The 72,089-nt window shown below is 41.5% G+C and overlaps 2 protein-coding genes across 3 annotated transcripts; both read left to right on the top strand.

The window, feature by feature from the left end:
* Positions 1 to 18,143: 18,143 nt before the first annotated feature.
* On the top strand, positions 18,144 to 34,016 carry synpo (synaptopodin). 2 transcript variants are annotated; one of them, XM_004541073.5, is made up of 4 exons: positions 18,144 to 18,249; positions 21,799 to 23,007; positions 27,039 to 29,107; positions 30,984 to 34,016. In XM_004541073.5, exons 2-4 carry the CDS (start codon positions 22,839 to 22,841, stop codon positions 32,253 to 32,255), a joined length of 3,510 nt encoding a protein of 1,169 aa, XP_004541130.3. In that variant the 5' UTR covers positions 18,144 to 18,249; positions 21,799 to 22,838; the 3' UTR covers positions 32,256 to 34,016. The 2 variants fall into 2 exon arrangements, with proteins under 2 accessions (XP_004541130.3, XP_023010271.1); XM_023154503.3 differs by lacking the exon at positions 30,984 to 34,016 and having other exon boundaries at positions 27,039 to 30,013.
* Positions 34,017 to 35,981: 1,965 nt separating this feature from the next.
* tspan17 (tetraspanin 17) lies at positions 35,982 to 54,960 on the top strand. Its single transcript, XM_004541074.6, has 8 exons — positions 35,982 to 36,639; positions 45,184 to 45,234; positions 49,547 to 49,693; positions 50,400 to 50,570; positions 51,059 to 51,184; positions 51,398 to 51,445; positions 53,010 to 53,126; positions 53,361 to 54,960. Exons 1-8 carry the CDS (start codon positions 36,553 to 36,555, stop codon positions 53,424 to 53,426), a joined length of 813 nt encoding a protein of 270 aa, XP_004541131.1. The 5' UTR covers positions 35,982 to 36,552; the 3' UTR covers positions 53,427 to 54,960.
* Positions 54,961 to 72,089: the final 17,129 nt, after the last annotated feature.

Genomic DNA, 72,089 nt, shown 5'->3' with positions numbered 1-72,089 from the left:
TTAGTTGGACCTTGCAAACACTTAGCTAATCCTAGAAAATAGGCAGACTTGCAGGAAATAGGAACTTATGAAAACAAGTCCAGCGGTACTATCATGCCGAACTTGTTCGTTCATTACAAATACTACTGATTATTGGCAGAGATATTATCAGACATCTTGTGTTCACTTTGTTAAGAAATTAAATCAAATGTTAGTGGAAGAAATGACATCAGCTGTTTGGAGGTTTTGAACTTCACCTTTACCTCCCCGGCATCTTTTGTCCGGGCATCCTGAACGGCTGATTTCATGGTGGGTTGCGGCCCACCCCGGTGCTATAATTGTCAGGAATTCACAAGGCCGGCCGCCTCTCGTTGCGCTAAAGGCGACTGACACTGAAAGGATGTGGACAGCTGATTTATGTTTTCTGGCAAAAAGAAAAACAAAAAACGCAGACAATTAATTCCTGGCGACAAGCACAAATTACAACATGCTTGGGTTGCTGTGGCAGGGTGCACGACCTGAAATAGCTGCTCTGTCAGTGCCATGAATCTGCTATAATATAAGAGACGCCGGGAGCCAGTATGATGCAGAACATGAATGGTAATACCTCCCATACAGTCTGGAGAGAAGTCTGACACTTCCAGGGCTTCTGTTTGAGTTTGTCTTAAGAAGAAACACAGATTCATCCCAGGAATCTGTGATGAATGCTTAATACACGTGCTGAAGCTCGAAATAAGTTTTAGTGTCACGCTCCCAGGATTTTAACATTGTCTTTTCATCATTATTCGAGCAGCATTAAGCTCTAGTCTTATATTACTTGTGAATTCTGGTTCTTGATTTGATTTAATTGTCTTTCTACCAAGTTCTGGGTTCAGAATCAAATTCAAACTCCTTCTCCTCACATATAAGGTCTTGAGTAATCAGACCCCATCTCATCTTAAAGATCTCATAACACCACATCAAACCAATTAGAGCACTTTGCTTTTGGACTGCAGGCTTACTTGTGGTTCCTAGAGTTTCTAAAAGGAGAATGGGAAGCGAAGCCTTCTGTGGGTCCCAGTTTAGATTTGAGAGACAGATACTCTCTCTACTTTTAAGATTGATAAAGCATATATTTTTAAAAGGCCTAGGCTGCTAGGAGCTTCCTATCTTCACTCTCAGTGTACTTACACACCAATCTGCATTTAATCATTAGTTATTATTAATCTCTGACTCTCTTCCACAGTTTGCTTTTTGTCCCGTCTGTCTGCCTTACTCCCATACTGGTCGTAATAGATGACCGTCTTTTGGTTATTCCCTGCTTCACTACAATAGCTGATTTTCTTGTGTGCCTTGCTTCAGCTTTTACTTCCTGTTTATCTAATTAGCTTCACCTGTGTCTACATGCACACAGGTCTATATGTTGCTAATCCCCAATTCCTCCCCAGAGAATATACATGATATATATACAAGGATATGTATTAGACCTGGCATTTTCTGACCACACAACCACTGTCTGAAAAGTACTGTTCATTTACCTGAAAAAAAAAAAACTATATCAAGAGCTATTAAAAACATGCAAAAGCAACAGGTGGCAATATAGCCCTGACCATATAGAAAGTCGGGCCAATCAAAAGCCAAGAAAAAGCTCTTTTTCCCAAAAAAATATCCTTGTAAGAGTGGACAGACCACAGCTATGTCTCCTCCTTTTTCTTTGTCAGATCCTACTGGTAATTTCCCTGTTCGTGTGGACTCTGGGACTCCTGGTTTGTGGCTTTTTATTTGCTTTGGATTTTGTGCTTCGCCGAAATAAAGTTGTCTGGGTCCTCTGCACATCATTTCATCTAGTGATATTAAAGTAAAAAGTCTAGCAGGTCTGGTTTGCAGAAGAGCATTTCTGAACACACACCCTTAACCTTGAAGCAGATGGACTGCAGCAGCAGAAGACCATACAGGGTGCCACTGGGTTTTTAATTACATTTTTTACACTGTTTCAAAACCTTGTATAAATCAAGTTTATGTGGTGGAAATACTGAACCCTTTCCTTTTTGTTGCTCTCATGTTTACCTCTTTTGAGCCTAACAACTGCTGGTTCACAAATACGGGCTTCAAGCGAGGCGGAGGGATCTCCTGTAATTAACCGTGAACGGGAGCTGGCAACGCAGCTTAGCGGTGCTTTCTGAGATAAAGAGTCAAAAGGGCACGCAGTGATATTCCAGGAGAAAATTGAGAAAAGTTCCACTGTCCTCTGCAAAGTAAGCAGCAACCAGGTGAAAGCCAAATGGAGCGCGGAGTTGTTTACTATTATGCCCTGCGAATGAGGTTGAATTCCTGCACAGATACCGAACCGCAATCCTAGCTGGTCTTGCCAGCTCAGGCCGCAACAGAGTTATTATCCAACAGTTTAAAAATTTGAAACTGCTTTTCTGAAAGACTTCAAAAGCTATTCTGTACCAGGAGGGAAAAAAGTCTGAGTGGTGGACTGACTGATAGTCATCCCTCAGAGTAAGAGACACAAACAGACTTACACACATATTTGTGCTGTAGCAGCTTAAGGAGCTGTGTCAACTGAGTGAACATGATGTGTTGTCCTCATCTCTTCCAGTCCGTCAGCATTCGTCTCGTCTCAAATGCGCAATGAACTCCCGTCAGAGTGACAATCTGTCCCAAAGGACAGTCACACGGGCATTAGAATATGTGCCCAGCTTGTAAAACGACTGTCTCTCCTTCAGGGGTGGACTCCACATCGCTGATCTTCTGTGGGATTCGTTTCCTCCCTGGAATCCGTGGATTAGTCATATCACATCCTATTGTCCTTGCCAGGCAGTGAACTACTTGGCAGCAGCTCATCTTTGTCCTGCTTTTATGGGCCAGCATTGCCACAGTCCAAACATGCCCACAAGTGTCAGGGACACTTTTTGCTTTTCTGTTTCTTTTCCCATTTAACTGCTGGAAAATTAAATTGTGAAATGTGAGCGTACTGGAACTGTCAATAATTTCAAAATTCCCAGGCTCTGAATGGCATTTGGCCGAGGGCTTTGTTGTGTTGCCAAAGGCCGACTTTTCTTATCCAACAATCTTTCAAACCCCGGTATGGCCAAGTCATTAAAGCATTTTCATCTCACTGCCCTGTGTAGCTAAAACCGGAATGTGTTAATGAGAAAACAGTTTCCTCGACACTTTCTTATAGCCCACTGAACCTTTACTGCAAGGGAGTCTCTTTACCTCAGGCTCAAGTTGGCCTCTGGTTTAATGAAAAAAAGAAAAAAAAGGGGGAAGAAGAAAAAAAAAGTTTTCCATCCAGCTCCAAAGGCAGTCCCTGGATCTGAATGTGGAAGTTTTAATGGGAGTCAGATGTGCTTTTAATCAAAGGAACATGGCGGGAAATGTTACTGAGCTCAAGCAAGAAGAAATGCGACTACAGGAACTGTGATAAGACTCATATGACAATAACATACACCGATTTCTTGATGTAAGAGCCAGCTAACAAATCCACTGCAGTGTTAAAGCTGATTTTACCTCTGCTGTGATCATGGTCGTAGGGTGGTGTTAGGAACCCTTTATGAGGTATTGTACATGTAAAGACAAAACCGCTCATAAAGCAGGGACAGACTGGGGATCTTTTTGTAGTGGTTGCAGTGTTTGTGGTCACGCGTATTAGCATTGCACATTAATTTTGTTTTCATGCATTTAAGTGTTTAAAGCAGCTTTTATGAATAGTTAAAAAAAATAGAATAAATTGCTATGTTATATATAAAATGTTGTATTCAAAATGCAACACTGCCATCGGTCATTGAGCTTTGAATAAAAAAACGTATTTTTTAAAAGTTAATAATTGCATCACGGGTTGAATAAAAGCCACACATTAAAGATAAGTATACCTATTCCAGCATACAGACACATAGTCAACTGTACTGGTTGTGTGCACCCTCACCCCTCTTACTTTAGTATTCCCGGTCACAATAGACCAGTCAGTTTGAACAACTCTTAAATTAACATAAACATTTTTCACCACCAAATTCAGTTCAGCGGGTCAGAAAAGTGGGTCTTTCATTTGGTCATTTTGTGGGCCATTCAGGGGGTCAAAGGCCAAAGGGGGGATGGGGGGTTGGCTTCCCATTCATTTCCTATGGCAGTCACTTTTGATCGGGAGCACCACAGATGTAACCTAAGTTGATTAAAACACTTAAAATTCAACGAAAGAGGTGGTCATCACCTTTATATGTTCAAGTACATAGTGTGGAGGATGCCATAAGGCCTTGAGGGAATCGGATGTAAAACACAATATTTATGAGTTTTTAAATTTGTAAATTGGTCAGATTTGACCCAAACACGACAGGAAGGAGGCACAGGATGCACGATCTTCGCACTAAGAGGACTGAGTGACCTTTTTACATGGACTGTATTTAAAAGGTGGAGGCAGATTTGGGGTCTGAAAAGTGAAGCCTAAAACTGAATTCTTTCAAATGGCCAGCGGCCAAAGGGCGGTCCCTTTAGCTGCCAAACAACATAGCTCACTTGATCTATGACTGAAAATAAACAGCTGGTGAGTTTGTGGTCCCAGTTGATTGTTTCATGGCTTACTGAATATGACTTAATGTTTATTTATTTTTAAATATGATCCCCGTTAGAGTTAAAAAAATAGATTTTATGGCAGATTTCTGTAATCGTTCTTTAAAGGCAGGCCAACTTTGTGGCTGACAAATCATTATGCAGCATTGCTCAGTTTCACAGCACTCGCCTCTCATGTCTGGTTTCAAAACAACAACATGACGAGGTCCAAAATGCTTAGTACGAGGCTTCATCGTAGGACTTCACTAACCAATGGGTGATGGTGCTACACCCATTTATTATACACAGTCTCAGTAGCAGTACAGTTTTTAATTAGAAAAACTCGTACTCTTTTCTTGGCCTAGTGTAATAAGATTATTACTCAGCTCGGCTCCATGGATAAGGACCTGGATCCTGTTGAGATAGGACAAGCTCAATCTAAGCTTAGAAAAACAAAAACAGGATACAGGATATCAGTGATTCTTCACTAATAAGACACAAAGGGCCAGATTAACTAAACAGGGCAAAGTAACGTGTGAGCATAATCCCCAAATAGCACTCACAGATGTGGCGCTTGATTTGAATATTCTCTCACTTTGAGAAAGGATTTTCCATAAACACAACAAGGTCAAAAGTCTCTGCGTTCACACCAAACTTGTCAATGTGCTCTCGGTAAATATCAACGCAACTTTTGTTAGGCCAGGATCCAATTTATGCCGGGGCACTGCGTCACTAAATCTGGCCCAATACCATCTAAATGATTAGACTGCTAATATAGCCCCCTAAATCCTTCACACTAGCCATTTCCACTTTGCCACAGTAGTTGAATCAAAGACTGTTTTTAAAACACAGATGAAGCTCCCACGGCATTATACACCGGTTTGTGTTCATAATCTTAATTCACAAGCTGGGCCCATGTCCTCATTTTAGGTTTGACAGTGTTTAAGTGGTAAAGGTGAATGGCTTGGATATGAATTTTTTTTGGGGGCAAGGCCTCAAAGGGGACTGGCGGCAGCTCCTGGGCCTGGCAGATCCCCATGTACTACACAGAAGTGAAGAAGTTAAAGAATTGAAAAGGTGAGGGAGGGTGGGGCATGTAAACAAGAATGAACAGCTTACAGAACTGGGGGAACCTATATAGATGAGAAGCGGAATGAGCGTGTTTGGAGTCATGGTCTCGCTCCTGAAATTCCCATACTTAATCTCCAAATGAGGATTTTGACCATCGGTATTTTGTCTCTTTGAAATTTTGAGGCTAGAAGTTTTCATATTTGGATGAGAGGGTGGAGTACTAAGTTCTCAGGTAATCTTTTAGAAAGCTTGGATAGCAAGCTACACCCATAGACTGTGTGGTTGGATTATGCCAACACAGATACCAACTAATCAGTGTTAAGTACTGTTAAAGTAATATGCTTGAATTTAGTTACCAACCCCTCCTAAAAAAACATTAGCACAGACTTTTTCTTCTTTTGAAAGTTCTCAAAAATGCTCCAACAAAGCAATCATGGTTGAAAGGTCAACTTTAGTGACTCCGGCTAATTTTAAAGCCTGTGCGACAGCTGGATGGTACAAGCGATGACGTACTCGCCTGCCACCAACTCTAAAATGGGAGATTTTAACATTGAATCATCCCACTTTTGAAGCCTTAGATTAGATTAGAGATTAGATGAAACTTTATTAATCCCTCGGGTGGGTTCCTCCGGGAAATTCAGTTTCCAGTAGCACAGCACTGAAAGAAGTTGCATGTTACAGATACAATAAGGGGAATGAGAGTAAGGACATAAGCATAAATACACCATATATACACATATACACATATATAAATACAGAATATACACTATGGATAAATAGGATTGCACATTTGAGTGCATATATTGCACAGTGATTATTGCACAGTCGGATATAAGACCCCCCGCCCAAAAAAAACCACCAAAACAAAAAAGCACTACAGCTCAGTTGTTCGCGCCCTTCCTTGTCCCCCTGTTTCTCCTCCCCCTCCCTTCCAGTGAGGAGTTAAACAGTCTAATGGCGTGTGGGACAAAGGAGTTTTTAAGTCTGTTGGTTTTTGACTTTTTCAAGAAGCAACCTGTCGCTGAACAGACTCCTCTGATTGTTTACAACCATGTGCAGAGGTTGCCCAGCATTGTTCATAATGTCCATCAGGTTCTTTAATGTCCTTTTCTCTGCCACTGTCACCAGAGTGTCCAGCTTCATCAGCCTTTTGAGGAACTCTAGTTTAAGCGGTGACTGTGGCACAGGTCAAGACACTGATCCCTGAGTTGCTCCCAGTGCATTCACTGTATGTATGTTTGATAGAAAGCACTAGAAAGTGGAGTAGAAAAGCACAAGAACCAGTCCATTTAGTTGTTTCCATGTTTCTGACTAAATGACTTTGAAATGCTATTCAGGTTACATAAAGTTAGTTTGGAAATATAATAATAACTGAAGAGGTAGCTTTTTTGTGACTGTGCACATGTGGCTATTTTCTGCACAGCAAACGCTATTATATTTATTAAACTTTCAAAAATACCATCAATAATGATTAGGAGGTTCATTTTTGGCCAGAAATACCCACAACTTTATTGCTTTGGCTCTCTGTGACGTTGTTTTCAGCCACTGCAGATTTTGAACTTTCGAATTGAGTCGCTGCATCTAAGAAGCAATAAGCGGGAGTAAGAACTAGTACTGGCATGGACTGCATTTTACATTCACAGCATGTGTTTGCCATTAACTTGTGTGTATTTTCAATGTAATGATTTTCTCTCCACAAAAGAAACCGTCACTGCTGCTCAGCATAATTTCGCGCTGATGTTGCACATGTCGCTGACACTTTGGTAATACCCCAGAGTAGCTCGCTGTATGCTGTGACAATGGCATACCGTCTATCTAATCGGGCACTGCGCCGGGCCTCGCTCTGTCCTCTCCTCTCTCCTTTTCCAGTTGTGCATCCTGCTCTTTGCGGGCGGTATAGCAGGGCTGTGCGCATGCACGGAGCACGCTAACTGCCAGCCAGTGAAAACTGAAGAGGTGATGTCATGTGCTGATACAGGTTCAGTTCACAGCGGAGGAACAAACCCAGCTATTCGTCTTTGTCAAACCACGAGCCCCTTTTCCTCTGCCTGTAGACTAAACATGCTCACTCATAGAGAGGCACGCATTGTGCAGCATTCATGCACGCTTGTGAGTGTGCACAATCAAAGTCAGCCACACACACAGAGATAAAAAAAACAAGCCCCTTTTGAGACTAATGCATATGTAAATCAGGCAGGCAGTGACAGAAACACACAAACTATGCGGCATGTGAAACATCCTCTCGACCGTAAAGTATATCTATTTTGTCATTCATCTGCCAGTATGTGGGGTCCCTCTCTTCTGTGGCGACTTTTACTGTTTCTGCAGCTCGAACTCTCACAGATAACTCTCACAGGCAGACAGAGTTCTGGCAGCTGTGACTTAAACTTACATTAGCATAAAATAACCCTAGGTCATGCGCAAACAGCTCATGGGAAAGTAGCGCTAAGTTCTTGGGTTCCTCCAACCGCTCGAGCCTCCATTATAAATGGACATTTCCACTGCACTCCGTTTTCCTAACCAAGCTGGCTCAGCCCACAGAGAATATCTGTGGTTTTGTGATTACTAGTACAGCAAGAATCGAGAAAAAAAAACACAAGAAAGAAGTCAAAATAAAGACAAAAAAGTGAAAGAAACCATTGCAAAAATGGAGACAATGTAGGAAGCCTGTCAAAGCTTGTTTTGTCTATTTACAACACAGTCATTGCTGCCGTCTGGAATGCCTGGTTGTGACTAGAGTAATAATCAAGAAGGCTGCAGGCTGTGGGTTTCACACAAGAGCATGCATAAACTGTATTTCTCCTTGTGAATGGTGCAAAAGCTTAAACCAATGTTGTGCAGGATGGTTCAAAAAAAAAAAAAAAAGAGCCTCTGGAGTCTGTTTTTATTTAGCCCACGCTGAATGTCTAAGCACGGAAGGGCCACGGTGGTATCATCCAGGTGGGTGGCTGCTAACAGCAGTGGATGAGAGGTTTACCCGAGGCATATATGTGTTTTCCATTACAAACAGTATCAGGTGGAAAAACACGTTTTGTAAATTGGTTTTTTTTTTGTTCTCAAAGCCATGTGCTGCACAGATGGGATAAAACTGGTGTCCACAAGCAGTTCTAAACAACTTGGATGTCTTAGGGTGCAACCTCTTATTAGCAATAACAAACGAGTTTACTTAAAAATAGGAAAGAATACTTCCTCTGCATGCTGTGTGAAAAATGTGGGTATTGATTCCACATTGCCCTGCCTCGCTAAGTGCCCGTCGTGGGGTCGAGTGGAAAGGCATGCGTAGGATCTGGTATTTATGGGAAGTGAGGATGATGTCAGAGCTCCAGAGCTCCAGAGTCCTCTGCAGACATTTAGGGCCACGGCTGCTTTCAGCACGGGGCAGCACCCATACACCTGAGAATCATTTAAAAGCTTTGGTAATGGCGTGCGTGTGCTAGCAAGTTCATATGTTCGCGCACACCTACAGGGTGCAGAGTGAAGCTCCAGTCATCTAAATCACGGCGGCCAGCATCAGAGACACATCTGCATCATGCTTTCTCAGACTGAATCACCCACCTGTGGTATTAAAGAATGTTATTTGGTCCTGTCTGGTATTTAGTTTTCCAAGAAAGCGATTTTAAGAGCTATGCATCATTTACAGAGTCACAGTCGATGGTGAAGAACCAAAAAAAAAAAGAAAGAAAGAAAAAGCGGCCTTTGAGAAGAAGAAGAAGAAGAAAAACAAACAAGACTAAAAATCTGTCATCGTGAATGAGAATGGGATTCTCATTACAAACCAGAACAGTTTGAAAGATGCTGTGTTTACACTGTTTCCACCAGTGGCACATAAAAAAAATATTAATTTGTCACGGTGCTGATGTTGGGCCACACTTCTAATCCCATTGCCACACCATTAGAAGTTGCATTATACACTTGATTACCGTCTGGGTGAATGGGACCACAACACTGAGAGACTAGATGGAAAAACAAATGATAGGTTCCAGCCCCACGTGACCGTCAGTTGAATAAGTTGAAGATAACACACCTTTAGTTTAGCTATGAAACAACAGGTAAACACAGGTGTTAGTAATTATATTAATTAAGGCTCGCTCCCAAATAGAAGAGAAGCTTCGCTGTTGTCATCAGCGGTGTTTGTGCTGTGGCCCCGGGGTTTTTTGGACTTTTTAGATTCTGCTTTAGCGTTCTCTATTTAGTGGTAAGTTTGTTTACGTTTACATGTGGATTTTGATGCTTTTCTTTATTACCTCGAGCTATTAGCTCTTAGTTCCTGTTCCTGTTTTTATTAAAGTTTATGATAATACTTTCTGACTTTCTGAGTTTATTTACTTCTTCAGTATTCCCTCTATCTCTTCCTTGTGTCTTCCCCTCTGTCAAATTATTCATGTCCCTTCATTTCTCCTGTGTTTTCATAAAATTTCTTCTTTCCTCTTTTACTTTGTTAACTTCTGTCTCTTCTGTGAGTTTTATCCGACATCATGTCTGTGCCTAATTCTGTTCACCTCCGTCTTGTTCCCTTGCTATTTCCTCTAATTACCCTTAGAGTATATATAGTCCTCTCCCTTGTTCTTTGTTAAAATGTCTTCGTTATTCCTCTCTGTGCTTCTCCCCGGTGAGCTCTGTGTTAATCCGTGGGATTTTTGGTTTGTTTTCTCTCAGTGGGTTTTTGTATTATGGGGCTTAAGCAGCTGACCTAATAAAGTTTAGGTTTTTGGCTTTTGTTGTTGTTGTTACATCTGCCTTTGAGTCCTTAACCCGAATGCTTGTGAAAGATTACCCACTCTATAACAAATATCGGCTGTAAAAAAAAGACCATTCAGCTGGATACTCTTTTCTTCTAAGACCTGTTCGAGGCTCCACGATGTCATTGTCAGGTAATCTGATAAACGGCTGGGTTTATCAAATCAGTGAAACTGTGGATACATCAAGATTAAATTTGTGTCCAACAGTAAAATAGACACACGTGAAACAAAATGTCGTGGGTATATGTGCGAAGGAAAGAAATGACGGATGATCGACAATAATTTCGCTCTTTTCAGTCTAAATTTTCTAAGTGACATTTATGCTTCCTTTTTTTTTTTTTTTTAAAAAGAGCAAACATGGCAACGTTATCGCTATTGATTTATAGAGTTAGCACTGAAATACCAACTCTAGTTTACTCTCTTTCTGTGCTATAATCTCCCTGCGTATAGATGCTTATGTAACGTCGGTCTGCTAATATATACAATTTATTATCTCCAAAAAAAACTCAGTCTAATAAAAGAACTGTATCTTTAAGAGCCAATGATACTTTGCAATGCTTACACAACCAGTGAGCTGTGACTGGCATTGACAGAAGTCCAGAGGATACTGAGCACCACAGAAGCTGATCCCCCTCGACATGAGTCGACAGTAATATCCCCTCCCAAAATACTAAGGCACATAAAGCTGATTAGCCATCTAATAAATCAGATTTACCAAACAGATGATCTGAAATGAAATAATAGACCATGAGCCAACAGTTTCAAACCGCTATAATCACTGTAATTACAATACATGCCCCTGCCCCACAGGCAGGAAAGTCTGCCTTTAGGTTAAACCAAGCTCAGTGGAACCAGTTTACTTACATTCATGATGCAAATCCATACAAATTTTCTCTTGATACATAATTAATAAATCACTTTGTTATAACTGGCTCCCACTTGCTTAGTGATTGCTACAGTCTGTACAATTAGACCTGTTCCATGTTTCTGTGGAAAGCACTGTGAGAAACATTAGCCTCATGCTGACCCATAAAAATCAACATTATAAAGGAGTCCATCCACGCACACACAATCCAAACCCTAAAAGTGACGGCCAATGCTTTGGTCTGTCATCTGGCTCAGCAGCACCTTCAGGATTCAGTACGTTTCTAGCAGTCCCATAAAAACTGGGAATCTCATCCCTGGTTTCAGATTGATGTTCACCCTGCTTTACTTTGTGTGTGAGTGTGGTGAGTGTGTCAGAGCTTTCCTTTACATACAAGTGTGATCAAGTTGCCTGCAGCACAGAGGAAATTCTTTCCTAAGACTTTCTGGATTTTGACCTGGGGGATTTTTCAGAATCTCTTTTACTGGTGCAAACCATGATTGAATAAGTCATTGTGGTGAAATGGACCAGTCACTGAGGGGGTTCCCACAGCTTGTGGGTAAGTTCCATGACACAAGAGTCTTCATCGTAAATACCTGTCAAAATGCCCCACTTTTCATGGATGACGTGCACCATGTTTAATTATGCTGGCTATCACATACTAGAGCCCTGCACCTTTCCTTCTCTTGTTAATACTTGAGTAAGAAGAAAACTTTTATTCATCATTGTTCAGAAAGGAAGGGAGAAGCTGGCGAAATGGGAAATGCTGCCCATTATCAGTCCCTGGGTTATTTTTTCAGGCTGTTGGGCCAGCTGTCGGTGCTTCTGTTTGTCCCGACTGTCAGAGCTCCGAGGGGTTCTTGTCAGCCACGGCTATCTCCTGTGGTCACCCGAGCCTGGCTGAAGAAGATAAATAACCACCTCCACCCTCCTGTGAAGCAGTTTCACCATGACCCGTCTATCAGCCGCCTCCTCGGACCCTTTTAGCACTTTCTCTTTAATGGAAAAAAAATGTCCTTGCCAGTGTCTTCGCTCGATTCAGAGAAATGGGATCTACCACAGGCCGGTGAGAGACCATTAAACCTGCGGAGTGACAGTGATGAAGAAAGCACACTGTGGAGACTCTGCATAAATGTGAACAGCAGGAACACCTATTACAGCCCGACTTACCGGTCTGGCAAACCTTCAGGCAAAGCCTGGCAGCTTAAATGACACAGAGCTTCAGCTTTTGCCCTTTGATCACACTTCTCCGTGAATGAGTCCTGTAAACTGACTTTGCATTATGAATGAAGTCATTCTAGGTTATGCCTCTCATTTGGATCATATTATTACAGCCATTTCACATGAGTGTTTTTGCAGCTGCCTATACTTGTATGTTAACTCTGAAAATCTTGTTACAGTAAGCTATTCCCAGGTGAGAGAACTGAACCTTCTCTAGTGGGTTATTTTCCACTGAGAAAGTTAAAAAAGGGCAAAGAAAAGTCTGAACCAACAAAGCCTATAGTGTGCTGGGAATAAATATGAACCCACAGAATGGAAAATGATTCGACATAGTCTCTCAATTCACAGAGTAAAAAAAGTGAGAAAGACATGTAGAGCACAGATGGCAGGAGGAATGAAGGTATGAGTTTAATTACTTCCAGACACGATGCAAGCAGAGGGAGGTACAAGGTGCTGTAGCTGCACAAATGCACCCCGGGAGAGACGTCTGATGGAGATGAATATTATTACTAGTCACCTCAGTATGTTTGGTCTGAAATAAATGTGGCAAAGGCATGAGCAGTGCCATCGATCTGAGCACTTACTCATAATCTCAAAGTGTTAATTGTTCAAAATGAGGTCAAATCGAGGCAGAAATTAGACTGGAAGTTGCTCTGTGACGGTTTTTTAGTTTAAATCGACATCAGTGTGAAACACTTAGGCAGTGCGATGACAGCTTGCTGCTGGTGTCACCATAAATGACAAATCCAGGAATGGCTCTCTTCTACTCTTCATAAATCCTTCACTACGTTTATATGAAAAGTCCTTCCCAAGTTTGCAGTAAGTAGTTCCATCTTGTGTTTTACTCGTCTGACGTGCACCGTTTAAGCTAAAGAACTGTTTTAGTTTTCTCACGCTGCCGTAATGTGCAAAGCAGCAGCTAGGAAACATCTGAAATGCTGTTCAGTCAGAAGTAATCAGTAATGAACGGAGGAAGCCTCTGTAGCATCACAAACTGAGCTGCTTTCATTTAAAGATGAGTGAATCATAATTTAGTAAACAGTGTAATTATAACTAAATGGATTTAAAGCCAACCTGCATGTATTTACCCATTTACCCTGAATTAAAGAGCTTTTCTTTCACTACAGGAAGATGCGTGCTTTAGTCAGAGCATTTCCTTTGCTATTACTGCTCAGTGAAGAAAATACTGCTGGGTGAACTAAATTCATCTTTGCAGGAGTCTGTTTTTTATCCTGTTGCTAAGTACACCCTATAACAGCTATTAGTCACACAGTAACTGGCCACTTCATTAGTTACACCTCACTACTACTGGGTTGGACCCCCTCTTGTCTTCAAAACTGCCTTAAACCTGGCATGATATTATCACAGTTGCTAAGGGTTCCACATAATGCGAATGTCCTCTTCCACCACATCCCAAAGATGCTCTGCAGCATTATCCCTAACAATAAAACACCACCAGATTGAACTGTTGCTACAAGGTAAGATGGTCCAAATCCAAATGCAGCTACAGAAAATTGAGACTCATCAGACCAGCCAATGGTGTTCCTCAGTTTCCTGTCTTTAGCTGGGAAGAGTGGCACCCAATGTGGTCTTCTGCTGCTGTGGTCCATCTGCTGCAAGGTTCAATATGTTGCGTGCTCTTCTGCCTACTTTGGTTGTAATGAGTGGCTATTTGAGTTACTGTGGCTTTCTATTAACTCAGCAGTCTGACCACCCGACTCTGACCTCTAGCATCAACAAAGCACTTAACTGCTGCTCACGGAATAGTTTCTCTTTTTTCAGACGATTCTCTGTAAATCCTAAAAATGGTCGTGTGGGAAAATCCCAGTAGATCCGCAGTTTGTGAAGTATGTGTCTGACCTGTCTAGCACCAACAAGCAAAGTCACTTAAATCACCTTTCTTTCCCTTGTTGTGTTGTTCAGTTTTGAACTTTAGCCGCCCGTCTTGACCATGATACATGCATAAATCCACTGAGATGCTTCGATGTGATTGGCTGCTTAAATATTTAACAAGCCATTGCACAGCTGTTGGACACACACACATACAAACACATCCAACTTTTTTTTACTACTTTATTCTTTCACAACAACCTTGGCTCATATTTTCGGCTTACACGCTAATATCATTTGCACTGGGGAGGACGAATAAATATTTTATTAGGACCTTGCACTGTGTGACACAGATTAAGCCCTTAAGTTGCACGTCAGTGAAGCAGATCAGCATTAGGCATTTTGTTTTTGTCCTCTCGTAAATTTTGATTACGTTCTCTGGAGCGTTGATCCAAACAAAGAGCGAGCCTCTCTGTTGGGAGAATAATTCCTGCCTTGTTCCTACCCTATCTGCAGAGAGGCCCGGCAACTAAGCAGAAAGGCATTTAGATGGAAACAGGCTGAACCAAACAGAATCAGACACGACAGGATGTCACATCAATCGATCTGTAAGCTTTCGTGTATGCTTGTTTAATGGTTGAAGCGCTGCACAATGTTGATGAATGTTTATTTAGTGTGTTTAAACCCTGATTGATTGCAAGATGCAGCGTGTGAAAGAAAGAAAGTGCGACCGCAGCCGAGTGACGGGTTGCAGCATGCGTATGAGGGGTGTGAACCTCTTGAGATCCCACACATTTCCTCTCATTCTTTAACCTTTGACATCCTGATATAGTGAATTAAGATTAACAGCGCTGCATGACATTCCTGTGAATCAAAAAATATCCTGTAGCTTTCTAACTGCACAGCGCTACTCAGTCATTGACCTGTGATACAGACTCACTTCACTCAGCATGATAATCATTTAGCTTATAAAATGCGACGCGCATGGCCTGGTGTGTTGTCCATAAATGGAGAGAGGGGATCAGAAGGTCTGTATGTTCTTCCACTAATAAACTCAGACTAAATCAAACCAAACTCCTTTTCTTTTTTGCAACATCCGCTGTTTGTTTGCTTTGGCTGCTGCAGCCATGTGAACACTGATGAGTGCAATTTCAAAACTGTTTAACACCAGAAACTTACTGCATTAAAACATCACAAATCAAAAGCACGAGTGCTGGCAGTGAAGAAACCTCTATTTCCAGAGCAAGCGTCGCAGACTCATCTGCAATTATTATTTCTGATTCCCACATTCTTGAGCTGCATTAAAGAAGGTAACAGCGTGGGCATATAGCTGATTTACTTTTTGTTATGTGTGAATCTTGGCTCTTGGCTCTTTGCGATTTCGACTTTGCCCAGACAGACAGACAGACTGAGCCAGCTGATTGTGGTTTGGGTTCAGTCTGTGCATTGGTGCACCGGGGCTCCCACCATATGCTTATGGTGCTCTGGGCCCAAGTCTGCTCACACATACAGTTTATAAATGAGCATGCACTCATACACAGCAACAAAGCAACAACAAAATAGTACTCTGGGGTCCGCTGGCAACTTAGATTCCCTGGCCAGTCTGTGGAAGCAATTTAGGCCACTAACTGCTGTAGTGGGACTTGTGCCATGTAGTATATTTAGTGTATATATTGGATTTGGAAACTTTGTGTGTGTTTAAATGTGTTACAGGCGCCAGGCTGGCATCCAAAACCTGCATGCACTTCAAATGCGAAATGAGTGTAGCCTATTAGGCACTACTATGTACTGACACTGTGGAGTAATTAGGCTTTTGGACTGTCTTGTTTATACGCCTCAGACATATAAACATCATCAGACCACAAGCAGACACACCCTGATTCTACCAGGGCTTACTCATCTCTGCTTCAGGCCGCAACTACCCTCTGAGGTAGTTAATGAGAAATACAGATGTCCCATTCACTGAAAATAAACAGAGGCAGAGCTGAAACATGCGTGAGCCTCAACCGAGTTAGTGCTACATACATACCGTATCCTTTAAGAGCAGCAATCAACCCGTTTTAATCCGGAAATGGCGTCTCGAATGAGATGTTAGGAGCACTTCAAAATATTCAAAAGCATGGCGAATTGTCCCAGCGTTTTTGTCTTTGTTTATAGTAAAGCCGTGTCTGTGCATGGCCTCGTAGCTGTATCTCATTACATGTACTGAGAGCTGGTACGGTGGGGAAGAAAGCAAAGATGTATGATTTTAATCAGTTAAGGCCAGAGCGTGCCCCTCTCTAATAACTTCTGGAGATGAATCCAGCTTGAGAGGGAATATAAACCAGATCACTTTGGAAATTCCACAACGGTCCGTTTGCAGCAAGTGCCCCTCTTCTGAAGGAATGCGAGCTAAGATTTCCCCCTCAGCTCCCTGGTCTCCCACATAGACAGCTGCCCTTCAGAGAGTCATGCCACAAGAGCAGAACCGAGCAGGCGGCTGGAGAGGCAGAAAGGGAGAGGAAAGACAGATAGACACGACGGCTAATGGCTCCTCTCCCAGCTGCATGGGGTCCGAGACACATAAACATGTCAGGAGAGGGTCAAAAGGGAGAGAGCATGGTGATGCAGAAAGGGAGACCGAAGGGTAAAAATAGGAATAAGTTGCATGAAGTTGGAAAATCCAGGGCTGATAGATATGTGAGGGAAAGAGAGGGAAAAGATATAAAAGAATAGAGGTTGGGAGCAGAAGGAAAGGCGTTTCCCAGCCTCGAGGAGATGGACTGACAGGACAATCCAGCAGGTGACGAGAAGTGCTGAAAGTCCAGACATGTCGCACCAAAATCACCAGCAAACCACACCTTCGGGATTACAAAAGATGCTGAACCTGTGCATTTGAAAAACACGCCCATGATCACAAGCCCAATTTGAGATGTAGAGACGTGCCTTTTGCTAAACTTTGGGTGACCTGCTCTTTGAAAGAGTGGTGAACCACAATCAGAATAAGTGCACCATTAAATAAGGTTAGCTTGTCCTGTGGCTGAAAGGTGATTAAGATGTTATTCCTAAAGCCTGGCAGCAGTTCAAGATCCATTTTTCAAGCATATGACCTAGCCAAGCAGGCTCCATTGTGTATCCAAAAATCCAGTGCCCGCAGTCAGTCCTCATCTCGCTGAAGGCTTTCAGGTCTCTGCACAAAGGATTTTGAAGTAGAAGGTGAAACGCGTTCACGCAGCTTTATAGCGTTCTTCTATAAATCTACAGATCTAATCATTTTAAGGCTCAGACACTTACCAGATGTTACTGACATTTTATGGTACTTGAGGGATCCTTCGAGTATGTAAATCTTTGGCGATATGGAGTGCACGTCCATAATCTTAAGATTAACATCCCAGAGGAAAAGGCCAAATGTCGTGTGCTGTACATCAAATATGAATGTAAAGTTACTATTGTGAGGAATCTGGACGTCTGAGGTAAGAAGCTCTGTGGAGTCTTTATGTTTGCATATCTCAAACAGAAATCTGTTCCCTTGACTTTTAATATTTGGAGACATGTAAGAAGTGCATCGAGAAATTCTTGGAGTTTAGAGGAAAACCCAGCCTGGCATTTTTCCTGCATACTTTTCACTCTTTCTTTGGATTTTTTTTTCTGCCCGGGTGTGCACGGTTTGGAAATGGGTCAAGAATGAAACAAAGAAGTGGGGAGAGAACAGAGCGGGGGCCTACTGGTCCCTCAACATCCCTGCGTTGAATATGAAAATATATTATGGCATAATGTGCTCGTTCAGTATGCAAGCTTGAAGGAAACCATATGAAAAAATCCCAGACAAAGAGCCTTCTGTGTTCCAACTGACCCCCCCCCCCCACCCCACCCCACCCCACCCCATCCTTCGTCTGCTTCGACTGAGCGAGAGAGAGAGAGAGGGAGTGGGAGAGAAGAGGTAAAAAGGGGAGGTGTGCTCGCACACTCGTAGGAACTGAAAAGGGCCAGTACACACCCTCGCCGCCTCAAACAGCCAGACGCACCGGAGCACAGGTGAGCAGCAAACCTAACCAACAAAAAAAAAGAAGAAAAGGGAGGGGGTGTGGGGGGGTTGCTTTAATGAATCATGGAATTTTATCTTCGCTTGCACCAAACTTTGTCACTTGCAGCCTATTAAGTTTATCTTTATGGGGTAAGAAGACACTATCTTTGCTTGGGGAAAGAGGAGAGAGAGTCCGGGGAATGCGACGAACTGGGGCAGAAGAGGAGGGAAACTCTGAAAGTCTTTGTTTGAGTAGATGACAAACATCTGTGGCTGCTGCTTTTTCCCTTGGCGAAGGCTGTAGGCTTGCAGGGGTTGTTGGGGTGGGGGTGTTGGCTGGCTACATTAGCACTGTGGTCACTGATATCCAAGCCTATTGTCCTGACTGTGTGGAGCCCGCTCTGTGGCCATGTTATAGACTTGAACTTCACTGTGTAACATTAGAGGGTGTATCCAATTAAAGTCCTGACTGGAGACTGTATTGACTTACGCATATATAAGTAATTGCTTCCTGTTAACACAACAGGTGAGGCCCATTAACTGCTTTACGGGGGAGCAACAGGAGGCTTTGTTCTGCTATATGTTACAGTGTGTTACACAGATTAGCAAACTACACCTCCTTTATTTTTGCTGTAATGGGAGATGCTTTGAAACAGCAGAAACCTACTTTGTCAAATGTCTCAGTGCGAACAGAAAGCCAGTAGTTTCCTGCTTGCAACTTTACATTTTTAAAAAGTGTTTGTGCCCGCTGCCTTTGATGTCTAACAGTTTTTCAGATTATGACTGATTGTTTCAAGGAGGTGCCTCCCTCTTGGCACTGGATGACACACACCTACTTCAAGTATTTATTTTCACCTCTTGAAGTTCCCCACCTGTGACAACGAGAGCAGGATGAGCTGCGCGCGAAGCAGACGCTTTATTACAAGGTCTTCCCACTGCATGATTTATGATCGCACTCTCGGCAATGGCAAACAGAGAGAGACATTTGTTCGTTTCATTGGGGACGACTCTTTGCAATGTTTTAGATGTCTGTCATCAGCTTGCACAAGCTGCGGCATGTTAACTATCACAGCCTCTTGAGGAATTATGAAGCAGGAATGCCCATTTTGGAGCACTAGCCCAAATTATTTTGTAGTGCTGCGAGGGCCCTTGAATAGCTCTTTGTTTAAGCAAGAGAGAGTGACTGAGAGAGACAGAGGCCCCGCTAAAGCCTTTAGCCTTTACTGTTAAATTATTTATTTTATTTTTTTTGCTAACTGTAAAACATCCCAGCAAAAGACAGACGATAGCAGACACACGGCAGATCTTCCCCTCAGGGATTCAGTCATAAAGGCTTGCAGTTCAAGTCAATGCTCTGACCCGATGCCTCATTATAAGCTGGGTAAATGATACACTTCAAGTCACAGAGTAGGTGGAATGCGCGCTCACCTGACATCCGCTCATGTGCGCCCCGAGCAACTGATGATGTGCAGATGCCGTTACTGGGGTGAAACTACACGCGCTTTGTGAGCTATTAGGTGGATGACACGCATTCTACAAGCTGACTACTGATGCAGATGCGTAATAAACACACAAGACAACAGCCATGAGGGACAAATGAGTGATTAAGGTTTTGTAAGGGTGCCAAAAGCAATTTCTTTTGTGCGCTGTCACTATGTGAGACACGCCGCAGAGGGCAGAGGGATAGATTTGCTGTCTGGTATGAATCCATCATGAGCTGGCGATGGACAGGAACTCTGTGATTACACATTAAAGCAGCCTGCGGGGCCAAACTGTAAATTAGATCCCTGATTCCTGATCACGGAGGCAGATGGGTGGCATAGGAATATTGTGCAGGGGTGGAAGCCAAGCGGGACAGGTGGGCACTGCGAAATACTTTTTGAACTTTAAGGTAATTGGAGACCAGGTGGTGGTGGAAGAGATATCAGACTATTACGTATGGCAAGCACATAATCGCCAGAGTGGGATAGATATCACAGGTTTGTTTGGGAGAAATACAACGTCAAGCTGCGTATTAACAAGCCGCGATGAATAAAAAGTAGAAAGAAAAAGAGATAAAGAAAGGATTGGGACAGATGCAGATTTCAAAAGTCCATATGCTGGTGTTTTGTTTCCTGAGCCAGAGCCTCTGCTCATGTAGAGTTCTTACATCTGTTCCTTGTCTGTCACTTAATAAATATTTGCAGACTGGATCAAAGTTGGCAATCAACCCATGTTTAAACCAGGGGTGTTGGGACATGTCCTCCACACGTGTTCACCTATGTTCTCTGTGGAGACAGGAAACAAAGACAACTGCGAGTGAAGAAAAATATCAGAAAACCACTGCAGGAAAGTGACACGGTGAAAGCTAATCTGAAGAGACAGTGTCGCTTTCTGAGTGATCCAAGCACAGATCGCACATCTGGAGGAATCAAAGAGCGATTGTCAGAGTGTCTAAACAATACCAGCCTTCATGTCACTTGACACGATCATGCCAGTAAGCTAGGATTGTTTTTTTTTACAGCAGGGAGGTGGGGCAGGGTTTTGTTTGGGCTGATTGTGTCCAGGGACTAATGTGCAGCCCTGCTATGAATTTTCATGACTCAGTTGTTATTTTACGAAACAAAAACACAGCCTTCAAACGATCCAAACAAGTTTACGGTGCTTAGACACCTCGAGAAAGCAGCATTGCTTTGCTTCTCAGGAATCTCAGAAAAGGCATTTAAAAATAATAAGTGTGAAATGTGTGTGTGTGTGTAGTTTTTGAACAAGCCTCCCACTCATGAGCAGTGACTCACAAGCAAAAATGAAACCCCAATCAGCTTCGAGGTGAGGCAAGTCCGATCACGGACAAGGAGATGTGCAAACAGTGGTTTACCGTTACAAATGTTGCCAGTGGCTCCTGTTGGCTTTGAAGGAGGAACATGACACTGCTGAGCTAAAGAAATACTCTACAGGGTCAGAGTGAAGGAGGATGTGTGCCCACTTAATGTCACTCCAAGATATTCATGTCTTTGTTTCTCTCTTTACTTCACGCTGAATGGAAAGCTTAAGTCCACATTCACTTTCTCAGTGTGCTCTATCGCATCGCAGACCCTGAGGCAGGGATAAGTTGTGTCTGACAGGTTTAATACACAGTAGATCCCAAACACTCAAACCTGAATGGACTGCAGCCTTCCTCCCTTCATGGGAGACAACAGAGTTTATCAGACTCTTTTGTTTTTTTAAAAGGCGCCTCTCGTTTCCGACTTTGCACCATTAGTGTGACTGCACTTCAAAGTGAGAAGCCTGATCTTTATCTCTGACTCCTGCCGTCTTACAAACTGAGATAAGTTGAGTTTGATGCTTTTATTTTTGAGAGTAAACTAACTAAACTTTCATCAGAAGAGTTAGGTAAATGATGTTCTTCAGACCACGTCATTAAAAAGTCTTTAAATATCAGATGGCCTTCCTGAAATCGTGTACGAAGCAGTGAAATTATTTAAAAAAGACAACACTGGTTAGATGCATCATACAGTTTTTATTTGACCTAAAATAGATTTGACCTTTGACATAACTGCATATTCTCCTTTTTCTTGCAGGCGCTTCTGGGCATACAGCGAACACAGAGCAGAGCAGCGATCTGTAATCCAACAATCAGCCAAACTGGTGGAACTGTTGAAGTCTTAGCTGCAGCCCATTGATGTGTTTCAGTGGAAGTCAGACCATCCGCCGCATGAAATAGGAATCTTCATTCTCACATATGGCTTTCCTCAAAAGCAGAAGAATGAAATCGATCATTTTACTTTCAGAGACCGTGTCTGGCTTTAATGCCTGAGAAATAACACGGGACACCAGATGAAAGCAGCCCTAATTGAATGCTTTTGAACACTGAATACAAACCAGCCTCTGCAGTGACCTTTCCAGTATGAAATGCTATTCCTCACACGCACCCAAAAGCAGGAAGCCGCTCATATACACAGCTTCCCTGCGAGCCACTCAAGAGTTATGATCTGTGAGATAAAGGGCAGATCCCTTTTCTCCAAAAGAAAAGTCATCTGCGAGTTGAAGATTGGGGTGCAGGCGAAAAACTTGTTTTTGTGACTAAAATAGAAGAGAAGGAAGAGCAACATCTGGGAAAGAAAAAAAAAGGAGTATTAGTGAGATGTGAGTAGAGAAGCTTGGACTCTTTCTCAGCCCTTCGTGCCAGAATTTTAACACAGCACAACAATCTTGTGCAATTTTCGTGGCATTTATCCATGGGAGCTCATCCAATGCTCATCGAAGCTGACCCTCCTGGGAGGTCCCATTAGATGCAGGATAATACTTCATGAAGACCAAAGAAAGAACACGCTTCTTCCGTCAAATTTCGGCTGTCTGCAGGACAACATTTGGAAGAATTATTGCTGAAAGGGGAGCCGTGACCGGAAACAGAAACTGGGAAAACTGAGCTACTACCTTTCACTCATCTTCTGCGTGGGTGTTTTCTTTCAGCTAATTCACTGTTTGCCAGTAAGGAGTAAAACTTCATCTTTCACCAGTTGCTTCATCCTATCGGGAGAGGAGGCTGAGCCGAGCGGGACAAAGCACTAGCGTTTCTCCCTCCCGCGTTGAGGGCTTGTTCCTGCTGCGACAGACGGCGATGGAGATGGAGAAGGGACATACGTCTATCAGGAGAGGGGTGAGCTGGAGCCCGGGGGGCTTGAGAAAACCTCTCCAGTTAACTCAAGACGTGCAGACCCGTGGGACAGACTACAATGCGTCATGGGAGAAGACAGGATTCAACAAAGAACACATGAGCCGGAAAACAAGTAAGTGCTTGTTTATTTGCTATTTTCTCTCCTTATTTGGACTTCTTACAAGAAAATGTAACTCTAAATGCACATTCAGTGGTTTGTTTCTGAGTCTGGACTCATCAGAGTAACTTGACACAATGAACTGGTCTCTGAGACATCTGTTTCCGTGTCATAAAAATACAGGTTCTCGTAGCAGCTGTGCCAATGCAAGCATGCCTCACTGCTAAAGGACTGTCTTAATATACAACCTGGCCACAGCAATAACAGGCTAACTTGTGGGAGACGTTGTTTGGAAATGCCCCTCTGCTTTTTACCTCTACAGTTGCCAACTTAACTTCAAAAAACCTGTTTTAAAATAGAAATGTTGAATCCATGAAAAGACACAGAAAACATGACTACTGGTGGTGACAAGGTTTTCAGATGCACTATTCAAAGTGAGTAAAAAGGCATTGTGCATTAAGAAAGGTTTCCAGCCTTCAAATAATTGTTCCTGATATGGATCTATAGCCTGTGGGCTTCCAATACCCTTCCTATCACTCATTACTCACTAGTTTCCTCAAATGAAACAGAGATCACTAGAACAACAAAAAGGCGGCGGAGAAAGTGGACAACTGCTCCGGTGGGATCTTTCCTAACACATGAAACAGTAACGCTATGAGCAGGAGAGCATGGTTTCCACCTCTGAACTGGATTTCTTTATTCCTCCCAGGGGAATCTGCTGAGAGTTTAGGTCACATTCAGTCTGGTAGGATCTCAGGACCTCTGTTAATCCTCGTCTTTCCATACCGCTTCACGCATCACCCGCAGGGGCTGGTGCTGTCATCCATGCCTACCCCACAGCCATCACCCGGAGAAAGATAACATCCGACAGGGTAATCTGACCTTTGATACACAAAAGCAGGGTTGGCCTCCCTGACTTAAATCCCGCTGCCGTGAGGGCGGGGGGAGCTTTCCTGTCTGATCTCACCCGTGCTGGGATGAGGTGATGGGGCAGAGGGCAGAGGTAGAGAAAGTTGGAGGTGGAGGAGTAAAGAAGGGTAGGCAATATGATGTAGGGGCTCTTGCATCGCTGTTGAGCGCTGAGTTTTGACTCTAATGTTGGACAGGAAATTCCTATCCCACTCCTGCAGGTTGGAGGCCTTAGGGTTCAAAGAGGGCAGACACTTAGTTGGAGTGTGAGACGTGCACTGAGGGCAGCAAGGACAGAGGACATTAGACAGAGATAAGCTGCTGACTACTTATCGCTGATTGCACCCATCTCCTGAACTTTCAAAATAAAGTGCAGCCTCTGTAAAGCTTTCTAAAATGAAAGACCCAGATTTGTCAAGCAGTCACGTCCCAGTTTTTTTTATACAAATATATATATATAATTAGGGAAGTGGATGTGGAAGTGGAAGTGCGATGGCACAGATCTGAAAAAGTAAAACAACACTGGAGGCTGAGTGACAGACAGCACAGCCTCCAGCTACACGCCCTCCCCGCCTTTCCCCCCTTCTTCCCTTCCTTTCCTCCCCTGCCTGCCTGCCTGTCTGTCTGTGTGCTGGACTGCAGGGAAAAAGAAATCCGATCCCACCTCGCTCCAGAAAGGGGGTGTGAAGCTATCAAGCGCAGTTAAATTGAAAACTCTTGTGGAAGTACTACAAAACAGCGGAGCCCTGAGTTTTCACTTGAAAAAGGTAAGGGATTAGACACTAGAGTGGATCCAGCAAGAGAAGCAGGCTTTCAGAAAACTCAAGAAATGTGAGAATATGTTAACACGTTGAAGCAGCTTGTGCTTGTCTGTTTTATGAAGAAATATGACTTACTATTGGCAGTGTTTCTGTAGAAGACGCTGGCTCATAAGCTTAAAGTTATTTCTCCTTATAACTAAAAAGGTAAAGATCACTGAGATTTGTGTGTAATCATGCAATCTGTACTTTTGAGCCTAACCTGAGCATTTTATGTATTTGTTGTTGATTAAAATATACATTTTATGCAAAATAACTGCAGCTTATTTTGTTGTTGGAATTTTCCATAAGATTAGCTTAAAAACTTGAGAATTTAACGCTAATTAAAATCAAAATTCGAATTAAATAAAAGGTACCGCTTGGGATTTGCTCCTGAAATGTTACTTGATAACAGAGCTGGCTCCCACTCAAGGTAGATGTTTATAGCGAGGACACTTCATTTCAAGCCTCTCTGCTCTGGTATATTCAGGTAGCGTGAATTATAAACAGCAAATAGCTCATAAAAATGGTCACTGGGACCCCTGGTGGTGCTACTGCTTACAGTGACGACAATGATAAAAGGCAGCGAGTCTACATAAAGTACCTGTGAGATAGGTAGGCTCATTTCTGTGTAGCAGTCTATAAAAGAAGGTGATTTATGCTCATGCCAGTAGTTATGAGAGGACTGCTTGTCTAAGGTGTGGTAATGTGTTTATCCTTGTTATACTGGAACAAATATCTAATATGGGGGATAGATCATGTTGGTGTCAGGTGCATGATTTAATATAGTCTATACTTATCCATTTTTTTTGCAGACATAACCGCCGTCATCATTGTTATCATCACAGAGGATAACTTTGTTAACACGCTGCTTGTTATTACAGCAGGTCCAGGGTGCATGGTTCATGAAAAAAATAATAAAGAGTGGATGGCACACGTATGCTCTTGAACTTTAGCTAAGTTTAAGTAAAAAAAGCTCTAGGATACCTCACAAGGAGCTGATTCAATTACTGAGGGCCAGATTTAGTCTGTCAAATCAGTGACAGATGCATATTATTCCTTTTTACTGGGGGGAATGATCGTGTTGGCTTTACACTCTGTGCCAGGGAAAACTGCATGCCGACTCAGTTCTATAGGACAGCTTTACAAGTGACTGATTTATGCGTAATTATTATGATTGGCACATGATTACATCAAATAATGTAGCTGTCTGGATTCATCACCTTAATAAATGAAAAAAAAACAAACAGTCATGGCTGAGCTAGCTGTCTGAGAAACGTCCTGCAGGGATTTTAAATATCTTCCATCAGAGTAACATGCTTTCAGTGAATAATCTACCAGATGTGTCACCATAACGACAAAGAGACTCTGACTGCAGGTTTTTATGGAGCTAAAAAAGGCAAAAGATGCAGCTTTGATTTTCCTCTCGTGGACTTTGAAGAGTGATGTGTTCACTATACTTTAAATGGGAACACTTAATTGTATAGTATGTTTATAGAAGGCAGTGAAAAAATTTGATTTTTCTGGGCTAGTTTTAGATTGTAAAAATGGTCTATTAAGGGTTTGAGCTGCATTTCTGCACAAATTAAGTACAGAGAGAAACCAAAGACATGCTGGAAGCACAGGCAGGGAGTTTTCTCAGTGGTGGAGGAATGCTCAGGGAGGGACTACTGCAGAAGGAAATAGCTCTGCCGCCTAAAAGGGAGCTCTCAAGCTCAGAAAACAAACTATCATTTATTTTATAATTCCAGTAATCAGCAAACCTATGAAATCAAGGTAAGACACCGACTCGCTGTAATTTCCCTATTTTGCAGCTTTCGACATTGACCTTGATCTTTTTTTGTTGTTGTTTGTTTTAATTTTTATTAACTTTAGTAAAGCAGCTGTTGACATGTTTATTTCAAATGCTTCTCCGCCTACGTCTCCTGGCTCATTGCCTACAGCTCTGGTCTGCTGAGTCAAATGTCCACAAGGTCTTTTTTCCCCTTGCTAGATTGGTTGAAATCAAAAGTACTCTGAAATAATAAAAAAAAAAAAGGAAAAAAAAAAGCAATCAAAACCACATGGTGCCAAAACAGTTATGTGGGTTTTAAAGAGAATATTTCTATCCCACACTTGTTAAAAATCGCCCTTTCTGGTTCTTTCTATTTGTACATGAAAACAGTTTGGCAAACTTTAATTACATGCTAGGGAGTTGTCTCTGAATAGCAGCACGTTGCCAAGTCTACAGAGGTCTTACTCCTTTTATTATTTAATATAGACAAGAAGGCAAAACTCCTCTGTCTTTTTCTTTTAGCTGAACTTCCTTTCTTGTGTTTTCTCCTGTGTGTTTCACTTTAGATCTGACCAGGAGTGCCAGTTTGTCAGAGAAGGAGCTAAAGGAGGCTCGCGTCAAGAGTCAGATCATTGCTGCTCAGCTCACCGTCCCTTCCAACTCCAAGTCCAGGGGTGTTCAGCTCTTTAATCGGCGTAAGCAGAGAGTCAACGCCTTCACACTTGAGAGCTGTGGAGAAAGGTCAGAGGAGGACAGAGCTGAGAATGTGAAAACAAACCCCCCATCCAACAAACTGACATGGGCAGAGAGGAGCAGTGAGGAAAAGGACAGAGACCTAAACTTAAAGAACACGACCGCTGACAAGTCGGTCTTCTCGACACCTGCAAGAGTACGCTCAGTGGGCGATATCATGGATGAGCCGGCTAAGGATTTCCACAAAGAAGAAGACACTGATGACCGTGTTGTACAAGAGAGACACTTCCTCCCTGTCAAGGAGGAGCAAGAGGAAGAGGCACGACATCAATTTCACGAGGATCTAGAGGATGAGGCCGAGCGTGAGACTCCGCCAGGGAGTAAAACCACTGATGTGATAGTGTCAGTACATGCTGAAGGAGAAGCAGAGATAAATGGGAGGCAAACAGGGCCAGATCCTGCTGGAAAGCTTCCTAATGGCTGTCATGGCGCCTCTGGTCCTGAGAAGGTGTCTGTGCCCACATCTAAGCAGGCAAGCTCCTTCATCAATAGAACTGCCAGACCTTTCTTTTCTCCGCCCACGGTGCAGTCTCCGGAGACCGTCAGGCCTGTCATGGACATCCCCCCTCCTCCTTCCTACTCGACACCTCCTCTCCCTGCTTTTACTGTCCCCCAGCCTGTGGTGGCCTCACCTCCCCCTCCGCCTCCGTCATATCCCACACCACCTCTACCTGCTTTTAAAAACCAGCCCCCACAGACTTACTACTCCAGTCCACCTCCAATGTCTCCTGTCATATCTCCTTCTTCTCCTCCACCATCCCATTTCTCTGCTTCCCAGTATTCACAATTGCCCCATTATGGCCCCCCCACAGCCCCGAAACCCTCCACTTTTGTTCCTAAGCCATCAGGGGAGAGGGAGATGACAACACCAATCAAAACAGGAATACTTGAGGAGGGTGCTGCCAGGAGGGCAAATAAAAAGTCAATGTTCACATTCAAAGAGAAACCGGTGGTCGCTCCAAACCCCGAGCTACTTTCTCTAGTGCAAGGGGCGGATGAAAGAAAGAAGCATGGACACAAATCTGTCCCTGAGCCAGGATCTGAAGAAGAGTTACTGGCTCTGGGTGCAGAAGCCTCCAACTTCCTCGCCAAGGAAGAGGACAGGACAGAGGGAGCAAGAGCTCCAGAATGGGCCTCTTGTCTCAAGAGCTCAAGGACCCGACCGAGGGCAGAGCACCAACCGGAGCAGTCGCTTACAAATGTGTCCGGAAAAGGTGCTCAGCTGTTTGCTAAGCGTCAGTCCAGGATGGAAAAATATGTGGTTGAGAATCAGAACGCAGGCCAAATTAGATCTCCTTCTCCTACAATGTCTCTGCCACCATCTTGGGTTTACCCATCAAACATGCCTGGTAGGGTCAAAGCTATTGCTAAAAACTCTGACATGTGTGCTCAACTTTCACAAAATCTCAAGGCGCAACAAGCAGTCAAGCAGAAACCAATGAAAAAACCTCCACCACCAGAACCAGTTCCAGAGCCGCCGCCTTTGGAAAATGGTTGCTCCAAGATAGAGATGGATCTGTCGAGGCACCGGCCATACCAGCTTAACTCTTCTCTCTTCATCATTAACCCAGTCAAGGACCCCATCAGTACCCTACCCAAAGGAGCACCACAGGCCAGGAACCAGCTCGCCACTCCAACTTTCTCCAGACAGACTTCACTCCCTAACAATCCTCCCTTTAACTTCAGTGCCCAGTGCATGTCTCATCAAATACCTCTCAGCCCTACAGGAGGACCAGATTATCCTTCAAATCCGACATCTGGTCATCCGAGGATCAGCTCTCCGATGTCTGCTTTTTCTCCAGACAGGGTGTCCTCTCCCCGGTCATCAGTACAGGCACCAAGGCCCACATTTTCTGCCAAAAAGGCAGGGATTGCACCGCAGGTGTGGAGACCCTCTTTGTACCGTTTTTAGAAAATGTGTTGAAAGAAAATGTTTGGTTTTTTTTAGATACTAAACACATGATTGCAGAAGTGATTTTGATAGGGCTAAAACTTACGATTCATTACACTGCCTGTTTAACGTGTGCCTTCTTCTTTTTCTTGTGCTTCTTATTACTATAATCCCACACATTATAGAGAATTTATGTGTCTCTTAGACACTATGTAACATCTTCATCAAACTACTGACAGATTAATAGTTTTAGCCATGGCTATCTGTGTCTTATCTTCTGTTCAGTGCATATTATTTGTCTTTTTTGTCAGTAAAAAAACCCAAAGACTGGTAATTATCCTTCGAAAATGTAAAATGTGCCTCAGCGTAATGAAAATCAACTGCCATTCCCAAAGCCGCGAAGCACATCAGCACTCAAGAACGTCCATTTTCAGCACATTTTAAAATATGATGAGAAACAGCCTCACACTTTTTTCCACTGGGCACTCGGGTGATGCTGCTTCACAAAGCACTTTAACAGATGGTCTAGCATCTGCTTTATGATCTACGATTTGCAATTTAATGCTGTTCACTGACATGAAAGTTGCAGCAAGAGACTACTTTTCTATCGTTATGCCTTGCTAATTTACTCTGCTTTTCAGCATGCTCTACTTAACTATATGGTGTGTGCCTGAATTCTTTGGTGTTTCAAATCTGCCTGCTATATACATATTTTTGTTTTTCATGACTTGAAGCAGTAATTCTGTCATCAAACGCTGTTGTTTCAGAGCACAGGGACTGTGTCTGTTTCATTTCACAAACCTTGATTCGCTGCTCTTTTCCGTCTGTTCTATCCAATTGTTTTATGTACGACTGAACCTTTTCTTCCTCTGATTAAAGCTTTATGCTAACCCTCTACACGGATTCCATTCTGACTTTTTTTTCCTCATTTCCTGACTTCACTGGCTTTTTCCAATGTTAATTGTTTGTCACTTTCACTCTTTTGCCTTTTAAGCAATCACTGGAAACACACTAATAAAATTTATACCTCCTTGAAGTACACAGATAGCTTGCGGCAGGGGGGGGCAGATCTGTTTTGTTACACAGCGTGTGACATTTAAAGTTCTGGGGAAAAAAACTGAAGATTTCCATTACAAGATGTTTTTTTCCCCCATAACAATTTGAGTTATGCGTGTTCATGTTAAGGCCTGAACTCTGCCCTGGCTGGCCTTGAGGGGGTCAGAAATTTAGACAAATGCTATGACTCCTGACCTAGGCCTTATTTTCTTTCAAAGTAGCCTCGAACATTTGAAATATGACCATTAACATTCGTCTTATGAGACCATAACTTCTCGGGAAGGTGATCCTAGCAGGTTAGTTTCATCATAATATCATACTGAGTGGGAGTATTCCCTAATTAGAATAGACATGAGATGGATGCGAGCCTTGCTTCTGTCAGGTAACTACATATCTCTGCAAAGGTTATCCTCTACGTGAAAGCCAGATGACAGTAACCCGAGAGAGACACTTAAGACAGGGCCTGTGTGGGCTGGTAGCCAGGGGAGGCTGGATAAACACATACAGATGGAGGGAGTGCACAAACATAACCTGAATGCTGCTGAGGCACAGGCTGGGCACAGTTTTATCATCACAGGTTCACTTATTAAGTTTACCTAGTTGATCTTCTGGGTGTATTGTGTGAAGTTTCATCTGAACAGACTCTCCGAACAACACATCCTGACACAGTTTAATTAAAAACCTTTTTAGATTCATTTACTTATCCACATGCTTAACAATACTATAGCCTAACTTTTTGTGTATTTAATATACTGTGTTTTTGAATACATATTTCTAAGAGATTAAAGAAACACTTGTCCTGATCCAACAGACACCAAAGGAGTCCACTCCTGCTGAAGTTCCCAGTGAGACATCTACACCGACCAGGACACGTAACCTCACAGGCAACCCGGGCGGCCCAGCTACTGGAAGCTGGACTTCTAGCCTCCAAACAAGCCCACCACCCCTCACAAGCTCCATCCGTTCAGTCACGTCCCCTGTATCGTTTCGTAATAATTCAAGATGCCAATCGCCTATGAGCACTCAGAATATCCTGTTTTCTACAGTTACCTCCACTTCCACATCCAGACCCTCACAAACATCTACAGCCACCTTTCCACGCTCTCCTCCTTGGGGTTCAAGATGTCAGTCCCCAGTGGTCAGCCAGTCCGCTATCATTTCCCCAATTCCTGCTTCCCAAACTTCTACATCTCCTTCTCCCCTTTCTCCTCCTTGGGGTGTAAGGTGCCAATCCCCAACGACCCAGAATAACAAGCCCTCCACTGGTTTCTCATTTTCTTCATCTAAACCTCCCCAATCATCTACAGCGACTTCACCACACACACCTCCCTGGGGATCTAGATGCCAATCCCCAGTGGTGAATACCCAGCCTTACACTAGCTCCTCAGTTCCTACGTCCAGACCTTCCAAAACAAATGTATCCACCCCTCCTTGGGGATCAAGATGCCAATCACCATTAGTAAGCCAAAAGGTCCAGTCCTCTAGCTTCTTAGTTTCCACATCCAGACCATCCCAGCCATCTACAGTCACATCTCCTGTGTCTCCTCCATGGGGCTCACGTTCTCAGTCTCCTTCACACTTTCAAACCAGTTTCTCTCTCTCTACCACTAAACCTCTTTACACATCCTCCGTCACCTCTCCTGTTTCCTTGACCAAAGACAGTCGCTGCATGTCTCCCACAGTTAACAACTTGGACTCTAAAGCCAACCATCGCCTGCTGGCCAAAAATATCATCAATGCAGCCAAACGTAAAAACAGCCCTTCTCCTGGTGCACTAAGTGGTCACAGTCTTCCCATCTCATCACTGAGCTACGACGGTCAGAAACCACCCGTCAACCTCTTCCAGTCACGGTCACTGGGGGCACAGTCCCCTACTTTCACCAGCCCTCCCCCAACTCCAACTCAGAGAATCTGTTCTCCTGTGCGTCTCTACAACACTCGCTCCCTGACCGACTCCGACGCATCTGTTGAATCCGAAGACTCAGGCCTCCGCTCGCCCGGCCTCCACTCCTACAACACTTGTCCCCGCGGCTGGGGCGGCAGCCTGAGGGTGAAACGAAGTACCATCTCCACTGACCTGTGAGGGCGTTATTGAGTGTCGGCAAAAGCACAGTTTCTGATTTCATAGAGTTTTGTGGAAGTAGATCACCAAGTAACTGAGTTTCTAGAGACATTTCATCAGACTAATGTTAGATAAGTACTACATAAGTAACTTTGATTGCAAATCCTATAATGGTATATGTTGTATCGAGGTAGTTTATAGTATTTCATATGGCTCACATTCGTAGTATGGCCTGACAAGAACAAGCTTTTTACACAACACAGTTGCTGTGGCTTGTATGCTTCTTACATGCCAAAAAAAGTGCAAAAGACTCAAAATAACCAAAGATTTTTCAATACATATTATACTTTCACAACAAACATACAGAATCTTCACTGTCGATACTGTGTTTGAAAAGCGTTTGAAGAAAAAGTATCAGTTTTAAACATCATTAATGAACTATTGTTATGATGCAAGTAGAAAATTGGGGTTGAGACCTAAAAATGTTGAAGAAAATGAGTAACATGTAAATATACCCCTCAAGTGAGTTTAAACTGCTTTGGATGAGGCATTCTCATAGTACAAAAACACAGCAGTATTTAGGTAGCACACACTCATTTATTACCAGCTGTAACCACTGCAAAGTAAGTAAAATGCATAAATATCACAGTGCAATAATGAGTTTAGCAAAGCGTATAGATGTTGCTCTGATTTGCTGAAATGAATGTAAGCTTTATAGACAGACTGACGAAGAATGACAGAAAAAAAGGGAATGTTAAATACAGAGACTTATGTGGAGGTAAGACAGGGCATTGATACAACTGTTCAATCAAACACTGTTTCCGAGTTCCAAGAAAGATGTCAAAATTGTTGTATTTTTTGTTTCTTTTGCTGTTGTCGACAGAAAAACGGTTGATTAAGGTTTGAGACAAGGAATGGATTAAAATTTATATATTTCACTGAGAGCCTGTTCGAGAGGAGTTCAGAAGTAAAAGTGGATGTCACACAAGTGTGTGCTTTTATGGAGAGGAGGGAGAAAAGATTTTGAAGAATGTTGTACGTTGTAAAGTGATTGTCAGAAGATGATTGGAGGACCAGTATGTATTTGAAATGCATATAAAAAATCAAATGTATGTTCTCGTTCATTTTTATTGTTTCTCTTCATACTTGATTTGCACTTCTTTTCATTCCATTTCATCAGCTAAGAAGGGGTTGTTCAAAAACTTGATTGCTTTGAGAAGTGTCACTCAAAATGTTACCTTCAAACACTTCTATACTGTAAAAAAATAAAAGCCCACAGCTGGAGAATGCAATATGCTGACATGATGATGGTGGCACTTAGCCGCAAACATAACTGCTGCCAGAACGATGTTATGTTTCAAGTGTGGAGCCATATTACACCACCTTCTCAAGTCGTTTGCTAGCACAACAGATCATTCCTTCATTCCCTGACACTCAGGCCAAAAGCATCAGCACATTTCTAAATATTTACCCTGTTTGTCTTTTGAGTGACGGGGACTCCTGCTACACAGTGACCCGGCTCCTTCAGCAGGATTAGGCCTATCACTGTCACGGCTTGAGTTCAACCTGGGTCACCACTAGGTGGACTGCAGAAGTTCTCAGACTTTAACAAGAATTGTTATAGTTTTGAATTTGAAAGCAGGTTTTTTTTGGAGTGCTTTGGGGGGGGGGGGGGGGGGGGGGGCTGATTGCATGCCTGCATTTTATAACCCATGCTGCATAACTGTATGATCTTTGAATGATTTTATGCAGAATAAAAAAAATGCCACACTAGATTAAATATTTTCAGTTTGTCTTTGCTATTGTCTTTTATAAAACCATCACCCTAATGAGGAATATAATTGAAAAAAGAGGGCCCGTTATTCTACCCTGGAACACCACCAAGTCATTGGTTCAGGTATGTGGATGACACCTGGGTGAAAATCAAATCTCAGGACATAACACAATTCACTGATCACATAAACTCGGTGGACCAACACAACAAGTTTACAGAACTGGCGAACTTGATGTGAACTTGAGTCTAAAGACTGTGAGATTTCCATGAGTAATGGGGATATTTAAAAGTTGATGTGTACTGTAAACCTACGCATCATCAACCACTGGAACACAAACTGGGTGACATCCGGACGCTACAACACATGACGAACACCATCCCCACAGGTACAGCAGCCAGGGAAGCAGAAAAACATCACATCAAGAAGGCCTTGAGCAAATTTAAAGGATGTTCTCGGCATCCTTTAAATTTAGTGATCCCTTATGTGTCAGAACAGTTGAGATGCATTTTTTCTCAACACCCCCCCTCTGTCGCTTTTAAATCCCGAAACACACTGCCTCAAAATTGGTCCACCCCAAGAATCCGGTCCCCCGGCACAGAGTAACATAGTGTACGCTGTTAAGATCCAGGAGGATTGCCACGATTTTTACATCGGGGAAATCAAAAAACCTCTGGCTAAGCGGATGGCACTACACAGAAGAGCTACGTCGTCAGGCCAGGACTCTGCAGTCTATTCACACCTACGGGCCAGTGCCAACTTTTTCAATGAAGAGAATGCTCACATCCTGGACAGGAAGGAACGCTGGTTTGAACGGGTAGTCAAGGATTCCATTTATGTGAAAAGGGAAAGACCTAGATCAAGAAAGGGGCCTAAGGGTACATCTTTCATGATTGCAGCCATTTCCCAACTCTCTGTGAATGGTACATTGATCAATGGTCATTGATCAATGGTCATGACAATTTACATATTAATGATCAAGAAACTGACCTTACAGCCATTGTTCATCAGTGGCATAACATTTCCCTAGCTATGATGTATCTAAATAAAATGTGAAGCTGGTCACGGAAGATAAGTAGTAACATATCCGCATTTACAATGTTAAGTTAGTGTTTTTATTCTATAATCAATAAAACTTTATCAGCCAATAAATGTACTATTAAATGTATCACTACAACATTAAGGCCCTTTAACAGCTGCTCCTTTAAAATTATATGACAATGTGGACAGTGTATTTGTAATTTCATAATATGTCTTTGTCTTGTTATTAGGTGCGGGTTTATGCCATATTGAGAAAAAGTAGAGTACCGGATGAAAATATTACATGTAGCTAATAGCTAATGCAGGCTAATACTGTTTGGTTTTACAGTTTTATGCTGTGTTTACTGTCAGTACAACATAATACACATTTCTGGCAATAGTTAGAAGGTTGGCATGCCCCAGAGTGGAGCACCCAGAGGTGAAAAGGAAATGCATTTATCGCAGGATCATAGACTGCCATCTGTAGGACTCCAGACAGAAGTTCAAATGAGGCAAAGTTGTTCAGAACAGATTGTTCACTTCCTTTTTCATTTGATCACGTTTCACAACATTTTCACAATATTCTGCAGTTATCTATATTTCTCCTTCACTGACTTACTTAAAGGAGTGAAATTACTCAGCCTGTCATGCCAGAACATTATGGCTGAAATTATGAATATATAATTGCGCTTGAGTACCCCAGTTTATTAGAGTGTCATGCTTAATCGACCTTTCTCACTGCAGATATTTTAATGCGTCGTGGCAGGTGTAGGCAAAGGTGTAAATAATGAGCTAGAATCTAGCTAATTATTAATCATTATACATGATTGTTAATATCATTACTCATACTGTCCTGTCCCGTTTTTTGTTTTTTTTAATTACTGTGCACTCCTTCAATTTGAACTCACACTATAAACCTGGCCACTTCCTATTGCAGCTTTTAATGAAGCAACCTCGTACATACAGTGCTTATTCTCTGTGTGGTCAAGCTAGGCTGAGACACAAGAGGCCGCTCTTGAAGCGAAAAGGGCGAAAGCCAGCGCAGTGGTTTTCCCGTTTGACAGCAGGGGCTTGTTTTACAGCACAAAACAACAAGGATGAAGACTCACAAGCGGCGATGCAGCGACACAGATAACATTAGGGAAGTGTAGCTGAAGTACCGCCATCTCGATCATCCGGCAAGCGAAGCGACGTAAACACCAGGCAACTTGAATGTCGACGGAGCTGCAGAGCCGCATCTGTGTGCCTTAGTTGAAGTGCTCCTGGATTTGTTGTTGTTAGCAGCCAATGCTAACTATAGAAGTTGCGAGCTAGCTGGCCTAGCAAGCTAATAGTCAAAGCGAGTTAAAGACAGTTTAGCCACATATGTCTGAGTTTTAACCAACCCGGAAGACTTAACGCGGGGTTTGCTTAGCTGATGGAGCCAGCTAACCTTGTATTCAGTTGTTTAAGAACTGTAGCTTTGGTTGATTATCAGTCATAGTAGTTGCCTAGCTCGTCAGTTAGCCACCACTTTCCGTGGAAGAATGAGTAGAAAACACCGTCATTTTAAAGGAGCCGAAGTCAGCTGCTGTGTGAAATACGTTTTATTTGGATTCAACATTGTATTCTGGGTAAGTAAACACAATGTTGTTACTCATTCCTTTTGTTTTTATTAGAAATTTCACGTAACTAGTGATAACTTGAAGTGCACATTCGTGTAAACGTCGGGAACGTTAGCACAGTTGCAGTTGGCCAATGGAAGTTGATCGCTGAGCTCCATCTAGTATATATTTTTTTGTTTGTTTTTTCCTGAGTCACTTGATTTTAATGAAAGTCACGTTTTTTCCCCATCCATCTATGCGGTGTTGTTGATGTTTAAGTGTGTTGTCATGCACAGAAGTAGATTGTTGTAAATGAGGAGGAAATTATTTGTTTAATGTAGGACAGTGTTCATGCCCTAAAATGTCAGCTACACACTCCATTTATTTAGGATTTAGATTTTTTTTTTTTTTTTTTTTTGCTTGCCTCTGCTTATTACTTGTAAACTTTACAGTTTTCCATTTAGAAACTTTTGGCCATCAGAGACAGATTACTTATAAATGTAACTTCTCAATTTAAATGTAAAGTTTAGTAAAGAAAAATAAAGGAGCAATTTTCTTTCATAATAGTTTCTGCTCCTAGTTGAGCTGAGCAATAGCATAATTCTCACCAGAACTGATGGGGCAGTGGCAAGTGGTTGCACGTCTACTTTACAATACCCCTCCCTCCATCTTTATCCCGTCTCTGAAAAGTTTCTCTGTTCAGTCTTGCCCACACCTCCCTCCTCACTCATCTGCATCGCCTCTGTGGGCTGGTATAATATAATGTCTGTGGGTGAAGGAATGGCGTGTCTGTCTGCCCCAGGAGGTCTTCCCACACACAGTTTAAAGGAAAAGGCCATACAGTCTGAATACCACCCAACCCTCCCCTTTCCATGCTTTCTTTCACTCTATACTATAGCACCCAGACTGTGCGGGACAGCATTGTTTGTCTTCGCTCACACACCCACAAATGCACAAAGAGTAATGGTGAGAACAAAGGCTGGGAGGGGGGCTTGTAAGTCTGTGTTTTCTCCCATCATACGGTTGCTCTATCAGACTCACAAGGAACACGGACTTCATGTATATCTGCCTTTTCTGGCATTGCTCAAACTTTCCTTATCGCTTCCTCATTCCGCAACACTTTTCCTTCAAAAACAAATATGAGTGCACCATACCTGCCACATATTTCCATGAACATGATATTTGTAGATACAGAGGCTACTATTATCGACATAAATACAGAGTTTATTGTAGTTTCATCTGAATGAGCAATCAACAAGGAAATATTGAGTCATGGGCTTTCAGCATTGTATCTGACTCATTGTGTTCTTTTGCAGTGTTTGACAGTTAGGCCAAGCTAACAGTCATGTGTCTGAATTCTCTGTAAAACAGTGGAACAAGTTCCAGCTCGCTGGCTGTTTCCGTTAATAATCACTAGAAGATGTTCTACTCTTGTCTGTGTGCTGCAGAACTGGATTTGACAGACAAGCCAGTGCATTGCTGAAATAGAAAGAGATGGGGTTTATACTCCACAAATCAACCCATTTGTCTTTCCTCTAGTGATCTTGTCAGGCTTGAAAGGGCTGCCTAAATTGAGACAAAATGCTTGTAAGGCCATAAATATTGTGAACAAAATGGAACAATACTTGCTTTTGGTGTGAGGTTTCGCAGTACCCAGGCTTGCTGTTGACAGCCAGGCATTCTCACCCAAGAACAACACACCTTCTCTCATCCTTAGAATAGACACATTCCCCACATCCAATTAATTAATCACGTTTTCTGCCTGAGCTGCTGAAATGTTTGGGAGCTCTGCACGCTGTAATTAAGAGCTTGTTAAGCTGTAACCAAGTTGCTGAGTTGGTTGAATGCAAGGGAGAGTGTTATTAGCCAGCTACAGCTCTGTCTTTTCACATTTGGCACCAAAAGGCAAGCTGCATGATTACAGCTCTGGAGCATACCTGTAAACAACCAGGTGTGACGCTATTCGGAGACATGCTCTGTGACTTAGTCATGGATAAACTTGTCTAGTTATTGCAATGTTGATTGCATTACTGATAGCATTCAGTCAGATTTTCTCAGTATTTATGAAATGAAGGAATAAATGTTGATAAGCTACCTTATTTTCAGCATTTCTCATATCAGGCCGTTTCAGTGACTCTACCTTAAAATGGCGACATGGCAGCTGATCAGTTATATGATATATTATGCCACTTCTGCCTTTATCTCTTATTGATCATTTTGAATTGATATGTAGCCTTAATCACTGAACACAATATGTAAATAAATTTGTCAGACAGCTTTAGTGTCCGTTGTGCGTGGGAAGAAAACTTCTTTTTACAGCGAACAAAACCCCTAAACAAGCACTGAGTGCGCAACGACGTAATGGGAAATTCACAGAGAAACTCGCGGATTCTTCAACTGACCGCAGCACACCTGCACCAGCGTAAACCTCCGCCTACTCTACTCCTGCTTTACAGGTGAAAATAGAGCAAAAGGACCGCTGAGTCTTTGACTTTATTTATTTTCTGCTGTGTTTTACTTGCATCTATTTGAAAGACTGAGTGTAAACACAAAAAATATTTTATTTTATGTGCTGGAATGTGCAGAAAATAGGTTTAAATGTTAAACTAATTTATTCCAGTCAGAGAATGTTGCATATAATTAAATTTCTGCTTGATGCATAAAGTTAAAAGATTAAAACTAATAAAACAAGTTAAAAAAAAGATAATTTTCCATTTGATTACATTTTGTATGATGGATTATGTAGAAAAAGTAGAATTGGGCTGAAAGATCTATCGCTTTATCACCTCTTCAGGTTGTAAATCGTGTTTTTAAAAAGTAACTAAGTAATTAATTACTTTTGAAAATGAATAATCAGTAAAGTAACGGGATTACTTTTTTGGGGAAGTAATCAGTAATTAGTTACTGATTACTTCCCCAAGTAACTTGACCAACACTGTTCTTAACACTACTCAACAGGACCGTCAGAATAAAAATGAAAAAAATAAAAATGTTATGTAATACGAAATAAAAGTGCCAGCAGTATTTAAACAAAAGACGTGCTAATAGAAAACTAAAAATGGCTTCTGCCCACAAACTCAAATAAATATTTAAAAGAAATCAAAAAGATTTTCTTTTCCAGTCCAAAATAATAAGTTTGCAAAGTTTACAGATGATTCAGTTTATGACTTCATGATTGCAGTGGATGTGCTCTGGAATGAGGCTTGCTCTTGTCTTTGAGATGCTGATAACTAGACATCCTCTCTGTCATGACTTCAGCCATTTGAGAGGTGCAAGAGCCCCCTTCTAAAACCAACTCATCTATACGCCTGTGCTTAATACTAGTAAAACAGAACAAAACAAAATTAGAAAAGACAGTTACCAATCACTGTAGTTGTATATCAAAGTTTCTCAGACAGTGTAGTGTTCAATGCAAATGAAACTTTATAACCCAAAGAATAACTACCTAATGTAAGGTGGAAGAGGTTTAGTAGAATAAATGCTAATATTAGAGTGAGGAAAAAATAAAAGACTAGGAGACAGTGTAGCTACTCCTGTTTAATGGGTTACTATCACATTTCACTCATTAGCTAACAAAACTGAAATGGTGTTTCTTTAGCAAGTATCATCCTGAGGAGTTTCTGAGAGGTCATCTAACATAAACATTATTAACATAAACTTAACTCTCTAAAATTGACCCGTTCAGAGTTGACATCACAGCTCGGGGTACGTTCGTGAAAGGAAAGCGCCGCTTTGCATAGTCTACATTTAGGTTTGTTTTCTGTGAAATGCTATCATATTTTTTTTAAATGTCTGTTTCCATTTTCTGCCGTCCTCCTGTTTTGTCGTTTGTGCTACATTTCCTATTTTCTACTTCTACCAACACATGGTGTCAGAGTGCGCTTAGTGATATTTCTTCCTTTTTTCTATTCATTCATTCTGTCTCAGAATCTGGTGTTGAATCTTTAATGTTTATTTTCTTTGGACGTTCGAATTAAGTTTTGATGTAAAGAATTAAACTGCAAAAATAGTATATATATTTTGTAGCCATGTGATGCAAAATGAAAGTATTAGTATTAGTAGTAAAGATATATGTTGTGGAATGTAAGGAGCTTAACAATTTGCTCACCCTGTTGACATTGCTGCTGAGATTGAGAATCACGGTGTCACACTATCCCCCTCATTAAATATTCATTTTTTTAGGGAGTCATGGAAAGGGGATTCACACTATATCCTGTGTGTGTATGTGTGCATGCGTGTGCAGGAGTGGGGAGCTTGATTTGTCTGACAGTTAGTAGAGGTTAATGGGATCAGCTGGCTTAGGGAGGCATCTTTTCAAGTGTTGATAATCTCTTAGTCCACATGGAGAGAAAACCCTCGCTCTGGGAAGGACATATTTTACAAGCAGCACTTGACACCGAAGGAACCTTGATTTGAATAATAATGCAAATAAAGAGACATCTAGATTCAGACTTTATTTAATTAGTTTCTGGTAAAATACATAGGTTTGACAGAATGATCAAATTAATCAAAAGCAAAAGAAATGCATTATCCATGCGGGTGAGATTTAAATGAACAGATCCTGAGTGTTTTAATAACATATTGTTAAAAAACCAAAGGTGGTGACTCGTACATTGTTGTGTTGTACAAAGAGATTAGTGCTGTAACGATTTATTGAGTATTTCAAATAATTCGATTGTAAAAGAAAAGTTTTCGACAGAAATTCTTTGCGTCGGCGTTTCATTTAGCACACGGCTCTGTAACACACTACTGTCACCATGGACAGACAGACGCAAGGGTTTAACCCACATTTGCGACTAAAAACAGACTTTAAACAAAAACACTGATAACACAACAACAGCAGATGGTGAGCTCAGGTTGAGTGAAAGAAAACATGTTTCTACTGTCCAGAACTGCAGCGCTGTTCCTGTCCTCTCTGTTAAAACCTTTACTGGGGAAAAGGTAGCAGGTTTCCTTCATCAAAGCACCTGATCAACAAAGTCCCAAAGCCAGCTGTCTTGCTTAAGGAGTTTCTTAATAAGGTGAAGGACGTTTTGCCACAGAGAGTGGTATTTAGAGATTTGTCTCACATATCTAATTCTATTGCCACAAGCTCACCTGAATTAGATTCAGGTTGTGAGAAAAGTTAGTCAAAATAAGGATGTTACGCAAGCACTATACAAAGACAGTTTGTTCTTTTTGTGTTGTGTATTCTTTCAGTAAGTTCAGTCTAAAATGTACTGGTCTTTAAAGGGAAGTTTGATTTACAGATAAGGTTCCAAAAAGCACAGAGCACAAACACATACTGCCAGTTATCACGGTAAATATTTCACAATACTGTTTAGTTGATCTGTCCTGTCAAATCTCCGCAATAGATTAAAAAACAAACAAAACAACACATTCAGTAGAAATTAGAAATTTCAGGAATCCATCCCGTCTGAAACTTACATTAACTTTATAAAGTATAAAATAACAGTTCACAGACACCTGTTAGTTTTTCTTAAATGCCTAGCTTCTACTGCCTAGACGAGCAGAAGCTAGGCTGGTTGCAGAGGACTGCAAGAACGAGTGGGGTGCGTTTAACCTCCTAAAACCCGAGCTCTTCCATGGCATGCATTTTTAATATCTCTTTGATATTTGGGCATATTAGGACCTCATGAATGTAAAAACAAAGAATTGACAGATTTTATTTTATTTTTTTTACCTGATTTTTGTTTCTGACAAGTATAAGATCCACATATAAGGACATTCGTTTTAAATTTTGATAGAACAGTGGCAGTAGAATGTCCTCGTAAGTGGATATCAGGCCCTTGTAGAGAAAAATTTAGTGTTTTTAGGTCTAGACAACCCAAAATGTGATGTCCACGTATGTGAACGCCAGGTCCTAGGAGGTTAAAAATGACTTGCAGAATCTAGATGGGAGATGTTTTGATTATGTACTAAAGGCTTCCTTGGTATCGACTGATGGGGTTGGTTTGTTAGATTTCTTAGGTGAAATCAAAAAGACTGGATGAGCTTAAAGATGCAAGATTGAAAATTTTAATACTATGCTCACCAAAATAATACCAGGATGCTTGGCAAGTTATTTGATATTATCCAGTGAGGAGGCAGAGTGACATCCCTAGTGAAATAACAACAAACACTTCGATTGAAAGGGGCGAAAAATGTTGGTGTCTGTATCGGGTTTAGGACATTTAGTTATTTTAAAAGCCTGTGTGGTGTACCTCTCTGTGTGTAGATAAATGTTTGTGGTGTGTAACTCTGGGTACTGGTACTGTTACCAAATGCAGCCTAAAAGTGATATGGAGTTCTCTTGTAAACAAGTAATGTTTTTCACTGTTACTCAGAATGTGTTGTGGTTTCCAAGGTCTGATGAGCCAACTAAATGCATTTCCGTGAAAATATCTGGTTTTGTGTGTTTACTGGCATGAACTCTTCCTGATTAAGCGGAATATTGCGAAAGCAGTAGCTGGACTGAGCATGTCCCGCTTGACCCTCTCAGATAAAAATGTTTCCATTAGCAGAACTGGAAAAATGCCACAGCTTACCATTCAGCTTGTTTCTTACTGCATAATTGAATTACAATGATTTTGGTGTGGTTTAAAGCTGCGTGCCAAAGATTAGGTAAATTTTCTGACTCCTAACTTTATTTAGATTTCTAAAAACATGGCGATGGGTTCATTGAAAATTGGCAAAAACAGTATGGTTTTTTTGGGGGGGTTTTTCTTTTCCTTTTCCTGCCCTGGCTTTTGAGGTTGACTACAAGTTCACTATTCTGTTGGGAGGACAGGCAAACAAGCTACTACTGATGAGATTCCTGGATAGATTGTGTACTGCTCTTTTTGTGTTGGTGCACAACTGTGGTAAAGCGGTGTAGTGTAGGGACCTACAGGAACCATTATCATATCCAAGAAAAGGTTATTTTTTTTTAAAATAAACTCCTGAACCATGGAAAAGAACTGGAAAACAGAGCACTTATGAGCAAGGCTTCTTCTGGGTGTAGTCACTAGAGGTGGAAACTGAGAGCAGGCTCCAAAATGTCCAGTCTATTGAATTGCTTTGCCTCCAAGCTTTTCAGTTTCTTTCATCAGTGCGTCAAAGCGTGCTAAGGTTGCACTTTGCAAAACAATGATGTGAAACTGATTGGAATTTTTGCACACCTGAGTCATATGCTTGCCTTTTTCTGCTCTGGTCCTATATGCTGTTCAGACTCGGATAATAAAACTGTTGTATTGATGCTAAAATGTCTTCTTTTTTGCCTAAAAATATTGATCAGCATTGAAGTAGAGAAGCAAAATGAATGAAAGCTTCCATAGATTCCATTTTAGGGTTGAAGCCAAGCTTGACAAAGCTGCTTAAGTAGTTCAGTGCCCCAAATTGGTTATTAACATTCAAATATAGAAAAATGAAAGCAGCCTTGTACAAATGTCCTTATTTTGAATAAGTGAACTAGTAGTTATCCATGTTGTCTGGCGACTCTGATGCATTGTGTTGCTGTGCATTTCATGCCGCAAGACGCAAGTGGTTTCCTTTGTCACGGTTTTCAGCTTCTTTAATCTGCATGAAAAACTTGAAGTCAAAGGCTAAGTGCTGTAATACTCCCACTCTGTCAGTCTAATCTCTTCTGATGTCTGCCTGCATACACTGACTCTTCCTGCTTGTCACTTTCCAGTTGAATCTACCACACCCTTCGCTACAGACGCTTATATAACTACCAGGTCAAGGCAGCCCCCCCAATCCAACTGCTGACTGCTGTTGTTGTTTGCAAGACTGTCACGTTGATCTTGTTAGGTGTGTGCTAATGGGCTGCCATTAGTTTACCTGCTTCTCGCGATTTAATCAGCTTCCCAACAAATGATTTAACACAATTTCAATGAAGCTATTATATTTCAGGCATTACCATTAGAGTTTGCCCCCAGCTCTCTCCATCGACATCCTAAAACTCTTATGAATGCCATTTTGTAGCAGCTAAGCAGCTGATTAGACAGTAACATTTCTACGTGTAAACACCAGAAACCGGTGATTTTTCTCATCCTGTTGCTATTCTGTTGTTTTTGTGTCATTTTTACATCTTTAGACACCGTGGGCTAGTAACACAGCCACTTGGCTTTCAGTCAAGTTGAAGCAGTGAGCCTTAAACTCGTCCTAATATTGACTAATATTGGACGGATTTTCTTTAACCCTTACAGCAGCTCAGTGTAATATCTCTGTGATTTAATCTTTGAAGAATTCACTTTATTTAAAAGCTCCTAAAATCAGTTTTTCTTTTATTGGTCTCTTTCCTATGTGATTCTCTCTGTTTTTTTTAAGTGCACTGATAATTAAAAATGAGAGATCCCTTTGTTCTTATGTGAATATTGTTAGAAAGGATGCAGTGGATGACAAAAGATGAACTAGATTTTTAATTACCACAGTAAAACTCAAGCAGTTCTGCTGTTTACATATGTTGCCAGGGGGACACCAGTGTAATCCACACCACTCCCAAACCATTCCCGGTCTTGCTACAATAACAACCGTATCATCTGTAATAAACTGCTTCAGTTTGTATCAGTTGCCTCCCGTCTCACTGCCGCATCTCTGTGCTTTGTTTTACAGTTACTAGGAGCTGCATTCTTGGGTATAGGCTTGTGGGCATGGGCGGAGAAGGTATGTATAAACACATGCACACAAACACGCTGGCTACGGGTTACCACATAGCTAAAATTCTTCCAGATATCCTAGCTGTAATAAGCTGGAAGTATAATTCATCGGATGGAGTTTGGATGTAAACAGAGCTTTTGAGAAGAGTGGCGTGGAAAATAGAAGCTCTATTCCTGTAACACTTTGTAGCACTTAAAGGCATATAACCTCATAATGTTCCTGGTAAACACGTCTCAGGATATGAATTATGCTCACTGCTGCAGCTCCAGTGTGATGTGTAACTAAGTTTTGTTGAACCAATATTGAGCTAATGGTTAGAGCTGGGCGATATGAGATTTTTTCATATCACGATATGTTTTTTTCATTTCAGGCGATAACGATATCTATCACGATATAAGCCAAATAACTATATTTGTAAGATTTAAATGTGCCGTTGCTCACAAGTAAAATGTGAAATAATCAGCAGCTTGTTTTTATTTAAATATTTATTTCCCATAATAAGTTCAACAGGGTAGATGTACTTAAGGAACATGAGACTTTTTCAGATAAATAAAGGCAAATATTGCAAACTACACAAAAGGCAGCCGCTAAAGCGTTTAAGTTTCAAAATAGAACAAACGAAACAGACTAAATTGTCAATTCCACTTAGAAACAAAATATTAATTCTAAAAATAAATCTTAGTTTGTTTTACAGAAGAACAGACAAAACTGACTAACCTTTGTCAATATCAAATAAACTGAGAACTAAAAGGAAATTCTCAATCTCTCCTTGTTGTATAGCTTAGCTTTTCAAACAGTTTTAACAGTTACTTTAGTCTGACAAAAGCCGAATGACGAATTAGCGCTTCCAGTCAGAGACTGAGGCTACGTCCACACGTACACGGGTATTTTTGAAAACGGAGATTTTCCGTTTTCGTTTTAAAAAATAATCCCGTCCACACATAAAGGCAGAAATGAAGGAAAACGCTGCTATGAACATGCCAAAGCAGCAGGTGGCGCTAGATTCCTAACCGTGCAGAAATGTTGGCCAATCAGAAGTCTAGAAGCCTCGGTGGGAAAAAGTAAACAAAGCTGGGGCATAGAAGCAGAACAGAGTCGTATGTGTGGAGGGACAGTAACTGTGTGTATATGTAAGCATTTAAACACTGCAGAGAGTAGAATTAACAGTAAGAGTATTGTAGAAATTCATTTCACCGAAACAATAACGTGGCGCACAGTGTGATGCATGCACCAGTTTATTGTATTTCCAGACTTGCTTTCGGCACATTTACAGTGCACGCTACTCTGTTTTTGTCAGACTTGAAATAGCCGAAATACCTTCACACTACAGAACTTCTATGGCTCTTCCGTTCGACAATCTCTCCGGCATTGGAACCATCATCTGTTTTCTCTTCGGTCACGCTCGGTTGATTTTTCTAGTCGGCACACTCATTTCCTCCATTACGCGCTGGCTCCATTACCCGCTGGCTGTTTCCCAAACAAACACACGTGCGGCTTGGCACTTGTGCTGTACGTAACAAGTCACGCGACGTGACGCTGCGGCTGTGATTGGTTCGGCTCTGCGCTGCTTAATTTGGATTGGCTGACCTTTTTTTTTTTTTTTTTTTTTTTTTAAGAGGACAAGAGCGGCGAGGTCTATCGCGATAGCTTAATTTCTCTATCGAGTAAAAGTTATATCGCGATACATATCGTTATCGTTCTATCGCCCAGCTCTACTAATGGTTAAATTGTTTTTCCGGTGATTGGAGCTTTAAATGGCTGTGGCTGCAAATAAGGAGCCATAGGGTCCAAATGACACACTCATTTGACTTACAGCTACCAGGATTTGAATGCCTTGTGCTTCGTCTCGTATGAAAGCCTGTTGCACGATAAATTGGATCGTATATTTGCGCAGAAACTGGTTCGCTGTTTATTGTCAACGCTGGACAGGCTACAAAGATCAGGTGTTGCCATTAACCTCTCATGTGCAGTGAGTCATGGCTACGTTCAAAACTTCTTTCAGAGGAGTTACCAGTCAATTTGTTCATTAATTAGCAAGAAATCGCTGCACAAGCGTGGAACCATGTACTGATTAGTAACGTCTGGTCATGAACTCTGTGCAAATCGGCCTGCGCTGGAGTACCTTTGTGGAGCAGCGTGAATAATTTAAAGGGATTAGGGTGAATGATGAATAGTGGTTGCTGGAAAGTCGTAATGGTGAGTTTGGGTCTCAGTGACTAAGATGATTAGTTTCAAGCCTGCTGTGCACAGCCAGACTACATTATTGTTTCAGGGCCTCCTGCTAAAATTTAAATGCGTGCAGTTTATTCTGCAGCAGTGCCATAAAAACATGAGCATCCAGCATTGCCTTCATCCTACAGTTTTGTCCTTGCTCAATGCAGAGGGAGATTAACTCAGTACGAGAGCTCTCTCGACTTTAGCTGCAAGTGTTGGGCATGTTCACTACAATATATGACAAGCAAACAGGATGTCAGACTGAGAGTGGATACACATAGTGGTTTCCTTTTTCAAAATAACTGAAAAATATAGCAGGGATCAGGGTTGTACAAAAATATGTTAATAAAACAAGCTTGAACTCGTTTTTATGGAGCTTTTGCAAAGTACCTTCTTTAGTGTGCTATCCAGAAACAATAACGACGCCCACTGTTACTGCGGAAGAAATACTAATTTCATTTCCTGCTGGATTTGTGTGATGTTTGCTCACTTTCAAAGAAATAAACTGTCTCTATTTTTCATTTTAATAATAATAATAATAATGGATTGCATTTATATAGCGCTTTTCGGGACCCCTCAAAGCGCTTTACAATACCACTATTCGTTCACTCTCACATTCATACACTGGTGAAGGCAAGCTACAGTTGTAGCCACAGCAGCCCTGGGGCAGACTGACAGAGGCGAGGCTGCCATATCGCGCCATCGGCCCCTCTGGCCAACACCAGTAGGCGGTAGGTGAAGTGTCTTGCCCAAGGACACAACTACCGAGACTGGGCTTGAACCGGCAACCTTCCGATTACAAGACGAACACCCAACTCTTGAGCCACGATCGATTTTAATAAAGACAGCCAGAATATAAACCAAAAATGTAGGGGAAAAAACCCACATTTACAGTTATAAATTGATTTGCAAGGCTTTGAGTGAGATAGGTATTTGATCTCCAAGCAAAACATGACATAGTACTTGGTGGAGAAACCTCAGTTGGCAAGCACAGTGGTAAGATTTTTCTCATTGCACTGAGCCCCAGACTGAGGGTGATTTATGTTCATTTTCTATTTCTTTCATTTCGGAATAATCGCACCAACAGTTGTTACATTCTCACCAAGTTTCTTGGTGATGGTGTCGTAGCCCATTCCAGCCTTGTGCAGGTCTACACTTTGTCCCTGACAGACTTTGACAGCTCTTTGGTCTCACCCTTGGTGGTGGAGAGGCTTGGCGGGTGTGCTTTGTACGCTTTTTACGCTTAATAGGCTGAGATCAGGACTATCCTTGACTGATTGATTGATTGGCTCTGTGCCAACACACACTCGTGGGAGCCAGAATTCTGGCTGGTTTGCAGAGGATGAAATACTTGTTTCGCTCAATGACATGAATAATTTCATATGTAATGCAAACTTTATGTAATGTGTTTTTTCTCGAATTTTGGATAATATTCTATCTACCTCCATTAAAATGAAACTATCATAAAGATTAGACACTAATCATTTAATTGAAAATTTTGGAAAATTCAGCCTAAGATCAAATTTATTGCATCAAAGTTGCAATATACAATATAGTTAAGAATTGGGAATGATTACATGTGAAGTCTGTCTTGTTGTAAATAATTCTAAGAACGCAGAGGCTGACAAAATAAGATGGTGGTCACACTGTGGCTTTCAGAGAGGAGAGTGGAAGGGCAAATGTCTCTGTATTTTCAGGAGGCTTTGAAGTTTGCCTCTTGTGAGAAGTTACTTGTTTTATAATTTTGTCACAAAAATGCCATAGAGTGAGTGCATGTTGCATTTAAACTGATAACAAAACCTCAGCGAGGTTCTTTATTTTATTTTGAAAACATCACATTGATATATAAGAATGTAATGGAATAACAGTATTTCAGTTTATTAAATTTCCCTGCTACAAGTCTGCATCTGTGAACGGGGCCCAGCAGGCTGTGACATTAGTTAAATCTCACTTTTTCTCTTTGACATCACAGGCTCTTCTCAAGGTTAACTGTGTTTTTGTAAAAGGAGAATTTTTACTGAGACCTTGTCATGGGGATGGTAAGGATTGATTTTGGAAATATTATGGTCTGAATTTTAACCACTCTTTTTGTCTTCCCCCTCAGGGCGTGCTGTCCAATCTGTCATCCATCACAGATTTAGGGGGCTTTGACCCTGTATGGCTCTTCATCGTCGTCGGAGGGGTCATGTTCATTCTGGGCTTTGCTGGATGTATCGGAGCGCTCAGAGAGAACACCTTACTGCTTAAATTTGTAAGCCACCTCTAGGCTTTATGTGCACAGACACTGTTTTAATTATTTCACACCCCTTAGATCTGCACTTCACACCAGGGCTGAAGGTATCTGTGTAGCAGGTGTCACTTTGACTCGTCTGAGCCAAATGGTATGAATGATGGTGTGGCACATCATACCTCATCAGTAAACCAAATCCTGTTTAATGATCAGAAAGGTATACTGATCCACTGAAGCCTATTTTTTTTTGTATGCGTATTAGGCAGTTCTTTCTTCAGCCACAACACCACCAGGATTTATTTGGGTTCAGCTTTATTGATAAAAACCTGTGACTGACAGAGACAAACTCGCCTTGTTGCTGCCTGTGATTCTGAGTAGCTATTAACTCCAGCAGATGTCCATTAGCAGCAGTAAATCAGGCATCAGCGTGAGGAGCTAATGCGGCTTTTGTGCATTTATCATCAGCATCTTCTCCTACATTTACTGTAAAGGGATTATTCAATAGGACCTGTGGGAATGCAGTTTTTATTGCCACACTCTCACTTAGCAAATCAGGGCAGGCCCTACAAACTGACCTGCACAGGAACATTACATTAAAGTTGTTCTTACACTCATTTTTAAGCAGAAGCAGGGAAAGGCACAGGATTTTCTTTGGTGCTCCTTGTTCCCTGCTTGAAGTGACAGGTGTATTGTTTTCTGTTTGCATGTGTTTACTTGTACTTTTCAGTTTTCTGTGTTCCTGGGTTTGATCTTCTTCCTGGAGCTGACTGCAGGGATCCTTGCCTTCGTCTTTAAGGACTGGATCAAAGACCAGCTTAACTTTTTCATCAACAATAATGTCAAGGCATACCGCGATGACATCGACTTGCAGAATCTCATCGACTTTGCCCAGGAATATGTGAGTTCACCCCCACCGATGGTATCTCTTATCTTAAAATCGTTCATGTCTCTTTGCTGGAAGAAGTTACTCCCTTTCTTAGAAATGCGGCTGTACATGTGAGCTCAGAAAATGATGAGTCAGCCTTGTTATGGTAAGAATGAAGAGACTCAGCTGCTGCAAATGTGGAGTGGTTTTTCTGATTAATGTGATTGTATTTCGGTCAAATGGCTATCCAATTATGTGGAGGAAGCAGTTGAGATCATTTGCTCCTGTGTGTAAACGCTAGGTTCTGTCATGAGGCACCCTAAAGGCGATTAGATTGGCTTTTGTGTTCATACTTGAATCTCACTGTTTGTAGTCATTACCTGCCATAGTAAGCTAACAACCTAGGCTGACCTGAGCCAGCCTGTTAAGGGCTCAGATGGCAAGATCAAAGAAGGTACATCTGTGTGTTTACTAGAGTTAGCTGTTTAATCTCTGCTTGTTGTTGTTGTTGTTTGTCCCAGTGGTCATGCTGTGGAGCGCACGGGCCTGACGACTGGAACATGAACATCTACTTCAACTGCACTGACAGGAATCCCAGTAGGGAGCGCTGTGGCGTTCCCTTTTCATGCTGCATCAAAGACCCTGCAGTGAGTCGCGTTTCAGCAGCACAAACAACTGTCCATAATCAGCTTTTTGTTTCGTGTAATACTCTGTAGCCATGCATCATGTGTGTCAACATAAGAAGTTTCTCTCATGCAAAGAGTCATTATTTCAAACCTTCTGACCTTAGGTAAAATTGTAACGGATGAATGTGGTTGAGGATCCCATTTTAATCTCCATTTGGTTTGGTTTTTTTGCAGGAGGATGTCATCAACACACAGTGTGGTTATGATGTTCGGCAGCAAATGGTTGGTATCTCTTCTATTTCTGTAGATCTCTTTAGACAAGGAAATCAAGGAAATCTGTAATTTAGAGTCCCAACAAATTGCAACGCTTAACCAGTTCTCATACGATAGAGTCAGCTGCAAATGTGGAGTTCTGCAGGAAGAAAGAAATCTTGGTTAAAATGATGCAATGCTGCTGGAGAGAAATACTCCCGAGGGCGAATTGACTGACAGCCTGCAAACCCGTTTGACTGAAACGGTCTAAGTTGTCGAACGCAGAGTGACAGTTGGGTTCATTTGTATTGGACTTGATTGTCAGTCGATCAAAAAGTGAATTTGTGTTTGAAATGCAAAGGAAAACCAATTAAATGTGAGATTTTATGGCATTCTCTGCATTCTCTCTTTAAAACTACTATAGGTAAAACCAGATGGCTGGTGTTAGATATAGAGAACATAGTGGGTTAAGTAGCTTACACAGACTAGTCTGTATGCTTCTTGCCTTAATAACAGATTGTTCTTCTAACAGGGATAATTAGGCTCCAGTTATAGCCTCAAGAGCAGCCTTACTACACTCTGTAATTGGCGACTCAGTGGGTTATGCCAGTCCGTTCCCTTTTCCTCTGTGTGTGTGTGTGTGTGTGTGTGTGTGTGTGTGTGTGGGTGTGGTGGTTACAACTCACTGCACTGCAGTCAGAAAGATTGCTGTTGCTAGGCGAGCTGCAGTACAGTGAACCACCTGCCATTGAGTTGCTATGAATTCATTTTCTGTGCGCTAACGCCCTGGCCATTGACATTTTGCTGAAACTATCAGGGATGTGCAGAGAGTTCCTGTGCAGCACCTGAGCGGGGAGCAGGGTGGGAAAGAGGAAGAGCAGGAAGTATGGCAAGGACAGGAGCACAACAAAGGCAAAGGGCTGAAATAGCTTTAGAGGAAGTCCACAGCTATAACAACATTGCATTTCCTGCTATTTTTTTTGGCTGCAAAGTGGCTCTCTCTACCTCATTGGTCTAAAACTAGATTTCAAGTTCTGGGAGAGAACAAAAGATTTTCCTGGTTGACTTGTCTGAAGGATAACAAAGAATGAATTGTACAGCGGCACCGATTCTTATCCCCTTTTTAGTTTCGTTGCAGCGTTAATTAAACCTGTTTTTGTTTTTTTTGTAAAAATGTTCGTGTCTGAGTAAAGCACGTACATCATCAGCTGGATCCAAAAGCAGAAATGGCCATCTGTCAGGCAACAGGAAACAGCTTTTGTCTGTTCAGTCCACCAGTGTCCTTGGTGGAAAAGAATACACTGCATTGATAGTCAGCGTAATTGAGAACACTGACATGTTGCAATCTTAGGCTGTGACTCAGCTTATCGTGAGGTCTTCACGCCCTCATCAACTGTGATGGAGTCAGTGGGCAAAACACTATCTTGTGTTTGTGTCCAGCATTAGTCATAGGGCAGAGTACCAGTTTTTGTTTAAATAATGAGCAATGCCAGCTTCCTCTCAGAGAGCAGATCATTCAATATGCTGTAAATTAAACACGTTTTCTCGCTCAAAACTTTAATGCACTTGAATTATGCTCATGTTTGTGAAAAAGGAGTTGGACCGGCAGAAGTTTATCTATACGAAGGGCTGCGTGGGACAGTTTGAGAAGTGGCTTCAAGACAACCTGATTATTGTAGCCGGCGTCTTTGTTGGAATTGCACTTTTACAGGTAATGAGCTGTTGTTTGGAGATTTCTCACACTAAGAAACCTGCTGTATCGCAAATGAGGCCTTTAATTAAAACTAACAATAGTTCTAGTTTTTTGATTTTATGTCTTCGCTTCCATCTAGTGTTGAGAACATGTAACTGTAGTTTTGTTTTTTTGTTTGTTTGTTTTTTGCCTTAATCCGGTGACTTAAAATCCTGTGTGGCCTTTTTAAAAAATGTTTTTATTTTCTTCTAGATTTTTGGTATCTGCCTTGCTCAAAACCTTGTGAGTGACATCAGAGCTGTCAAAGCCAACTGGTGACAGGAGAATTGAAGTGGGGCGGCCCCAGCACCAAACTCGCATAGCACACCGTCCGGCTGAGGCGGACAGCCGGCAACTTTTGCCACTGAGCTAAGCAACACACACACACATGCTCTCACACACTGATATGTGTGTGAGTGACGCTCGAAAAAGAAAATATATTTCACAGACAAACCAAACAGTCAGAACTTTGTTTACCACTCAGCTGGGATTTTAACCCAAATATACAGAAGAGAGTCCTGCCTACTTTTTTTCCCCCTCTATTATTTTTTTTCTTTCGAGAAATTTATTTAAGGCACGCAGTTGCACAAGGACACCAGAAAACTCGGAGATCAGAAGCCATGGATAAAAGACAACAACAGCAAAAAAACAAAACAAAATGAGGAAAAACGTCTTTTTTCAAAAAAAAGAAAAAAAAAAAACTCAAGCAACATGTTGTCACAGAGCCTTTGTCCTGCTCCGCAAGGGGGCTGAAGATCTTCCCTTAAAGTCAGCTCGCACCCACACCCACACTTCCTTCTCCTCCAGAGGACGATGACTGGCTGGCCGCATGGATTCGTCTGCGTGTCATTTTTCTCCTTTGTGACCTTTTTTATGACCACTAAAAAAACAAACAAAAGAGAGACTGAACTGAACACTGGTCGGTCATATCTGCAAATTTAAGTCACTTCAAGAGTTTTCTGTTCAAGTTCAAATGTAAAAAGTGCCATTAATTTCCAGTTTTGTGTCCTTCCTGTTCTGTACATGGAACTTGTGCACCTCGACCGCTCCCTTCCCTTATACCTCAGGGCCTGGCTAAAAATGTGTTTCCTTCCGCCAGTTAAAAGCATATCTTATTTTTCCATCCGTGTCTGTTGAATTTAGATCAACGCCAAAAGTTACCCCATTCGCCCTATGGTGATTGCATCATCTGTTTGAGTGTATTGTATGACATGAAATAGTAAGGATTGTAAGTGTGTGCTATACAGAGAAAGAGGGTTTAATGATAGAGGTTGTTGTTTATCTCCGAGCATCCCTCAAGCACATGGGATTGCTAGTTTGGGGCCTTTTTATCTTCTTTTTTCTTTTTACTTGACTTCTGTGTACCATATTTGTCTTATATTTTTGTCTTTGCAAAAGAACATATGTCTGTTGTTAAAGATGTTCTTTTAATTCTTCATTCATTTCCTGTCATTTATAGATAAATCTGTTCTCGGGTTCATTGTTAAGCTTTACAGGCACCTGTTTTACTTCCAGCTCATCAGTCAGCTGCAAATTAGCTTCGTATTGTGAATGTTAGCGGTCCTAATGGAGACCAAATAATATCATTAGCTAACTGCCAAGGTTTTGTCTGGCCACAATTCTGTTGTTATTAGGAATGCCAAACGATAACAAATGGCATTTCCACGGCCAAAATGTGAATTCATTGTCCCTCCATGTGGGAAGTGCCAGTTGAACCTAGAAATCAAATGACAATTAAACAATGTTACAGTAACGCTTTTATCTTTTAATTCAGTGTTGTCTTTTTTTTTTCCTTTTGGATTGTTTTTTTTTTTTTTTAAATAGAATAGCAAATACACGCCGTACCATTTTAATATTAGCGACAGTCTCAATATAACATGAATGCTGCTTTTAACTTTGACTAGATTATTGATGGTGTATTACAATAGTCGAGCTAACAATCTATCTCACGTGGCGGCATTTGTAGAAAACGGTCTGGCCGCTACGGTTTCCATCTGAGGAAATAGTCACATTGTTTTTCATGTTAAAGTTTACACATTATACGTCACCGCCTTTTTTATTATTATGGGGTCCCCCCCCCCCCCCCCCCCCCCCCCCCCATTTATTCAGTCATTCAGAACACTCTTGGAGTGAGTTCAGTTCTGCTATAACTGGCTTCACTCAGTAATTCTGTATATTATTCAAAGCATTTAACCACAACAGCTGTTTCTGGCTGTCACAATGTCATTCGGATACATTGCACAAGCTAGATTAGGAACGGATTTACTTGACTGCACACACAGGTCCATATATACACACTTTAGATATATACACACACACTCTCAAAAATGAGAAAACATGTTTGGAATTGCAATGCAGACTAGCTGAAAGATGAGTAGCATTAATATTCTGTGAACAGTGCAGGAAAACTTTCCCTGCTTCTCTCTGAGTCGGTCTGCAGAATACATATACATAGGAGTTCTTTCAGCGACGCCACCTTAAGATCGTCTGTCGTGTGCACATGTCACATGTTGCTTTTCACCCACGCCCCCTCCCTTTTGGAAAAAAAAAAAGAAAAAAAAAAAAGAAGAAAAATCAAAAATCTACCTGATCATAGTGCACCTGTTTCAGAGCCTCTACCATTCTGATGTATTTTTAAACATCGGGCTCTTTTGACAAAAGAGGAACACACGACAAAGTGGGAGTCATTTGAGTTTAGGCGCCGCGAATGCACAAGTAGAAATATCGCCAGCGGAGAACAATGCATCTGCACAAGAGCAACAGAGCCTTAATGACTTCTCCCCGGTTCAGGTAGATGCGTGTGTATAGGAGAGGCTCTTTTATATCAGCACTTTAGGTCTAATCAGTGAGTAACAGCTTCCAGTAATCTCCAAAAACAGATTTCATTTAGAATAAATATGGAGTCGTTTTACAGGATGTACTTGCAGTTAATTCTCACCTGGAGTTATATTTTCGTGACGTGCCGCGAAAGTTGTTTGTCATGCTTTGTGTGTGGGCTTCTTTGATTTCACTTACTGTTCAGTCTGTTAGATGAATCTGGATGAAACCTGTGTGTGTGTGTGTGTGTGTGTGTGTGTGTGTGTGTGTGTGTGTGTGTGTGTGTGTGTGTGTGTTTTGTTGTTTTCTTTTTTCTCTTCCCTCCATACATCTGTGGGTTGAAACGAATGTGTGCCACTAATTAACAAATGAGAAAGTTTAACAAATCTGTGAAGCATTTTCATGTTTTTTTTGGGGTTTTTTTTCTCTCTTCTAAAAATCTTAATTGGAAAGTCTTTGCTCAGGGTCTTTAACACACCGTTCCCTCCAAAGACCAAAGAGAAATAACAGAAGAGTGCATTTGCATAGGATGAGATCCTGTGTTATGTTTGATGAAGTGAAGAGCTGCAGCCGTTTGAGTTATGCTGAGGATCTGGCTGAACGCAGGCGGAGGCCGTGAGTGTCAATTCTCCTGGACTACAGTTCTGCAGCTCTTAAATAAAAACCGCTCTGCAGCCAACATCATGCTTGAATGGATGTGCCAAGACAGTCACCTTGGTAATAAGGATAATGATGCCATAATAATTCGCAGTAGCCGCCTGGCAGGATTTAAATATGCAGACTCCACAGAGGTGAACTTGCTCGAGTATGTTTGTTTTTAACGGCTTTGGCTAATTCTGCTTTTGTATTCCTGTAATGCAGGGTAAAGCAGGAGGGAGAGAACGATGCTAATTACGCTTTGTCCTTTATCATAATGGCCTTGCATCAAGAAACACCTTCTTAATTTTCTCTGCTTCCCCCCTGTGGGTGCTTAAATCATTCCTGAGAAGGAGCCTTATACATACCATGAATGTACAAGTCTGTTATCAGCGTGGACCTACTGCTCCACCTTCAGTTTGAACTTCCCTTTATCCTGATGCAGTGCAATGCATAACATGAATCGAGATAAGGAATGTGAATCAAGAGTATGCGGAGATGTTTTAATGTTCTTTTCTTGAAGATTTCTACATTTTTAAATATGTTGTAGCGAGCATGAAAGCGGATGAGCATTCCTTTTCCTCAGTCTCCGTGTGTGTGTGTGTGTGTGTGTGTGTGTGTGTGTGTGTGTGTGTGTGTGTGTGTGTGTAGACCTACATTTATATGCAATCACAAAACCTTTTTAATTAGCAGATACAACCAGTTAACATCGTCCTGGTTTCTCTGTGTAGCTGAATATGTGGATCTTTTTCTTTAAATACACAAACTTGTCTGTTCAGGTTGGAATAAACCATTATCGATTATTCATTTGTACTGATTGAATTATCTGAATGAGCCTTTTAAAAATTGCTTTACAGGTATAATTCAGAGTGGCTGCCAAGTGCGTCGGATGACGTGTCCTGCGAGCATGTTTAACAGAAATGAGCAGCACATCAGACATTTGTACGTCTTACCTCATCGTGTGCACGTGCTCATGTCACACAGAATGCAGCTTAACTGGCTCGTTTGCTAGCATATGAACAGCAATACCACACGTGTTAGTACCGACGTTCCCAAATCGAACACATTTGTGGTTTGAGCTGGTATGAAAACGCATTTGTGTTGATTTGGTGGGTTTTACAGAGATGACATTTATGAAGACAACTTGTTTGTCAGTCTGATATAAACCACCACAAAAATTTCTGAAGATCCTCTGTTTTCTTTGTTTGTTTGTTTTTTATGTTTAAAGCTTTGTGGATAACAGCAGAATAATACCACAATCGGCCGTATTTTTCCGATCTGCCTACTCCGAGGGGTAACCTCGTGAAGAAGTGTTGTAAATGAAAACTGTGGGACTTGGTCTTTTACACTGTATATTCTGTTAATACATGCCTCTTTCATATATTAAAGGATTATTGATAAAAGTGTTCTTTTTTTCCTTTGTGGTTTATGAAAATAATCATGAACGCTGGGCCTTATGTATTTATTTCTTTTGTCCGAAATCCTTATTCATCATTAATGACACATGAAAAAGGAATGAATGGCCAGTACATGAATACGTGGCCTTATGATGAAGCCTAAGTAGCAATAATAACATTTTTTTTCTTTCTTTCTTTTTTTTTTTTTTTTTTATGTAATAGGTCTTTCAGCAATCCTGACCCGTATTTGAGATTAAGTTATTTCTACTTGTACATGAAGTCTAATGTTACAGAATATTGTTTATGGGGAAGCAGGCCTACCTAAAGGGCAAAAGATGAATGCTAAACCTACTCATTTACTTACTCTGGGGGTGTTGTTAATGTCTCCTATGTTTACAAAGTCCTTTTAATTCATCATATTTGGATAAATTTAGCCAATAGAGGGAGACAAATAGTGATTCAGAGCTCAGATGCTGACACAGTGCTGCTGTGACCTCCTCTGCTAATCCTGAAAGTCAGAGAAAACGCCGTGCAAAAAGCTGTGCGTTTCTGTATTGTATTCTTGATGTTATTAGCTTTTGTAGAACAGCTCAGATCTATACAAACCCATCCCGTCGACCTGCTGTTGCAGCTCTGCCTTATGATAACAAGATCAAAGAGAAAAATTAATCAACTAGTTTAATCCGTGAACTTCAGAGACATTTTCTTACGCATCTCAGAGATGAAACACTTCATAGTTATGCACGCACTGCTGTTCTTTCCCTGGCAGTAAACAAATAACTTAACAGACAAATGTCACTGGTCTTTTCCATCTTTGTTACCGTTTCTGGCCACGGGGGAAAACGAATACACCGAAAGTCTTAACTTATTACCAAAAAAAAAAAGCATGCAGCTTCATGGACAGACCAGCCAGTACAGCTCCCTCTTTTCTGATTTGATTTAGAGCAGCTGCTACCATCATCTGTCCAATAGATTTGACTGACCTTGTGTTTTTATAGGTGCAGGAAGCATCTTAGGCACCAACGATTCGCTTTCATACCATACTGTAGTTCATCACTGAAAACCAGACCAATTGATATCATTTAAAAGACACAGTTCAGAGAGATCACTGCTCGATGCATGCTCCATTTCCTTTATGAGAGACGTTTAAAGATTTAATCTCCAGATTGTATCTCACATCTGGAAGGCTACATCAGACTCTGCTGCTTCTGCAGTCCCTATTGTTACTGCCTTTCATCTTTGAGAGGAAAGCAGAGCGCCTGACCTTCTCACCTTAAATAATATTAATCACAAGTGTTATGCTTGTAATCTTTTAAATTTGTTTTGATATTATTTTCCCCCCAAGTTCAGTGGAAAAAGTACGGGATGGGCATGATAACAGAACAATAGGGATAGATTTAATAACTTGCATAAGTAAAGCCTCTTGTTATATCCTTATCCCCCTTGTCCAATAACAGCGCTCACTACATCAAACCTTTCCTTCAATTCCCGTGATAAAATGAACAGATATTGAGCATTTAGTCTCTGGCAAAATAACTCAACAATAAAGGTTAAACAATAAATGACAATCAGATTTTTCAATAATAGAAATAAAGCAAAGCTGCAGTGTGAAAAGTGACCAGGACTACCAGCTTTATAATACTAGTAGTATTGATCTGAACCCACCCTTTTTTTTTGGTCTCACATCAACTCACTGAAAGCTGCCTGCTTGAAGTCTGGAAAAGATCATGGTCTGAGATTCATGCTACATGTGAATCATACTGCTGAGTCAGATCTACGTCGTAACTCACGCCATAACTGCAACCCAATTTTAACCCTGGACCGCAACCTCCTACTTAACCTGACGTGCACCTCCCGAGAAATCTAGCTACATGTCGGGCTGATGCATACCACAACGACTTAAAAAGCATGGAAGGTTACGCTGTAGGAATAATAGGAGTTTCCGGTCATCTGAAGCATTTTTAGAAAGCTCTATTTCATGTTCTTGCACAGTGCCAATTCCAAATCTAAAGATGCCAGCACCAACACCCATCGTACATACACTTCTTCAGACACATACATTAAACTGATAACAGCCTGACAGACCTATAAGGTCTCTTTTTGGGAGAGGACATCTCTGTATCCACGTAACATGAACAGAGCTTCTCCAGAGGGCTGTACAACAAAGCAGGGTTTGGGTTAGTGGGTTAACTGCAGCTTTTGAATGAAAGCTCTGAATGGTTTAGGACCAAAATACATCAGTGACCTCCTGACCCAGTATGAACCTTCCACATCCCTCAGGTCATCTGGATCCGGTTTTTTATCAGTTCCCAGAACCAGACACGGAGAAGCTGCATTCAGCTTTTATGCTCCATATATCTGGAACAAACTCCCAGAAAGCCCCAGATCCGCTGAAACACTGTTTATTTAAATCCAGGTTGAAGACTCACCTGTTCTCAGCTGCATTTGAATAAAGCACCAAATCCACACTGTTTTACTTTTAAGCTTAAATTTCAAAACTTACATTTTAACTACTGATTTTATCTATTGTTTCTTTCTTTTTTCCCATTTTAAATCATGCTTTTTATTTGCTTTTGTTTTTTAGTGTCTCTGTAACGCACTTTGAATGACCTCGCTGGTGAATTGTGCTATATAAATAAACTTGCCTTGCCTTTTTCTGTATTGTAAAGGTAGCTCACTTTTTACTGGGGTGCATCCCCACTAGGGTTTGCAGCATGGGTAACAGCGCTCTTATGCTCAGAAGCACTTTTTTCTTATGAAAAGAGTACCACCATTTGTCCCGCAGACCTCAGCACGGAGCATGGCGAGTAAGTGGTTTTCTAGGTTTCTGAGACTTTCTAAACCCTCTGGCACTCCGTGGGAGATATAGATTCTCAGCAGAGATAACTTTACTTCTTGCTTCATTTCCCCCCCCCAGCTGCTAGCTAGGAATTTAATCTTTTTTCATTACTAATTGTTACCCACTTGTTGGTCATATATAAGATTTGTCAGTTCAACACAGCCAGTGTTGCATCTAAAAGGGTAATAACTCTAGTCATTAAAGTCATTATAGCTATTATAGCCCACGGGTGGGCCCTGGAAGGTTAAAGAGTAGCACGGAAGTTATGGGGTTAAACTATCAAAATAACTTTTAAGTAGCTGGTACAGTTATTCTGCTGAGCACTGGGAAAAATGGAAACTTTATTCTGTTTTTGGCTTCTTTTTGTTTTCTCTATAAATCTAGCTTTTTATGTTAAAGTTAAAAAAGTTTAAAAAAAACTGTATTACTAAGTATACGTTTGACTTTTTTTTGCTGCTTTCTTTTTTAGAACTATAGGAGAATAAAAGCGGTAGCTATTAAAACCAGCAGCAGTACCACTCATTGCCTTCAGGTGGCACAATAGTTTTAAAAACTATTAGCTTTACCTGTAGGTGGCACACTGTAGCTTTTAGTAGCTGGTCACTGCTCAGATCCATGAGAAGCTTGAAATCTAAAAAAAGTTTTTGTCTGAATTCATAAACATATGTAATGATAACCTGTTGCTGAATACTGCAGTTGGATCTTATTTACATAAAACTACAGGGCAGTTAAATCTGATTAGACACTCTTGTTGTTTGTGTTTAGGCTTGCAAAAAGTTGTGCTGAGTTATTTCATAAAGTGCAGTGCAGTAAGATTTCCCTCACTGCAGCCTGACTCACACCATAGCCCCCTAAAAAACATCATCAACAACAACAACATACATTTGTGTTCAGGTTGTCTAAATATGCAGTTAAGCAGCTAAATTGGATGCACACAGTTAGTAATTAGCTAATTAAATGGCACGGTGGGGCCTCTGTTTACCATCTTAAAGAAGCCGAATGGCCCCGATGTGACACTCAAGAACAAAAGCATCTTGTTCCTGAAGGCGTGACACCCTATAGCCCAGCCTGGATTTCTTCTATCTGAAATTGGATGAGTCAAAAACTCATGAGCAGCAACTAAGCTCCTAGCACAGATGAATGAAAAACACAGAGGTTTCACAGTCTTGGCCTAGCACAGCATTTCCTTCCTATGGTTCACATGGGAATGAAAGGCATAACTTTCCAGTGAAAGGTGTAAAAGTTTAAGCCCCCTGCATCCACTCTGATTGATCTGAACAAGCATCGAGGAACAACAATATCATTACGAGGCAGTGGGAAACCTCCTTGCGGTTCTCCACAAGGGGAGGGATCATGTCAGCCTGCAGAAAGAGATGATATTGCCTCTGGCATGGACAGAACTTGATTTCATTGATGTGTTCTATAGAAAAAAGCTTTCCCCACCAAACTGTCAAAGGCGCCCATTAAATAGCCGGTGACGTCAAATGTGCGTAAGCTAACTTAGAGAAACAGACATCACATGACAGCACTCTCGCTTTTTCATGTGGTATCTTCATGGAGGGGGGACAAGGGAGTCATTGACACATACTGCAGTTATATAAAAAATCTTTGAAGTTTTCAAGTAAAAGCTTTTATTTTTTTTCTTTTGGGATTAAATGAAACATGCTGCTTTTGATTTGTTTTCTTATCTAGTGCGTGTGAGGAAAATGAACATCATTATTTTATCTTTTATCCTATAATCAGAAACTCCGCATTATTAGACAGCAATGGCCTCCACTTAGTCGAGACAAACACAGACATCAAATGATGTCATGATGTCTGCCCTTTGTTGTGATCTAACAGATCTGATTGGTTGTAATTGAATGAGTATGTTTCTCTTATTACCACACAAACTGAGATTGAAGCAGGGGCCAGTTGAAGTAACGGCAAGAGGGATTACAATGGCCCAAGCAGCAAAATCGCAGAATTGCTCTTTAGCTGCTGCCTCCTCAGTCTGAGGAATGTGCCGTAGGGTTAAGTTGAAGGAGAGAGCTTCTCAGGCCAACCATAAGTCACCCAAGTGGCTCTACTTTAAAGGCAGAATCCCACAAGAGCTAATTGCATGTCACCCATTTTTAGCCAGAATATTTATCTGAGCTATATATATTGATAGTGCTTCAAGGTGCTCGAAAAGAAGAGCAGGATGTGCGTGTGTGTCTATGAAAAAGACCACTTGTGCCGATGTATTTTTACCACTGCCAGCATTCAGCTCCTTTAATGAAGCAATAGTATTAATACTGTGCTGTAGAAATGCTCTGTTAAAAGCAAATGTTCTGCATTTACTTTACAAAAATGAACTCAAAATACTAAAATTAAAAATAGTAAATACATAAACTAGCATTAGTGGGTACAGTATGTTGAAAAAAGCAATACAGTTACCCGCTGTTAATTGTTAACATTATCAAAATTATATATATATTAAAGTTATTAAATAAATAAGAGGAAAAAGAGAAATATCATTTTGTGAAGCTGCAGCCAGGAAATACTTTCAAACAGAGTGACTTAAATTGATTAACAAAATAGTCTGCAATTAATCTTCTGCCAGTCAGCTTAATTGATTTTTAAACTGTTTGTTAAAAACAAAACATGTCTTTTTAAGATCTTCTTTTGTGTACAAAAATATACAAATTGGTAACTGAAGTTGTATCTTACTAACATTATTACTGTTAAACTGTTTTTTGTTTTTATTAAAGCAAGAAAATGGCATTATGGTTATTGTCAGCCTTTAAAATCTCCAAGTCTAACCATATCCCAAAATGATCTATTGGATTGGGATCTGGTGAATGTAGAGGCCATTTGAGTACAGTGAACTCACTGTCATGTCCATGAAAGCAGTTTGAGATGATTTAAGATTTGTGACATAGTGAGTTATCCTCTTGGAAGCAGCCATCAGAAGATGGGTAAACTGCGGGCTGAAAGACATGGATATCGTAACCAACAATACTTAGGCAGGCTGCGGAGTGTAAACATGCTCAGTTGATTCTAAGCGACTCAAAGTGTGCTAATAAAATACCCACCATAAATTTATACAACAACAGGGTGGATCCAGGCTTTCAGGTTGTTTACACTAAATTCTGACCTACCATCTGAACGTTGCAGCAAAAATCGAGACTCATCAGACCAGGCAACGTTTTTCAAACTAAAGGTTGTCTGATTTGTGGGAGGCTGTGTGGACTGGAGACTCTTTTTTCCTGTTCTTAGCTGAGAGGAGTGGCACTCAGTTTGGTCTTCTGCTGCTGCAGCCCATCTGATAGAAGATTCGATGTGTTGTGTATTCAGATATGCTCTTCTGCATACCTTGCTTACAGCGAGTGGTTATTTAAGTTACCGTTGCCTGCCTATCAACTCAAAGAATCCCTGATGTCACCAAGGCATTTTTGCCCAGATAATTGCCATTCACTGGACACTTTTTCTTTTTCATAGCATCCTCTTTGAACCATACAGATGGCTGTTTGGAAAATCCCAGCAGCAGATCAGCAGCTTACGAAATACTCTGACCAGCCCATCTGACACCAACAGCCACATGTTCCTCAAGCACCTTTCTTCCTCATTTTCATGCTAAGTCCAAACGTTAGCAGCTCTTCTTGACCATGTCTTCATGCTTAGATGCGTCTTGTGATTGTGAAACAGTTGAACAGGTGTACCTAATAAAGTGGCTGGTAAGTGTCTTTATGAAATACCTCTGTATTTTGAATATACCACACAGTACTGCTTACCTAGTAGACATTAGCATGCTAGCACTGTTTAGCATGCTAACATTAGCATTTTGTTCAAACTGTGCCTTCTGTCCTGGCAGGCTCTCAGACTTTGTTTTAGGACAACACATTGATGTCATCAGTGAGCTCATCTAACTCAGAAAAAGCAAGTACCACACCAAAAAGTCTATCTGTTGGTTTCAAAATAACTAAAGGAACCAGCCTTAGCAAAGAGGCTGATGTATCAAACTGGCATTCAGTACTTTGTCTGTGAAGGTTCTCAGTCATCCAGGTCATCGTAGTCAAAGGAGCTTGCAAAGAAAAACGTCTGGACTTCTTTAAGTTGCTTTAAGATGTTTCACCTCTCATCCGAGAAGCTTCCTCAGTTCTAAGGTCAAATGGTGGGGAGTCCCAGATTTAAACCTAGTGGGAGTATCCCTCCGCAGAGGGACAAAAGGACCCCCTGATGATCCTCTAATCCCCTGAGCCAAGGTGTGAAACTGGGTGTGGGTCCCAATCAGCCAGGGTTTTGGGTGAGCTCATTGTGAAACCTGGCCCCACCTTATCATGCGAATTCCTGAGGTCAGATGGCCCAGGATGTGAGTGGGCGTTAAGGCGTCTGGGGAGGGATCTCAAAACTGGATTATAGATGGCAGACAGTTGGAGTCGTAAACCCCCGCCTCTGTTCAAAGATGGTCGCTCACAGTGGACATAGATGGCTTCTTTCACTCCTCTTTCAAACCATCTGTCCTCTCTGTCCAAAATGTGAACATTGGCATCCTCGAAAGAGTGTCCTTTGTCCTTAAGATGCAGATGGACAGCTGAGTCTTATCCTGTGGAGGTGGCTCTTCTGTGTTGTGCCATGTGCTTGTGAAGTGGCTGTTTGGTCTCTCCAATGTAGAGGTCTGGGCATTCCTCGCTACACTGTACAGCATACACCACATTGTTAAGTCTGTGTTTTGGAGTTTTGTCTTTCGGGTGAACCAGATTCTGTCTGAGCGTGTTGCTGGGTCTGAAATGCACCGGGATGTCATGCTTGGAGAAAACTCTCCTGTGTTTCTCTGATACACCGGCTACATAGGGGATGACAATGTTGTTGCATCTGTCCTTCTTATCCTCCCTCACTGGTGTCTGATCTTCTTTTCTGTGCTTCTTTGCTGACTTTAAGAATGCCCATTTAGGATAACCGCATGTTTTAAGTGCTTCCTTTACATGCGTGTGTTCCTTCTTTTTCCCTTCAGGCTTAGAGGGAACATGTTCTGCCTGGTGGTGTAGGGTCCTAATTACTCCAAGTTTGTGTTCCAGAGGGTGATGGGAGTCGAACAGGAGGTACTGGTCCGTGTGTGTGGGCTTCCGGTAAATTTCGATGTTGAGGTTGCCATTCTCTTCAATGTGCACAGCGCAGTCCAGGAAAGGCAAACAGTTATCCTTTGTGTCTTCCCTGGTGAACTTGATGTTTTTATCCACAGTGTTAATGTGCGCAGTGAAGGATTCCACTTCATGTGTCTTGATTTTGACCCAGGTGTCGTCTACAACACATATCTGTACCAGTGGCTGGGTACTCTTCCTTTGAAAGAGCCAAGAGCCTTCCTTTCCACTTCCTCCATGTAAAGGTTGGCTACAATAGGTGACACGGGGGAGCCCATGGCACAGCCATGTTGTTGTCTGTAGAAGCCTTCGTTGTATTTGAAGTATGTTGTGGTAAGGCAGAGGCCTAACAGTGTGCAAATCTGATCGGGTGTGAAGTTGGTCCTGTTTTCCAAGGAGCTGTCTTCTTGTAGTCGTTTTCTGACAGTCTCCACTGCCTCCGTAGTGGGTATGCAAGTGAAGAGAGAGACTACATCAAAGGACACCATGGTTTCATCTGGATCCAGGGTAAGTTTCTGGACCTTGTCAGTGAAGTCGGTGGAGTTCTTGATGTGGTGTGGGGTCTTCCCCACGAGAGGAGCAAGGATGGTAGCAAGGTGTTTTGCAATATAAGTGGCTGAGTTTATGCTACTGACTATGGGTCTGAGTGGGACAGTTTACTTAGTACTTTTTAGTACTTTACACTTTATTCAATGTTAAAATGCAATTCTGTTTCTGCTTTTCATTCTGGTGCCGATTAAATTTTAATGTCACAGTGTTAGTTGCTCTCTGATCACTGTGTGCCAAGTATCCAAGTATCATCAGAGGAAAGGTTTAATCGCTGTATGCCAAGTAGCATAATCTATGCTGGTGAACATCTGCAGTCTTTTTCCAGCTTTCTTCTATGCTAAGCCCATTACTCTCCTCAAAATACAAATTGAGATGTTTCCCTTGAGTGTTCAAAAGTCATATTTACCATTTTTTGCACTGTAAAAATAAAACTTTCTAAATGCTTTGAATGATGTTAATTAACAATTTAATTTCCAGGATATTAATAATGTTAAGCTCCACCATGAACACATCAGCCAGTGGCACTTTCAATGCAGCTAAAAGTACAGCGAAAAGACTTCCTTACACACTTTATGCACTTCACGTTTAAGCTTTTTTTGGCATGAAATACAGAATCCCATCTTTGCAGCAGTGCAGTCATAATCACATCATTTCTCCACATATCATCAAGGCTAGCTTATATAATGCACACACCTGCCAACAAGTCCCACTTAATCATATTAGTGAGAAAGCGAGGGTTGTGTGTGTCTGACTACTTCCTCGCATTCCTTAGTTCTGCAGATTTGTTTATCTCCCACCTTAGTATATGTTACTACAAGGCAATTTAATCACACTCCTTTTGTGTTGGTTTTTTAGCAAAGTCATGGTATGATGGCTGCTGTAGCTAAGAGCGAATTGAACCGAGTCACTCCTCCTTGTGTGGGACAGATGCCCAAACACTGTGGCAGCCTTGTTGAAAGGGACCTTTGTAGCTGTCAGGAGCGGTGGAGGGGGCTGAAGAAGCACATGCAGCGCTGCGAAAACACTCACATGAACATGTTCAGACACTGACAATGTGCTTCATTTACATGTCAGGATACAACTTATTTATCAATTTGCTGTTCTGGAGCTTTCAGTGACATCATGTAATCTTCAGCTGCCGATTGAGCGCGCCCAGATGTGAACCAGAAATCCCTGAGCTCCTTTAGGAAAAAATGGATGTTAAGAAAGCTGCATTTCCACGACAACTCAGGCCAACTCTGTCTGCTGATAAAGATCATGTGATGCAATCCAAAGCTCCAGAATGGCTTTTAATGGACCTTGGGGCAGGGTTTTCTGAAGAGCTTTATTCAAGGTCAAAAAAAAAAAAAAAGTTGTAATATTATTACTGCATGTTTGAATGTAGGCTATAAAGTCAAATTACATGCTTTTGTGGGGTCTTTTTATAGGCTGTATGTGCTGCTTATAATAATAAATAAACTGTTTAATTTGCCTGGACATTTCTTTAAGCAATGAGAGACAGCCCAGTAACAATTAATACTGCGACAATGAAAAAACATTAATTTTCAAATCACGAGTATCGGCAATACCAGTTCAACAAAACAAAATTGTTCGTTTTTTAAAGCTGATCGAATAGTAAAATGTATGATCAAACTTGACAGTCATCCTAAAAGGCCACTGGACACTTACTTAAGATGTTGTTTTGAATAATTTTACAAATTAAATGAAGAAAATGCTTAAAAACTTTGCCGACTTTCCTTCTAAAACAAACTGTTTTCCTCTGAGCTGAATCCTCACAATCCTTTACTTACCATAATACACAAAATCCGTCCAACAACTGCTCCTACGCAATCAGCATTTGAGCAACCCAACTTGACACATTGGTACGTCTTAGTCCCCCGAAGGTTCTCGTCAGATGCTATGAAGTCACCACGTTGCCTAGCAACCGCCTACCAATGGACTGAAATGACCCATTTGTTGCATTTATGCACATTCAACACTTTTTTAAAGCATTGTGTCGTGTCAGTAACTTCTTACTGATGTTCACAAAACTTGAAAAATACATGAAGTCAAGTATGTATTATGACGCCATCACCTTGCCTGACAACCACCTAACAACGGACTAAAATCGCAGACCAAGCAATACGGTACTGCATGGGCTTTTACTAGCAGACTATGTCTCTCTCTTATAATGTTTCTGATATGATATCTTTTCATCATCTAACATATAACTCTAGGCGCCGGGGCGAGATTAAGTACAGAATCTCTATATGCTGCCAGATCGCTATTCACCCAGAGTCTCATTAAACTGTCATTCAAAACTATTTAAAACAGTACAATGGCCTGTCTGCTACATATCTGTTTTTTAAATGAGTCCACAGACAGGTACTGTCTCATTTGCATTGATTATTATCAGAAGCTTGTCACTGATGTCTGTGTGTTACCAATGAAAATGATGATACTGTGCAAATACTATTCAAGCATAATAAAACTAACTTAAAGTTCAATTGTTTGACTTTTGTTTGAGAGCAGCGCTTGAACTAAAGTCTGATGAACATATCAAAGTCAGGTGGCTGTGATTCACTTGGTAAAGCAGGTTTTGCTTTTCACATGGCACCCCCACTATATTGGTAAAGAGCTGAATCACAACCCCTTAAAGACTTAAATTGCTTGTAAGAAGCACAACTTGCTTAACATTTGGCATCTTTTTCTAGTTTTAGGGCCCATTTTGATCTCTATGTCTAGACTCTGAAGCTAGTTTTGAGAATTATAGTCCATTAAAACTGGCGTGCCGTATTGGCAGATTTCTTTTGTCATTTTTCTTGATACGGGACAATTTGACTATATTTAAGAATATTTGGCTTCTTTCTAGTGGGGCTGGTGCCATCCTGCCAAGATCTATCGAGCTCTCTGAGGCCTTCAGAAAAGGCTATCAGTGGGTGTCTATCAGTCTGGCTGTGGGTTTAAAAAGATCTCCAAATTATTTGAAATAAACTATTCTGCTGTAAGGAAAGTCTTCTTCAAATGGCTCAGATTTCAAATGAATGCCAGTTTTTCCAGGCTAAGGGCAGACTGGTGATGGATGCATAATCGGAAAAATATTACATAGATAAAACATAGAGAATGAACATTAAGATGATGAGCAGGTGTTTTTGGAATAATGTGCTGAAAGACAGAGTTGTCTGGCCATGGTAAAAGCAGAAATATTAGGCCCTGACCCCCAGACTTCAGGAGAAACTATGAGAATATTAGGTGGTGGGAATATTAAGGGTTGAGGTTGTTTGGCGCCTCGGGGACTGGGTAGCTCACAGTCAGTTATTCAATTATTAATCCTGCATCGCGCCAAAGAGTGCTTGATGATAATGTGAAGGCATCTGTCTGTCTGCAATTTTCAGTGAAAATGTAAATGGGTTTATCAGGAGAATAATTATTCTAAAGCACACAGAGAAACATATCGAGAAAAGGCTCAGGAAGGAAGAGATAGAGCCAAAGCCCTGATTTCAATCCCTTTGAAATGCTGTTGGGAGATTTGAAACACATGGTACATAAAAACATTCCTGAAGGACACGAAAGTGGGGTCAAAATGTAACAATTGTGCGAAATAGCTACAGTAATTTTTTGTTGTTGTTGTTTGCCACAGACGGCAATACCGGCTTTCGAGGCTTTATCTTTACTTCAGACTCTCTGGATGTTTTTGATAATCAATAATTGTTTAAGTCAGCGCTGCTTCAACGAGGACTGTCCAAATTTATACATAAACATCACAATTTCTTGGGCTGTTCTTACTTTTTTTTATATTGTGCGTATTATATTGTGCATGAGCACACCCCGCCTTGGTTGTGTCACTGGTGCATTTATTCTTTAAGCCTCATAGCAGATTTGTGCACAGAGTGTCTGCACCTATTAAACTGGTCTGCTGGTTTCTGCTGCCAAACCTCTCGTCATCTGGCTTTTTTTTTTATTGCCTCCTCTAGTCTGAGCCAATTGCTGAAACCATATTGCCTCCTTTAAGCATCCCGACTCAAACAGTATGTTCTCTGGCAAGTAAACCGCAGCACGACGAGCTCTGTGTGGATGGATTTGCACATTATTACAGTTACGAATTAAAGATGCGAGTCACCAGAGCCTCAGCTTCTATGAGGACAAACAACAAAAAAACGCCGACCTTTTTATTGTCGCACTCTAGAAAGGCCACGCTTTAAAGCTATTTATGACCTTCTGTGGGGGCCAGGTGGGGTAGGGTTTAATAGAAAACACTGCACAAGGAACAGCAAGAAACTTTGTGAAAGTGACAGTGGGCGTCCGCTTCCGGCGTGCTCTGTGCAAGGCCCACAGCAGGAGTCCCTCTTAGCAAGACAAACACCCTTGCGTCTGCCTGCGTGTATGAAAGCGGAAAAGTGTTTTTCAGCGTTTAAATTGAATGTCAAAATCAATGTCCAGATTTCGTTTTGATATGGCTGAGGGTTGTCATATCACATTAAGATGGATGCCCTGTGGGGAGGTGTTGCCAGGAAGTGCGATGAGGAGGATCCTTTCCTCCAGGAGGAGCTAATCAATATGCCTCTCAGACACTCTCTTTTCCAGTCTAAGCACCGCTTTTTTTAACACTGCTGACACAGTTCAATTAAACTTGTGCTGCAGATAAAGAAAAGTCCGATTCAGTGGATGGAGCCGAGTCTAACTCATTTCAATTTCAGAACACTCAATCATTTCCCAGCTATTTAATCTCCATTCCACACCTTTTTTAATATAGATGATCAAAACAATTAAGTTACGATGCATCTGGATCAGCACTTGAATGTAACCCGATCGCTCTTTCATAACCTGCGCGTGCATGCTAGTGTGTGTGTGTATGTGTGCGCTGAGATATGACAGATAACACCTTGCACAGCGTGGTTGCATCCTCTGTCATCACTCCATCAGGTGTGCCCCGACGGAGGCAGAACAAGTGTGGAAATGATTATATTGAGGTGCCTCGGGGCTGTACAGAGACACCTGATCAATATTCAATCTCAGTTATTTCACCCCGCATTACCATCTCACGCGGCGCTGCTCGATGACTGGAAGGGCCGTCTCTGCTCGTTGAGACTGAGAATCGCTTAATCAGAGAAAGTAACTAGATTTAGTGGCGTCAATAGGAACATGTTAGCCAGTGTGTTTGAAGCAGGTCGGGATATTCTGTTCAGTCTTTGATGCAGGAAGACAAATTGAGGAGGATTCTTCCAGCACCTCGAGACAGAAATCGTTTCAGTAGTTGTGCCAGTGAGTGGGAGAGATATGAGGTGCATTAGTGAGCTGTTAGTAGTGTTTATTTATTTTGTGGGTAGCAATATTAGCTTGATGACAAAAGTAAAACAATAGAAGAGCGCTTAGAAAGTGTACTGAACACCGAGGCCAGAGGATATCTTTTATGGTGGATTTGCTTCATAGTACTTGTGGTAATTATCCAAATACAGTTACTGAAGAGTTTTTGGATGTGTTACAACCCTCTGGCATCAGGAGACAACTTCCTTCCAAAGCAAAGATGAATCACAAAAGCGCAGCACTAAGATGTTTGCCCATTTCTGGTTTCTGGTGGCACCAGGAGAATCTATTTATTGGAGAACCTTAGCCAACTGGTTTT

The sequence above is a fragment of the Maylandia zebra genome, linkage group LG2 (genome assembly GCF_041146795.1).
Source record: "Maylandia zebra isolate NMK-2024a linkage group LG2, Mzebra_GT3a, whole genome shotgun sequence".
Lineage (NCBI taxonomy): Eukaryota > Metazoa > Chordata > Actinopteri > Cichliformes > Cichlidae > Maylandia > Maylandia zebra.
Note: the sequence above shows the minus strand (reverse complement) of the source record. Positions and strands in the feature narration are given on the sequence as shown.

Bases quoted from the DNA above. Each gene is read 5' to 3' on its own strand.
- synpo (XM_004541073.5), top strand. From the start codon at position 22,839: ATGGAGATGGAGAAGGGACATACGTCTATCAGGAGAGGGGTGAGCTGG. The intron at 23,008-27,038 runs GTAAGTGCTTGT...GTTTCACTTTAG, and splicing joins ACACATGAGCCGGAAAACAA to ATCTGACCAGGAGTGCCAGT. The intron at 29,108-30,983 runs GTGTGGAGACCC...CTGATCCAACAG, and splicing joins AGGCAGGGATTGCACCGCAG to ACACCAAAGGAGTCCACTCC.
- tspan17 (XM_004541074.6), top strand. From the start codon at position 36,553: ATGAGTAGAAAACACCGTCATTTTAAAGGAGCCGAAGTCAGCTGCTGT. The intron at 36,640-45,183 runs GTAAGTAAACAC...TTTGTTTTACAG, and splicing joins GATTCAACATTGTATTCTGG to TTACTAGGAGCTGCATTCTT. The intron at 51,446-53,009 runs GTTGGTATCTCT...TTTGTGAAAAAG, and splicing joins ATGATGTTCGGCAGCAAATG to GAGTTGGACCGGCAGAAGTT.